The sequence below is a fragment of the Lactuca serriola genome, chromosome 8, assembly GCF_051521515.1.
Source record: "Lactuca serriola cultivar US96UC23 chromosome 8, Lser_US96UC23_V15, whole genome shotgun sequence".
Lineage (NCBI taxonomy): Eukaryota > Viridiplantae > Streptophyta > Magnoliopsida > Asterales > Asteraceae > Lactuca > Lactuca serriola.
This window is the reverse complement of record NC_136415.1, coordinates 187,234,664-187,306,752: the sequence shown is the minus strand read 5'-3', so window position 1 is coordinate 187,306,752 and position 72,089 is coordinate 187,234,664. Positions and strand designations below refer to the sequence as shown.

The 72,089-nt window shown below is 34.9% G+C and overlaps 3 protein-coding genes, 1 long non-coding RNA gene and 1 pseudogene across 6 annotated transcripts; 3 read left to right on the top strand and 2 right to left on the bottom strand.

Annotated features, from left to right (window-relative positions):
- Positions 1–4,556: 4,556 nt before the first annotated feature.
- On the top strand, positions 4,557–9,230 carry LOC145066340 (uncharacterized). Its single transcript, XM_079013570.1, has 10 exons — positions 4,557–5,192; positions 5,299–5,436; positions 5,652–5,840; positions 5,928–6,065; positions 6,145–6,266; positions 6,960–7,092; positions 7,324–7,453; positions 7,701–7,780; positions 7,883–8,017; positions 8,650–9,230. The coding sequence occupies exons 1-10, from the start codon at positions 4,716–4,718 to the stop codon at positions 8,890–8,892; spliced, it is 1,785 nt and encodes a 594-aa protein (XP_078869696.1). The 5' UTR covers positions 4,557–4,715; the 3' UTR covers positions 8,893–9,230.
- Positions 9,231–46,938: 37,708 nt separating this feature from the next.
- LOC145069149 (uncharacterized) lies at positions 46,939–48,869 on the bottom strand. Its single transcript, XM_079016113.1, has 4 exons — positions 48,541–48,869; positions 47,842–48,040; positions 47,549–47,764; positions 46,939–47,243 (listed from the first exon to the last, which is right to left on the bottom strand). The coding sequence occupies exons 2-4, from the start codon at positions 47,950–47,952 to the stop codon at positions 47,199–47,201; spliced, it is 372 nt and encodes a 123-aa protein (XP_078872239.1). The 5' UTR covers positions 47,953–48,040; positions 48,541–48,869; the 3' UTR covers positions 46,939–47,198.
- Positions 48,870–51,640: 2,771 nt separating this feature from the next.
- On the bottom strand, positions 51,641–56,200 carry LOC145070199 (cucumisin-like). Of its 2 annotated transcripts, XM_079017140.1 has the most exons (10): positions 56,046–56,200; positions 55,799–55,887; positions 55,250–55,341; positions 54,924–55,161; positions 53,481–53,994; positions 53,266–53,366; positions 52,889–53,110; positions 52,695–52,806; positions 52,384–52,597; positions 51,641–52,311 (listed from the first exon to the last, which is right to left on the bottom strand). In XM_079017140.1, the coding sequence occupies exons 1-10, from the start codon at positions 56,136–56,138 to the stop codon at positions 51,779–51,781; spliced, it is 2,208 nt and encodes a 735-aa protein (XP_078873266.1). In that variant the 5' UTR covers positions 56,139–56,200; the 3' UTR covers positions 51,641–51,778. The 2 variants fall into 2 exon arrangements, with proteins under 2 accessions (XP_078873266.1, XP_078873267.1); XM_079017141.1 differs by lacking the exons at positions 55,799–55,887; positions 56,046–56,200 and having other exon boundaries at positions 54,924–55,130; positions 55,250–55,347.
- Positions 56,201–56,620: 420 nt separating this feature from the next.
- Positions 56,621–57,866, top strand: LOC145071492 (uncharacterized). Of its 2 annotated transcripts, XR_013690508.1 has the most exons (3): positions 56,813–57,087; positions 57,296–57,450; positions 57,558–57,866. It is a non-coding gene; the product is annotated as an uncharacterized LOC145071492 (long non-coding RNA). The 2 variants fall into 2 exon arrangements; XR_013690507.1 differs by having other exon boundaries at positions 56,621–57,087; positions 57,296–57,866.
- A 4,867-nt stretch (positions 57,867–62,733) lies between these two features.
- On the top strand, positions 62,734–64,000 carry LOC145067681 (secreted RxLR effector protein 161 pseudogene; annotated as a pseudogene).
- The last annotated feature ends 8,089 nt before the right edge of the window (positions 64,001–72,089 follow it).

The window sequence follows — 72,089 nt, the reverse complement described above, 5'->3', positions numbered from 1 at the left end:
CATTCTACACAATTAGTAGTTCTAAGGACAACCCAAAAATGATTTTGCTTTTATTTACAACTTTATACGAATTTAGTTATGATCTTATACATCTTAATCCAACAGAGTGAGCACTTTTCTCTCAGCTTTGGCAACCAAAGAAGATAAGAGAAAATATCCAAAACCACCTAATTTTTGCTACTTACTCTTCTTTATATACTCTCATGCAAGGGTGAGGTCCATACCTTTCATTAAATGCAATAGTAAGGCTCGTAAGAAAGCATGGGTGTAACAAAAGTCAAAACAAACAAACATCTCACTCTATCAAGCAACATATGGTTTTGGTACAAGGATCAAAGAGTTTATGTCTTCTTCACTCAAGCTTGTAACTAGCTAGCTAGCTACATGTGCAAAACTAGATGGTTACTCATAGTGCTCAAATAAACATATATGACTTATATATTCATATCTTATGAACATAACTAGTTAATGTTTCTCTTCTGTTATTATTTCCTTGAAACAATAATTCCATATATGTTGGTAAAATATTATTTTCATAATAATAATAATAATAATAATAATAATAATAATAATAATAATAATTTCTATTTAAATACATTTGTTGATAATATTTATTAATAATCAAATTATGCTAATAAATAATAAATAAGTAGTAAATTGCTATAAGATGTGACCTTATAAAATCATATGTCATTAACAAATACTAGTATTATTATATAATGACTTTTAAACATAATTTTTTTTCAATATATTACAAAAGTACCCTCATTTCAAAATTACATCACATTTCTTTTTGGATATTTCTCTTTCTTTTTTACTTTTTTAAACTTGATCTTGGCTTTATTTAATGAATATTTTATGTATTGATTAATTAAACTATCTTTATATTTTTCCTCTGCCGGTCTTTTTTATTAATTAATGATTGATGTAAAAGATTAATGTAAGATTAGCCTACTTGATATTCTTAAATTTGAGGTCTTTTGTTCTAATCCGAATATTAATAAATTTTACTAATTTGATGATACTAATTTTTAACCACTAACTAACCGTTTATTAAAATAATAATAATAATAATTATTGTAAAAGAACATTGTTAATTTGAAATGTCTTTTGTGGTCATTAGTGGCATACCAAGAAATCCACACAATATGAGTTTGAATTGTAACTTAATTAATATCCCGTACGTGTTAGTCGATGATTTTTCATTTGCTAAATCGTAGGCTAACAGGTATTTAAATTAAATAATAATTAATGATATTCATTTGATAAGTACTGAAACTAGATGATAATAAATGACAAATATTGATGATATTGTTATGCGAATAGTTGTTTATATTTATTTGATTTAATTTTATTATTTGAATTTATATTATAACGTTCAACTCATTGACTCAAGTTAGTCATTTTGTTGTTTTTTAATTATTTAATTTTTGTATATGATCATATATATATATATATATATATATATATATATATATATATATATATATATATATATATATATATATATATATATATATTATTCTTCATTTTTAAGGAGAAGAACAAAATATTCATTTATTATAAATATTAACGAAAACCAACTTCTCATACTTTGTATTATAAGTCACTTGTAACTTTTTTATTTTGTAAAATTATATTTTCCATTTTTTTTTTAAATATTACTTTCATCCTTTCACTTTCAATTTTATAAGTTGTTATTTTTTCTTCTCATTTACAACTTTTATATTTTATAAAATAATATTTTATGTCTATTTACTTTTTAAAATATTACTGTACTTTCATTCCTCCACTTTCAACTTGTCAATTATCACTTTTACCCCTTCGTTTTCCAAATTTTCATATTTATCTACCGTCCCCATAGTATATATATAATATGATTTTCCGAGTTGTATTTTACTACTACGTAAAATTACATAAAAATCCATGGAAAAGCACACACAAATACTATTTTAGATACATTATATTCACTCTTAGAGAGAAACCATATGAATAATATCACTTTATACACACAAATATTATTTTCCATTCAATATGTTTTATCAATACTGAACTTAATAGAAAAAAACACAACCTTAGTTTTAAATTTTGAATTAACAAACATAGTTTGAGATTAGGAAACATAAATATAAGCTAATCTAACAAAATGTCATAATCTAGAGTCTCCAATCTGTAATTCACCAATCTAGGGCTCATATATTCCCGAATCACTTTCGAAGTTCAAATCAAGTAATAGTGGAGGAACTTGATGATAGCGTGATGAACTAGAGATAAAACATAAGTTAGAAACACAAACAAGCACCTAGATCAACAAAGGATTACAAATTTGAGGAAAATTCAAACCCTGGATTGCAACTTAGAAAAAAAAACGCTTGGAAAGTATACCTCTAATTGCTTTTAGGTGATATAACTTAGATTATTTAATTGCACTTCAAAATTTCTTTCAAGCATGAAATAACAATATTTTTCTTCCCCAAGCTTTCTAGACGCTTGATTCAAAAGAAGAGGGAAGAAGAGAGCTTATATTTAATTTCTGGTCATTTAACACAAATAACCCATTAACTTCTATTCCATATCATACGACCATTAATAGAGTCCAACCACGAACTATCTTATGTAGTTTTCCAAACTAACCCTCATCACCAATTTCTTAATATTTTAGTTCCCAAACTAAATCAAAGCGGGGTCAAACTAAGTTTCTCAAACTTGACAATTTTGGTCCCTCAAACATAAGTTTTCTTTATAAACATAAACTAACTTCTAATAATCGTGAAACCATTAAATTCACTAATATTATTTTATTATTTTAATTTGTGTAATTTAATTTGTTTCTATTAAATTTAATTATCTATACTTTACTTAGTCTTCCAAAAAATTATGTTTACCAAAAAAGATAAAAATTCTAACTCTAAAATACGAGTATAACATATTTTTATATAAAAAAAATGTATTATAAATGACTTTATTCCTCATGAAATCTGTGCAATCAAAGAGAATTTTTAATAACATTTTGGTATAACATCTTATAAGAATGCTACTAGGTACCCATTGAAAGAGCAAAATTGTGCATTTTAAACAAAAATGGACTTGTGAGTTGGATCATTATAATAACTATCTGACCGTACTAACTACTGCCTCAACTATAATAGTAAATTCTATAGTGGTTGCCATTACTACCTTTATTTGATGGATACTATGAAAAAGAGCAGGTGTGTAAATTCACATTTGAAAGTTGGTTGCATCAAGGATCTAAATTCAAAGACATGAAATAGTAACCACCTTTCACCTAAAGTATATTGCACATATTAGTAACAAAAAGAAAGCATGTTGTTATTTTCTGTATTTTGACACTTTATTTCTTGTTTTTTTGTTGGTGTTATTTGATATGTTTCAAAGGAATTCCAGATGAAGATGTTGCAAAGTAGCAATATACTTTCATTTGTATGCGTATTATAACATTCGATTTTCATTTTTTTCATACTTCATGTTTTCTTACCAACACATTGTACTATGAAACTCAAACCAATAATGACATTGTATTATCAATTTCTTCCGGTTAAAGCTAAACAACCTAAAATGTACCTATTAGTCTATAAGTAAATTACCCTTCATGAGTTATGCTTAATATGACCCTCAAATGTACCTATTACTCTATTATAAGCAGTTGGTATATATGTTTCACAATTCAAAATGATGGTTTAACGCTTGTGATAATAAAGTAAATTATTTATCTGTATAATATAATTTTTTTTTCCAGTCTTAGGTTACTGTATTAGAAATCTCAAAGGCCATTTTTCACAACAAAAGAAAATTTGATATTGTACTTTTTATTTGCAAAATGATAAAAAATAGTAATGTCTTAGAAAATTTCGTAGCTCCGACTTGCAAAATTCTCCACAAAATACTAAAATATCCGATTTTCAATTAAGAAAAAAGAGAGAGATATCATGCTTTCTTTTGTAATGAAAAAGGTCTTAGAAGATCATACCACAAATAAAACTAAAAAAAAAACCATTTTTTGTAGGCTTTTAATATTGTTAAGAGAATTTTACATGTTAGACGTACAAAATTCTTTTAAGATTTTTTTGTCATTTTCTAAGTTAAAAACTACAGTCCAAACTTTGTTTAGTTGTGAAAAATGGTTTTAAAGATATCCAACAAAAAACTTCATAAATATTGTTTTATTTTTCCAAAACCTGTGATTGTAAAAAAATTAGATGTTTTTTTAAATGATGTAGTTTTGATGATGATATTACCACATCATTATTTCATAGATAACATATCAATTTTACAGATAAAATCTGAAAAATTGATAACTAGTTTGATGATTAAACTAATTTTGATTATTTTTTAATAAATAATTAATAATATTAGACATATTTCTTTTTTATAATTTATATCTACATATTACTTTTTATTATACTATTAATTTTTATAATTTTTTTTGGAAATTAAGTTACAGTTAGGTGAAATTGTAATAAATGATTAGATCTTTTAAAATGTGCATTATTTAACTAGTCCCATCCTCCACCCCATATTTGACAATTTTACTGGGGTACAAACGTAATTTTCACCGAACACACGCATCTCTCCGCCTATTTCTACGTTTCCCTCCCCATGCTCCTCTAGACTCCTACGATCTCTCCTCGCCGGCGACAACCAGAGAGAGGTGGACGACCATCATCAAACGCTGTCGTATAAACAATTCTATACCAATGGACGCAAATTCAGCAGAATTTGAAGCGATTTTGAAGGAAATAGAGCGTGCTAATAGCAGTAGCACAAGCTACACCAAAAACGACGATCAAGAATGGAAAACAGTATCGTATAAGAAATCGAGACGTAAACCCACTAATAAAGCTCCTGAAAATTACACCGATCACGGCTCCGGAAACGGTAACGTTTTCCGGTCGATCGAACAACAATCGGAGGATCGTCGACGAAGAGTAGTTGAATCTCAAAAGGCTGCCGCCGCTGCCATTGATGCAGCAGCTGATGATGCTCCTCTCCGCGCCGGAGATGATGGCGATGAAGACGGCAGTGATGTGGATAACTTGGCCGGACGTGAGAGCGGGAAGGGGGAGGTGAAGAAGAGTAAACCTAAGAAATTGAAAAAACCTAAAGTTACTGTTGCGGAGGCTGCATCGAAGATTAATGATTCTGATCTGGCCGTTTTTCTTGTTGATATAACGGTAATTAAACATCCAATTTTGATCTGCTAGAACTAATGTATTTTCAATCGAATTGATTGGACCTGGAAAAAAGAAATTGAAATCTGATTTGCTGTTTTTACAATAGGAATCGTATGAATCACAACCAGACATACGGCTAATGAGGTTCGCCGACTATTTTGGTCGAGCATTTGCTTCCGTGAACGCGTCTCAGTTCCCATGGATGAAAACTCTCAAGGAGGCTTCCGTCGAGAAGATGATTGATGTAAGAGCATCCTCTTCCTTTTTATCACTTTTCAATTTCACTTTTTAAGCTTATGACAGCCTACCTACTTTTGATGATCTAGAAGATTCTCCAAAGATTCATCATCGTACATTTGGATTTTTGTTTCTCTGTATCCCAATCTTTACTTTCCAGAGGAATATGCTACTGATGAGTACCAAACTCCTTTTAGACTGATTTAGTTGACTTTTATGCAGATCCCTTTAACACATATTTCTGAAGATGTTTATAGGACATCAGCAGACTGGCTTAACCACCAACCTGTCGATGCTCTTGGGTCCTTTGTTGTGTGGTCCTTAGATAACATACTCACAGACCTGGCTCTCCATCAAGGGGGTATCAAGGGTTCAAAGAAGGCGATTCAGCAAGCACCTTCAAAATCTCAGGTAAATGGTGTATGAACAATTGAGCTTTTCCTTGAAACATTGACTGATGTTTCATATTAATCAAGCATTATGCAATTATCATGACAGGTTGCCATATTTGTGGTTCTAGCAATGGTACTAAGGCGTAAGCCTGATGTTTTAATCAGCCTTCTTCCAATAATAAAAGAGGGTTCTAAATATCAAGGGCAAGATAAGCTTCCAGTCCTATTGTGGACTATCACACAGGTAACTATTCAACTAATCAAGACATTTACTATCTTCTTGAAATTAACAATAAACATCAATAAGATTGGTTTTTGTATAGGCTTGTCAAGGTGACCTGGTTGTGGGGCTTTTCATGTGGGTGCATTTGCTCTTGCCATTAGTCAACAGTAAATCAGGTGGTAATCCTCAATCCAGAGACCTTATTTTGCAGTTGGTTGAGAGGTAAGAAACATCAATCGGTCCTAGAACTACTCTGGTTTTGAAAATTTATTCTTTTGAGTAAGTTTGACAAATTTGTAAAATGCATAAATAAGTTTGATGGTTTTAGTAAAGATTTTAAATTTCAGTGACCATATTAGAAGTGAAATCAAATTGCATTGCTGTTTATTAAACTTTCCCGTATTTATAGCTCCTTTCTTCTTATAAAATCAAATTGCAATAAATAGCAACCTATTTTGACTTCATTTTTCATTCTGAAACTAGATTTTAAAAATCATTACTAAAAGTCTAAAACCACTGTACTATCCAACATTCATTATTTGTTTTATTTTGACCTAGCAACTTGTAAAATGGTGATGTAGTTGAATGTTTTTTTTACAGTTTTCAAAAGATGGATAGTTTTTGTAAAGATTTTCAAATTTCTGTGACCAAAGTAGAAAGATTTTCAAATTTGCATTGCTATTTATTCCAGTTTACCATATTTATACTTCCTTTCTGCATATTGCAATAAATAGCAATATACTCTGACCTTATTTCTAATTTGGTCACCAGATTTAATTTTTTTTTACTAGTTTTCGAAAAAGCATTAACTTTTCACTCATGCATACTTTACTTCCATTTAAGTGTGCTTTTATACTCTCAAAATATTTTATAAACATCATTTATACAAAGTACAAACAACAATTATATTTGTAGGATTGTATCTTCTCCAAAAGCTCGTACAATTTTAGTCAATGGTGCTGTGAGAAAGGGGGAGCGTGTGGTCCCACCTTCAGCTCTTGAGCTTCTTATGAGAGCTACCTTCCCTTCTCCTTCATCTCGTGTCAAGGTACTTTCAGTTAATTTATAGCATCCTACTTTCATTTCATTTTGTTACAGCATTTTATTTTCAGTTATTTTTTCTTATCAAGACATTATAGTTACAATTCTTTTTCTTATTTGGACTTTATACTTTGAAAAATTTATCCAGTTATAATGCATCACATTGCTATATATGTTGTTATTTCTAATGAGTAGAATTTAAAGTAATGAAAATGGATTTGGTATAACTTTGTAACAGGCAACTGAGAGATTTGAAGCAGTGTATCCCCTTTTGAAGGAGGTTGCTCTTGCTGTTGCCCCTGGAAGTAAAGCTATGAAGCAACTTACACACCAATTATTACCTATTGCTGCAAAAGCTGCTGCTCAAGGCAAGAAAAATTATTTATTTATTTTTTATTGCTAATTGGTCAAATGGGTAAAAAATTTTAAAAATTATTTCAAAAGAATATGAGTTAAAAAGTTTCTCAAAGCACATTTACGTCTTTATAGTGTCCTAAATCGCCTTCTTTCAAAAGGTGAATCATTATATTATAATGATAGTGTTATACTAATTGTTTATGAATTTCAATGTAAATAAAAAAACAAAAAAGTCTAATATTTAATGTCTGTTTACAGGCAACTCTGCTATGGCAAGTGAAGCTGGCGACATATTCCTATGGTGTTTGACTCAAAATCCCGACTGTTACAAGCAATGGGTAAAAATAACATGTTGAATATCTCTTTTTGATATTTCTCATTACAAATACATGAAAGTACATTGCTATTTCTTTGGGTCTCACTTAAAAAATTGAAAGCAGGATGACATTTATCTCAATAGCCTTGAAGCTAGTATCGTTGTTCTAAGAAAGCTGTCTGATGAGTGGAAGATTTACTCTGTTAAGCATTCGAGTCTTGAACCTTTAAAAGCAACCATGAAGAGCTTTAAAGAAAAGGTAATCCTTCTTGTCTACATAAGTTATTATCTTTACGCCATGTTTCTCTTTAATAATACGTAAAAATATTTTAGAAAAACGACGCAAGTTTTTGCTAATGTCTTGTCTCGTCACAGGATTGGACATGACAAAATTTCTAGGGTTATTTTCAATGATAGAGGACGAGGAGGGCATTTTTGTCTTTTTACACAAACAACAGATCGAGAACGAGCCATGTCCTACCTTGTTCCGCCTTTTTGGATGGGATAAAAAATTGTAATTTGTCTTATTGGCACCTGTCTTAGTCTCATTCCAATGAATGTCAAACACAGTAGTCATATGGGGCCTGAAGGCCCCATGTGTTACACAGCTGTTTGGCATTCATTGAACAGGGACTAAGATGAGTGTTAATAAGACAAAAATTATAATTTTTTGATCCATCCAAAAAGGTGGAATAAGGTAAGACATGACTCGCTCTCGATCTGTTATCTGTGCAAAAAGACAAGAATGCCCTCCACGTCCTCTATCATTGAAAATAGCCCTAGAAATTTTGTCATGTACAATCCCGTGATGAGACAAGTATTAGCAAAAATGTGTCATTTTCTAAAATATGAAAACTCAAATTTTGTCTCCTTGTGGCACTCACTATATAGAATGAGAAGGCATTAGCTAGTGGAAGTAGTGTCAGCGAAGCATTGGTGAAAGAGGCAGACAAGTATTCCAAGATGATACTATCCAAATTCTCACGTGGGAATCATTGCTTGAAGGCTACAGCATTCCTCACCATTACAATGGCTGTGGGTGTAGCCTTTATTATCAAAGACCCTACAGTCTGGAACTTGAAACAACTCGCTGATTTTGACTTTTCTCATACTTTTACTTCCCTCTCTCATTAAAGACAGGGGCAGGGGCATAGAGGTAAATAGGTAAAGGTGAAGTTGACCTAATATAAAAATTAAAATAATTAAATGGGTAAATGGGCCCGTATTAGGACCCTGTATCCGGTTTACCAAGACATATATAGATATACAAGTATAAGGTATACCCAGAACTCGGCTTTTTTTTTTTTTTTTTTGGTTTTTATATATTGAATTTTTAAACCTTTTATGAGTAGTCTTGTCTTGTTTGATTATTAATGAAATAAATTGAAGAAAAAAATATTAAAGGACTGAGCTGAGCTGGATCGGTTTGTCTTATTTGATTATTTATGAAATAAATGAGGAAAATTAGTGCTTGGATTAGACTTTTGACTTGCTTTATTTTATGTCATTTAAATGTTAAGGTAATTCCTTAAACCAGAGGGTGTTAAATATTCTCACTTTCCACATTATCTTACGTTAAGAGATGGGGGCTTAGTGTTTGAGCCATTATCAGTGTTATTGATATTAGTTGATGCTGACACAATAACCACTTTGATATCAATTGTAGGTATATTAAGTGTAATATCTAAGTAATGATGGGGGATTGAATATAATAATTTTAAACTTTAAATAATAATTTCTTGTTATAAACATTTATGGTTAAAGCATAAAGTTGTTGTGGAACAACCCTTGATGCGATGGTTTGAGTTGGTTATCCGAAAACTATAAATCATTCACACAAACACCTATCAAAAAATTATATAGTGATTTTCTAATAAATGAATAGAGAATGTAAAGATCATGGGTGCAAGTGTGATGTCCTTGTTATCTATTTTCTAGTATTAATTAATAAAAAATCAAGGTTACTTGGTTATTTGTAACGAGGTAAAATGAAAAGGCATTTATTTATTATTTGGATATTTTTCTTTAGGAGGGTATATATACAGGGACGGACCAAAGAATTTTCGAAGAGCGGACAATTTTTTTTATAACTTTTTTATGGGGGACAAATTTTTTTGATGAGTCAAAATATATAATTTTGAAAGGTTAAAATATATTTTTTGAAAAAAAAACCTATTTTTTAATGAATTTTCTTTTGTTGTGGGGGCAATTGTCCCCATAGCCCCCACTCTAAGACTGCCCATGTATATATACATATATATACTAGTTTATAGCCCGTGCGAACCACGGTTATAAATTTAATTAAATTTATATAGTAAAAAATTAAAATTATTAATCAGTTATTTTAAATAACTTATTAATTAATATATTTTTTAGTTATATAAATTTTAATCATTGATTTAAATAAATATGTGAAATTATATCATTTTATAATTTGTATTAATTTTATTTTAATTTTTATTCTAATGTTATTAATTTAATCTAAAGTAGAAAATTTAAAGTTTGAAATTTAAAATGGAGAATTAATAGGTTGACAAGTGGCATGCATTAATTATGAGACATAATAAGGTGACACATGGCAAAAAAAAGAATAAAATATGTATTAATGAGGAGACCTAATAGGATGACACATGTCTAAAGAAGAATAAAACTATTTTTTTATTAGAATTAGATATATATATATATATATATATATATATATATATATATATATATATATATATATATATATATACTAGTTTATAACCCGTGGGCACCACAGATTAGAAAGGTAAAAATAATTTTAATTAAATTATAATGTAATTATTGAACAATGATAAAAAAAAAATTAATAATTTAATAAATTAGGCAATAGATATTACAAATAAATTTTTTGTTGACGTGTTTGATATGTGTAAAATGGAGGAGTGAATTAGTGAAAATTTAATTAATGAGGAAAAACCTTAGAATGACAAGTGACAAATAATTAATATGAAACTCTAATTGATTGACACGTGGCAAATGTGCTACTCTTTTATTAGGGAGGGAGATATATATATATATATATATATATATATATATATATATATATATATATATATATATATATAGTAGGTGTACACCTGCACAAAGCGGCGGCGATAATTATTACTGCTTCAATGAATGGTTTTTCTATTCAGAAAATGTTATTTGAATGTTCCAATGGCTATAAATTTTCTGGATGATATGTTAGAAAATTTTCATGCCCAACCTTTGGGCGAACATCGTGCCCATGTTAAAAAAAATAATTGATATTTCTTTCTTTAAATATTTTTGTTGATTATTTTTTATCATAATTAGTTTTTATTCATAAAAAGATGAGTGGTTTGTGCATAATAGATTTGTATATTAAGTTATCAAACATATACCTCTTAAATTTAAAGAAAAATTCAATTTGCTTTATATATATATATATATATATATATATAAAGAGACTCAAACTTAGCAAAATGCTAGGCAGGACAAAACATACAAGAAAGTAAAAAACTAGGGATTATTACTTTGGTTTAATTATTAAGAGTTAAGAATAAATAGGTTTGAGGATTATTTAATGACATGGTAAGCTTTTTGAGAAAAGCTTAGGATTGCCATAAATAGAAGGGGGCTTAGGTTATTTACCTGTCATGACAAGAACCTCCTAAACCTTAAGAGCTCCATTTGGAGCAAACGTTAGCCATTAATTGTCTCCCTCTCTGCATCAAGTTTAACCAAGATAAAGACTAAGGGAAAAGTTTGATCACTTTTAAGTCTATCATCTCATGCCTCCTACTATTTGTGGATCAACCATTAAGATTATCTACATTGATAATATCTCTTCAAACATTAAGGTAGTATCTTAAACACTAACCCCTCCAACAATGAGGTAGTATCCTAAACACCAATCCCTAACACTCATATGTAGCTTCACTTTTTGAACTCTTCCTACCTCCAAACTCTCAAAACTCAACTAGAGTGCCATTACTTCCTGAACTTTCACCTATCTCTAAAGTTATGTTAGGTTTTGTAATGTTATATTCTATAACCCACTTAAACACAACATAATCTTTCCTATGAGGTTTTTTCTTCCCTTCAAGATATGATCCAGGATTGTGTTTATGAAGAGTGTTCTCATTGAATGTCACACCTCGACTTTTGATAAGCTATCTACATCGATCATTCCATCAAAGATATCTCATGACATCTGGTTCCTATCCAATAAGAACACATTTCTTTGCCTTTGCCTTAAGGTTTTCTTTGTCAGTATCCTTGATCTTGATGTAAAAAATATAAACATGTAGCAATTTAGTTTTTTTTTTTTTTTTTTTTTTTTTTTTTTTTTTTTTAAGTTAAAGAATGAAAGTTATTAATGAAAGAACTAGGGAGTAAACATAACAATTTAGAAACTAAGGATGGGTCAAAGTGACATTTTACAAAATTCAAAGTTGAGGGAATCAAGTGACATTTTATAAAGTTTAGAGATGATAACTGTATGTGGATGAGGGTAAAGTCCGTGCAATCAACTTTGGTTTGTAGTATATACCAAAGTCATGTCATATTGTCATCGACTTTGATTTTTGGTACATCCCTTTGCATTTCATTAAATGTTTAAGACAACTTACTAGATAATATAAGAAAATCAAATATTCTCCTACCTTTTGTTCTACCTACTAGAGAGAGAGAGAGAGAGAGAGAGAGATTACACGTATCATTGTTTTGATAAGTTAGAGGATACTTAATGTTTTTTTTATGTCTATAATGTTTTTTTTATAGAAGGAATACATACATTGCCTCCTTAGTCTTTGTTAGGATTAATCTTTATAGAAGGAATACATACATTGCCTCCTTAGTCTTTGTTAGGATTAATCCAATATGAATAGAATACTTTATCTAATGTAAGGAAAGGTGGGGGCATTAGAAATCTTGTACTTTGTTATTTGAACCATTTCAACCGGTGTCTTTGAGAAATGATTTTTTAAGAAAATTACAATAAGATTTTAAACCTACATCATCTAATACATTAAATGATTTAGGATTAAATTCTCATTATAATTTTCTTGAAATTCACTTAAAAGATGTTAGATATTGCAAAAATATCATTTAAACAATGATTTAGAAAATACATAAATTGGATGTTACAACCGATATAGACAAAATAATAGTAAAGTGGTGAATATAGCAATCATTATAGAAATTATGTGTAACTTCTATCCTTCAAAAATTAACCACTATCAATACAAGCATAATCTTCTAATGCTTCGTATCTAAACATAAAATACATGACATTTAAATAAACAAACGTAAAAGAATAAAGTCTTGTGAGTTCTATATAGTCTAGACCCAAAACAATATCATATCAATCAATAAAGCTTTGATTCACATACTCATATAAACCTTTACAAGAATTAGGTATAGCCATAAGCGTCAAAGAAAAATATATTATCAAATCATTTGATAAACTCTTATTTTTTAACATGCTTAATTTCAAATGCATATATACACATAAAACATGATCAAAACAATATCAAACCTTATAGACCTTCTGTAACATCCACAAAATTTCATAAAATTTAAACTTTTCAAAACAACCCCTTTTTCTAAAGAAGTGTTCACAAAAATCAATGTTTCCAAAACATTATTTAAAAAATCAGAATCTCTTTCAACATAGTTTTCAAAACATTCACATTATCAGAGTTTCCCATAAATCATAAGTCCAAGAAGTCGGTGGCCTTTCGTTGGGGGCCTGAGCAGTAGACAGCCTTCGAGACTCTCAGACAGTGGTTGTGCCAGGCACCGATTCTCACCCTGCCAGAGAGTGTAGATGATTTCGTGGTTTATTGTGACACTTTGATCATGGGCATGGGTGCGGTACTGATACAGTGGGGTCACGTGATAGCAGGTTCCACGAACCAAGTTAGAGTTCCGGTTAGGACTCGAGTTCAGTTGTGTGTTAGGTCGAGTGCGTGTTCGACCGGTATGGAAAGTGTTGTAAGACTACGGGGGTAGCTGTAGCATTCACTAGCGATCAGGTAGTAAGGAAAGTGTTGTAAGACTACGGGGGTAGCCGTAACATTCACTAGCAGTCAGTTAGTATGGAAAGTGTTGTAAGACAACGGGGGTAGCCGTAGCATTCACTAGCAGTCAGTTAGTATGGAAAGTGTTGTAAGAATACGAGGGTAGCCGTAGCATTTGTTGGGTTTGGAGCATTTTAACACTTCCTAAGTGAACATGCAACCCTAAATACCTTGGATCTATGTTTTCTCTATTATACATGCAAATAAGAACATCCAAGGTATTATCCTAATCTAACATACAAAAACTATGAATGTAACAAGATAGAATACATACCTCTTGATGTAGCTTGATGTCTTCAAGCTTTAAGAGCTTAGCCCCAATAGTGTGGAAGCCTCAAGTGGAATCACAAATCACCAAGACACCTTGGAATACTTTAGAGAATATGATTACTTGGTTCTCTCTAGTGAAATTGGCTAGCCCTTTTTTAGTGTATCCACACTAGTGCCAATTTCACCAACCAAGGACATCTTTATATAGTATGGAGAATAGGGTTAAACCCATGACCTTTCATTTCATATGATCCATGGGTTAAACACTCCATGGACTATCCATGAAAGCTTAGCCCAACCTAAATGAACTTGGCCCATTCCATATATACAAGAGTCCATATTTAATTAGTTCATTTTGATCACTTAATTAATTCTAAATTAATTCTTGATCAATACTAATTAAATAATATGATTCCATATTAATATATTAGAACTTATAATATATTGATATTAATCATAAACATACTATTCTCAAAAGATTATCCATATAAATTGTGTCGGTGAAGTGCAACCCAAATGGACCATGCCGGGTCGGGTCAAGTACATACCAAATATAGTTATGGACTTAGACATTAATCCAACAATCTCCCACTTGGATAAGTCTAAAACTATTATTGCGTATGACTTCAAACCTAACTGGCAATCGTAGCTCTTAAAGCCGCTGTCAAACTCTGACCTTGTAGATGAACTCTGACCTTTGTCAATGACTTGTCCATTAGATAAGGGATCATATATTCCTCCATTCTAGATATCATATGGACTGAGACATGGATTATAATCATTCTCTCTGTCCATTTGTTGTTTCCCGATTTGCGATTTATGACGACTGACTAATTGAACAAATCAAATCAGTCCTGGCCCGGCCGAGCACTTCCATTTGTCATCATAAAATCATCGAGGGGCCCATAGATATCGCTTTTATCCCGAAGGTAAAAGGAACGGATAAACTTCGACTCATATGGCTTGTTCTACTACTTGTTGAATCATACACAAAGGCACGTTTTATAACACCGAGTTACCGTATGCGTTTTCGTGCAATCAATGTACTATCAACTCATAGTAACAACTCATATCTCTAGGTTTGAAGAATATAAGATATTATTGTCTCATGATCACTCGTGATAAAATCCATGAAGTGATTCCAATGAGCGCGGGTTGAATCCAATACTCAGAACTTATGAGCACTCATGAGTGTTGTAGCCCTTTGTCCAACACCTTAGACCTCTACAAGCCAACCCATGACAGTCTTAATTCATATCTACTTCCAACATATGACCGAATGTGGATGGTTTGAATAACTTAGTCATTCCGGAAGAATAACCCAGTTTATTCGGGAAGTCAAAACATGCAAAATGAAACACAATAATAATTGAATCCAATATGGTATCAACCCTTTGAACATAAATAAAACACCTTTTATTTATCACCATATGATTACACATTATTCATTGTATACTGTTTCAACTATCAACTTTATTCTTGAATTTAAAACAATAGTTGTCCCATGCTCCAAGCATGTACACTATGTTTTCTTAAACACTTGTCATGCCACACACCAAGTATGCATACTATGTTTGTCTATGATCTTTACTTTGTGAACTAGATCAATTGAACATAGCTTCAATGATTCTCTTTTCACACTCCCAAATCCTTACTGCAAATGCAAGAATTCCAAATTCATGCCATTTACTGAAATCTGTTAGATTCTAAACTTATATGCATTGATACTCTTGTAACGATTATGCACAAACTCACAAAGACTTGGCAACAATCATTATACAGTATTCCAAAGGAGATCAACTCCTTGGAAATATCCTTCTTGCATTAAGTTTCCTTAATCTTACACAGATTGAAAATTCTAACTTTGAAACATTTCCAGATTCCATTTTGACTATCACTTCTGAAAAAGAGTTGCCTCCTTATAGATTATGTCAATATGGTCCTTCGAGAATTATTACTGTACTTCCAACCGTCCTTGAGCAAGCAATCTTTTGTAAACCTTAGATTGTTTTCGACAATTGTTTAATCCTTTTAGTCATATCCAGTTCTAAACCTTTTCCCTTCTTAATGCCCCAGGCATTTGGAAAATTTTAGAACGGATGATTATAGCACATGTAATCGATCCTATATCCGAAGCATATGGGACACGATTCATGATGTCTCACATAAAGACTAAACCAGTCTTTTGCTATAACATTTCCATTTCTATTTGCCAAGTTCTCATAATTCAGATTATGAAAAGGGATGCCGTAATCATAATCGAATTTTAGAACGCAAATAATGGACCCATATACAGAATTTCCTTATATTGAGCCATTCCAACATGAAATTCATATATATCCTTGACTAAATGATTAAAACCTCACGATCTAAGCTTATAGATTTGAGATGAAGTATAATTTCCTCTCCCTTAATTATAGCAAAACAACTTTTCCCAATTGAAACCTTTTGTTTTCTATAATTAACATTGCTAACTTGCAATATTTATCATAATTATCATGCTCCCACTAACATGATGATTATTAGCATAACACTTATGCTCCCACTAGCTTTGACATGTTCTCAGAAATCACCTGGACTTCTAGAAATCAATACTTCATTGACTTTCTTACCAAAGTTCAGATTTCTGATGCTAGATTGTTTTGATAAAACTTTATCAAAATCATACACCTTCCCTTAGATAGCACACTTGTGTGTCTAAACAATTATGAAGAGGTATGCCGTAATCATAATGGTTAGACCTTTTTGCCACTTCTCACAAGTCTAGGTTAGTGTGCCGGTAAACCGCACACGCTCCACTAACGACTTTGAGAATGCAAATGTCATAGTTGCTATCTAGCTAAAATCTACTTAGTGAAAGTGTTTCCTCACCATCATTTTCATGAATCGGAGAGAAACCTTATGACACTTAGATTTAATGGTGTATGTGTTCTTATCCATGTGAATTGTCAAAACCATAGTCACAAGGCAAGGATAATGACAAATCCAAACTCATATGGACTGAACTCAATCTTAATTTCTTGCCACCTGGCATCTCAAGGGCCTGCCATTGCTTCCAAGTTGTTGTGCAACAAATTGAGAACTCTAAGAACTCATATGCAAAGCCAACTTTAACTGGAATGGGCACAGAATATGTCAACACAATAGGTTATGAACCTCAAGTTGTGTGCTAGTGAAGAACTTTAGGTTTTATTCTTGATTAGTTCTTGAGACTTTCAAGACCTTTAAGACTCCCACTGTCCTCTTGACCTATAAGACTCCCTTGTTAAATATCCAAGAGATAGTGTGGATTCTAATCAAGACAAACACTTCACACAATTGGCCTAAGTTGATCTTTGTTTTATCCAAAACATCACAACTTACCAATTTCAAATGTACAAGAGTAGAAAACTTTTACTCTTACATTTGACAAGTGTTTTAAACCTTCTTTAAGACATGTCACTCAAGTTACAATCTTGGAGTATGACTCTAAGACTTTTATTGGAACGAAGTATGACTCATCTTCTTGATTTAACCATTTCAACAATTCAAGTTCCTCTTCTTAGTCATAAGAATGCACTAAGATTTTCCTTAGAGAACTAATTTTGATATGGTTTCTTAATCATTAAGATGATCACAAAAACTGATACTAAAGTACTCTCCCATCTTTTTGGATTTGAGAAACTTTTATCCTTCTGCCTAATTTGATTCTTCTTATTCGCTCTGCCATACATTGGAACCTTTTCCAATGTCTCAGAGTTACACTTAAGCTTGTAAGTATAATCATATTTACTGAGCTTTAGTAAACTATGACGAATAGTCTTATCAAACTTTTGTGGTGGACTTAATCAGTGCACAAGAATGTGTACTCGATCCCTTAGTCCTTTACTTGACTCACACATCCATGTGAACAAGTAATTAGTCTTAATTTTTCCAATACTTGAAAGTTCTCATTCATCATGCTATACAACTTGCATGATTCCAAGTTCCGGTCCAATTGAAACTTGGGTGATGAGAATCTTTCCTTATTTGGTAAATCTAGACATTACCACAAATGAAAGAATCAATTTCATATTTCCACTCTTGCTCTTAATGGAATCATATAAGCAACAATTTTTCCTCAAAAGCCATTGTAAGGATAAAATAAAAAAAAAATTCTTTTATTTTAAAACTTTGCGGAAAAACTTATCCTTACAATCCATATGAAAACTTGTTGTTATCTATTCCTTAAGCAATATCTCATAACTCCTAAGAAGTAGCTCAAGAATCCGATTTTTCAAACTATGCGATAGAAATCCATCTATGCGATCAGATTCAGCATATTCTTTCTTTAAGTTTCTTCACTTTTCCTTTGATTCTTAAAACATCACCATGTGACCCAGTCACATCATGTATCAAGAATCTCAGAATAGAAACTTAACAGAGTTAGATAGTGGAATTTACCTGAAGTAGAGTCAAACTTATTGACTTTAACATCCTTAAGTAAATTTGGCAGCTTCGCAACCAATGCCCCTTCCTTTGGCAATATAAACATATGGACCCTTTGATAATGGTACACGGGACTATCACAGACTTAGCTTTCTCTTTACCATTTGGTCAACCGAGTTGACTATGGCCGATCCCTTTCCATTGGGAAGAGAATGCTTTTCTGGATTTCTTGTGTCACTATTGTCAATGTCCATCAAGTTTTAAGGAAGTTGACCTTAGATAAGATCATTAAGGGTCTTGTCATAGTCTGTTTCATAGGTGTCCCAAAGGAACTCACTATGTGACTTAGAAAGTGATTGAACCACCAACTTTCTCAAGACTTTGACACCCAACTCTCCCGGCTTGTCAATATGTGACTACATCTCCAAGATGTGTTCACACCTAGACCTTTCCTTGCCAATAGGGCTTGAGTGACCTTAAATTTTTCAAGAACTTGTGGGTTAGGGAGAATAGTTGGAGGAGGAGAAAGAAGTATGATATCCATGGGACATCATCTTCATTAGGAAACCTTGTTTCAAGAGATTTGGGAAGATCATAGGTGCCTAAACCAGACAACTTTTGGGAGATATTCAAGATAGTTGATTTAAAGTCCTTAATATGACACCCAATATGAAATATTAAGGCTAGGACCCAACAAACTATTTTATAACTTAGAAGAGGTATGCCGTAATCCAAGCTATAAAATATTTGAAGGTAGGTGAATGACGATTCACCAATTTCCACCAAGATAAACGAAATGTATTATTAGGTTTTAATTGGTTGTGAAACTCCTAGATCTTTGAGATTCATTGAACTTTTCAAAGGCATGTTTCAATCTCGAGTGTGCCCTTCAGGTTTTGTGACTGGGATGCCGAGGATCACAAAACAAGGTGTGAAGTAACCATGCAAATCACTTGGTACCCTTAATAAATTACCCCTCAATTGATGTGCCGGTTAACCACACACGCTCCATCGATACTATGATAAATATTAAGTCACCCTTTACCTACCTTGTTAAGTCCAAGTTAGTGTGCCGGTTGACCACACACGCTCAACTAACGACTTAGACAAAGTGTAAAGTGTAATTTCATGGGTTAGCACCTTATTCACATTTTTCCTAAGTAACTAAGATTGGGTATTATTAAGAGTTCAGTTACTTAGTATTATCATTAATACTTTTAATGAAGGGAGAATTCTAGTCCTGTCAAACCCGTTCGGCTAACGACCCTCCACCAGTCAAGCAAGCGGTGGGTGAGAGTGGACACCCATTAAGTTGCCATTTTATAGGCAACAACCTTACACCCACCTTATAGACCGGCTTCGTGAATGAGGCGTACTAGCGGTAAGACTGACTTTACTCTTATACATATATATATTATTAACTTATAATATTATAAAGTATAAGGGTTGAATTTTAACTTTTAAAAATTCTAAGGGCTAACTTGGAATTAAAGTATTCATAAGTGAAAACTTTACAAATTCCAAAACTTGAGGGCAAGTTTTGAAACTATTCAAAACTAATTAATTCCATAACTTATGTGTTTAAAGTAGTTTTAATCCAAAAACTCTTCAAGTTCCATAACTTGAGGACAAGTTATGGAAGACTTTAAACTAATAAAAGAATTAACTTTTTCTTTATTTTATAACTTATGGATTTAATTATGGTTACATATTTTTCTTTAATGAAGTGACTCTTGAACTTCCATAACTTGAGGACAAGTTATGGAGTCATAAAAAATTATTCAATGACACAAGACTCTTCATTTTGTAACCATTGCCAACTTTTATGAGTTTTATGAAACTTAAATGTGACTTTTCATATAACTTGAGGACAAGTTACACAAACATATTTTAGAATCAACTCTTAGATTAATTTGGATTGAAAACAATAATTTCACATAACTTTCCTATTAATCTAAGCAACTCATAAGAACAAGTTAATTCAAATCAAACTTTTTCATGTAATTAGTCTAAAACTTAAACTAATACAAAACATGAATCTATTGACAATTATCTTTGAAAATGGATTAGCATGAACATTACCACATCAAAAAACAAGTTTATAAGTTCAAAACAACTTAGGGTAATGTTCCTAGTCCATTTCTAGCCAAAAAACGTCGAATATATGCTGTCTGGGGCTCCTACTCGTCGAGTACATGAACCTACTCGGCGAGCAGGATGATTTTACACATGGACTCCGCGAGTTCATCAGTGGACTCGGCGAGTCCAGTGCCCAGAAAGCCAGAAAATCGAGTTTTTCAGCATTTTTCAGCAATTTACATCAAGTATAATAGAAAACAAGCCTAGGCTCTGATACCACTGTTGGGTTTGGAGCATTCTAACACTTCCTAAGTGAACATGCAACCCTAAATACCTTGGATCTATGTTTTCTCTATTATACATGCAAATAAGAACATCCAAGGTATTATCCTAATCTAACATACAAAAACTATGAATGTAACAAGATAGAATACATACCTCTTGATGTAGCTTGATGTCTTCAAGCTTTAAGAGCTTAGCCCCAATAGTGTGGAAGCCTCAAGTGGAATCACAAATCACCAAGACACCTTGGAATACTTTAGAGAATATGATTACTTGGTTCTCTCTAGTGAAATTGGCTAGCCCTTTTTTAGTGTATCCACACTAGTGCCAATTTCACCAACCAAGGACATCTTTATATAGTATGGAGAATAGGGTTAAACCCATGACCTTTCATTTCATATGATCCATGGGTTAAACACTCCATGGACTATCCATGAAAGCTTAGCCCAACCTAAATGAACTTGGCCCATTCCATATATACAAGAGTCCATATTTAATTAGTTCATTTTGATCACTTAATTAATTCTAAATTAATTCTTGATCAATACTAATTAAATAATATGATTCCATATTAATATATTAGAACTTATAATATATTAATATTAATCATAAACATACTATTCTCAAAAGATTATCCATATAAATTATGTCGGTGAAGTGCAACCCAAATGGACCATGCCGGGTCGGGTCAAGTACATACCAAATATAGTTATGGACTTAGACATTAATCCAACAGCATTCACTAGCAGTTAGTAGCATAGAAGTGTTGTAAGTCTGCGGGCGTAGCCGTAGCATTCACAAGGTTAACAGATAGTGCTAGAGTGATGTAAGACTATGGGTGTAGCCGCAACATTCACTAGGTTGGTAGATAGCATGAGCACGTTGTTAGGATGTGAAAGGAACAGGAGTACACGCCAGTTTGGGTGTAGCAGTAAGGATAAGGAAATCCACGGATTGGATTTCAAAATTAACCAGATGATAGGACTGTAGGAGCGCCAATACAGTTATGGGATCACGAAAGCAATGGACCGTATGAGATTGCTTGTGATGTAAGGCTACCATCGGTTAGGTGGCAATCACTTTTAGCCTTGGATTTGATGATGACAAGATTTGACGCATGGACCCGATCGGTTAGATTAGGGGGTTGTTAGATCCATAGTGGCATGACAACTAGTGGCAACTAGTTCCAGAGAAGGATTTCGTTTAGAAGTCGTGTGAGACGACTAGGTGGGAGTCATTTTGACTCCGCAGCCGGGCAGAAACCCGATATTTCAGATGGTTGACGGATGAATTGAGACCAGGAAGGTCTCGATAAATCTTGGGAAGCAGATATGTAATGGCATACTGCTTCAGACAGTTCAATGTTCAAGAAGTTCCAACATGTGAGCAATATTAGTATTTGTGTTTTAGGTTGCAAATATGGACGTAATAACTGGTTGATTGGTTAGTGACAAGTCACTCCCAGCGGGATTGTCTGAGCTTTAGCCAAGTATAAGTGATATGCAGGGATAATTGGGCTTGTGACCCTGAAATATAGTGGAAACCTCGAGTTATTGGAAGTTGAGTAGCCAGTTGAAGGATAAAGTGGATCAGGTCCAACGATAATGATTTAGTACGAGTGGTCTGCCAGGGATTCAAACCATCTCGAGACAGCAGATTGCAGATCGAGTAGATGTTATCTTGTTGCGAGGAATTCGTTCATCTGCGGATTTTAGGGCTTTGCGAAGATTGGTCACGGCTACCCTGGGAAGGCTAAAGTGTGCCCAGGATGTTGACCATGTCCCTAGAGTGGTTGGACGTGTAAGGAATGGTAAGGAATGATTTCGAGGACGAAATCTAATTTAAGTGGGGGAGAGTTGTAACACCCTGTTTATTTGATAAATAAATAGATAAAATTTATTAAAGAGTAGTAGCCTTAAAATCCATAATAATCAATGAGATGTTGGTTTTGGGAGCTAAATGTTATAATTTTATGAAGTCATGGGCTTCACGGTAATTATTTGGAATTAATTTAAAAGGAAATGAGGTGGAAGGGCTGAATATGTCGTAATTATGATATTGGGGGCTGTTTGGTAAATTTTATACCTAAGTTGTAATGGATTTTAATGTTGAGGGTTTAAATGGTAAATATTAGATTTGTTTTGAAAAGAATAATGGGAGGAGGGGCTGGAAGTGTAAAAACCATATGAAATTGTGTGGGATCCGGGTGAACCCGTCACCCACACCAGCCTCCATATTTATGCTTCATAACCCTCATGCACCGTCCAACCCTAATCCTAATTGATGTTCAGTCGCCACCACAAGAAACTACCCCAGCCGCCATCGTCGGTGTCAAGTCCGACCGCCACTCCACCACTTGCATCCTCACTGCCGGACGCCACCGAATAGCGCCTGCCGCTAACGAAGTTGTGTGCATCTAGAGGTGCCACTGAAGACCGGAGATCAAAGATAGGGACGTCGTCGCCTGGGGTATGAACGACCAGAAGACTCTCGGAATGCCAATGACTCCTCATTCTTGTTCCTTCTTATGGGTTCGACGACTTATATGCCGTTGTGGCCGTCGGAGATCGCCCTTGGTCGCCGTTTCAATCTACCCCAGCCGCCTAGTTGTTATTCGGGGAGTTGTGGTCGTGTGTTAGGTTCGGAGAAGTGTTGCTGTCGAACACGAGACGTATGGTGCGAGAGTTATTGGCCAAAAATCAAGGAAAAAGGACCACCATGGCCACCAACCATGGTGGTCGCTGCCATTGCCATCCCAAGACCGTTGATGTTACTGCTTTGAGCCACCAGGTGGGTGGCTGGAGTGTTGTATGCAATCTGAAGTACATGTGTGTGTGTGTTTTGTCTAGGCGGAAAGTTGAGAATAGCCACCACCACCACCGTGAGGTGGTGCCTGCCGCCATGAACCACCATTTTGTGTGTGCTTAATGTAGTTAGTGTGTGTTTATTTTTGGTTAAGGCATTATAAAGTGTAATTAGCTAAAGTATAATGAAAAGAAATTGAAAACCACCACCTTAGGGTGGTGGCTGCCGCCTCCTGCCGCCACCGGCCGCCTTGTCGGGTGGCGGTGTGTTTTGCCTCGTTGTGGTCGATTCCTTTGGGGTGCTGGAATCCCTAGTGGGCCTTGTAAGCCCTAATGGGCCCAATGAAGCTTAATGGACCCTAATTGACCCAATAAAACTCTAATGAGCTTAATGATATTCTAGTGGGCCTAATAGGCCCAATAAAGCCCTAATTGACCTAAAAGCCCAACAAATTGATAAATTGGCTAGTATTTGAGTTGGAAAAAAACATAATGCCAATAAAACCCTAATCCGAGGAATTAATCGGGACACACAAGAATTATTTAATAACTGGAGATATTAAATAATAATCATTGGCAAAATTTAATCTACGCAATATTGGACTTAATGGATTAAGTCCTTAGTGGATTAAGTCCTTAATGGGTTATGTGAGAAACACTTAACCCTAATCGTTATTTTATGTGAAACCCTAATTTTACTTGGGTTTATTGTTGGGCCTTTTTGTTGGGCCTTGATGATTGGGTTATTAATGGGCCATCCAAGATCAAGCAAATAGACTAGAATATGTTGATAGGCTTAGGGTAAGACCCATATGAGGGTTTGGGCCCAATTTGGAAAATTGGGCCATAGTTTGGGCCTTTATGATTATGTGATATTGGGCTATTAGAATGTTGAATGTTGGACTGGACTAAATGGTTGGGCCTTATGGTAAGACCTTGTAAGGGTTTGGGCCCAATTTGGAAAATTGGGCCATATGATGAGCTTTGACTCATAGTTGACTTTTGGGCCTATGGATTAGGCCTTGGGCTTGAATAAAGCCAAGCATGGGGTAATGTAGTAATGACCCCAAGTACGTAATTATGGTTATGTAGTGGAACCCAATTATTAATTGGGTGTTATTTTGGTGTTAACAGCTCAGGAATCTGTCATCCTACAGTTGGGGTTGAGTCTGCGGGACTTCAGCAGCGTGGGATTATGTCTACGGGACTTCAGCAGTGTGAGGTGAGTTACCTTCCAGTAGCAGTGAGTCTAAGGCCCCAATGCCGACCCACCATTAGGAGTCGTATGTTAGATGACTGTCTTTGTGATATTCATCTAGGTTTACTGCTACCTGATACGTTATGTGCTAGTATGATATGATGTTATATGCTAGTTGCAGTAGGGGAGACAGTCCCCAATATTTCCGGTCGATAGGGACAAAGGGGGTAGTCATACCCAGTCATGCTAGATAGAATACGATTATGGGTAACATGTTATGTGGTAGTAGTAGAGGGGTGAAATAGTCCCCAGTATCCGGTCGAGAGGACCGAAGGGGGGCCAACACCCAGATATGCTAGGCAGTATCCGGTCGAGAGGACCGAAGGGGAGGCCAACACCCAGATATGTTAGGCAGTATTCGGTCGAGAGGACCGAAGGGGAGGCCGACACCCAGATATGTTAGGCAGTATCCGGTCGAGAGGACTAAGGGGTTGGTCGGGCACCCAGATATGCATGACAGTATATGCATGTTATGTGATTATGTGGTATGTGGTACGATGGGGGAACTCACTAAGCTTTGTGCTTACGATTTACATTTTTGGTTTCAGGTACTCGTTTTCAAAGGAAAGGAGCCGGCTTGATCGCAGCGCATCACACTATGTTTTCCGCACATTAGATCTTTGGGATTACACTATAATATTATTTTATGATAATATGTTTTGATTACTAACACTTTGGTTTGACATGGGATATTATTATTAATGTTTTTATACTGATGGTTTCATATAATAACTTATTTAAAAATGAAATTTTTGGCCTTGAATTTTGGGATGTTACAGCTATTGAGCCCTCAATATGAGTCTGGCATGCCCTACCCGACCCTCAGCTCATATCTGCATTGCTCGAATACCCTCAAACCCTCAGTAGAAGTATGATATACCAAGAGGGTCTTCAACTCGTATCTAGAATGCTATTGAGCCCTCAGTATGAGTTCGGCATGCCCTACCCGACCCCCAGTTCATATCTGGAATGCCCCAGGGTTTGTTGGCTACAACATGAAACAGTACAACCTCAACCCAAAACAATATGATGACAAATAACAACATGCGGAGATAATCATGCAGACATAATCACAGGTAGTCCTAAAGATCTACCCGACTAGCATATCAAGAACTAGCATACTCATACATATCTAATCCATACTCGGCATATTAGCAAATAGCAGGATATTAAACCAATGGGCCTGGCTTGGTGCCTTCGACCCGAAAGTACCGTGAGGAAAAATCACCTCGAATGCAGAAGTTCCCCGAAAGAAAATCCTTAGCTGGTGCCATGCTGGTTTCCGAGCTATCAAAATCAATTAGCAATTAGGTCCCACACTATAATCCATAATTCGTACTTGGGGTGAAGTGTCCATTTTTACCCCTAACCCAACATGAAGCAAAACTGAGGCTCAAAACCAAAAGATCCACAAAGGCCAACTAATGGCCTAATTTTCCGAATTGGGCCCAACCCTATATGGGTTTTATCCTAAGTCCATATTTTCCTTAAATCCAATTCAAGTTATCACAAACAACCCTCGGGACAAACTTGGTCAAAGACATACATCAAAAGTCAAAGTCAACGGTCCAAGTTGACCTAACTCGTCGAGTTTCTCCATCAATCTGCACAGATCGGAAAAAAACCAAGTCAACTCGCTGAGTTGACCCACCAACTCGTCGAGTTCCTTTATCAATCTGAAAATGTTGGGGAAAACTGAGCCAACTCGCCAAGTTCGCTAGAAACCACCTCTTAACACATTAAGCACTTAATCCCTGAGGACATGACTCCAAAACTTAGATCTGACTTCCTTGAGCTGGAAAACCACGTAAAGTTGCCAACTTTATATTCATGCATGTCTAAATGAAGCTCTTAAGCTTGGAATGGACTTAATAATTTACTTAATGCATGTATGACACCAAAATCCTCATAAAGTTTGCACCTTTAAGCTTAAGTGTACCAAAACCAACCCAAATCTGAAAGAACAACCCCTAAAACACTTTACTCCATCATCATCTCCAAAAAGAGGCCAAAACACAACAAAACCCAAAATAAGGAAATCTAATCAACTATTAAACAAGGTTAGGACTTTATACTCGAAATGTGCTGGAAATGGAGCAAAGAACCCATATCTGAAAGCTCCTACTCGAACCACAACTTTGCACCAAGCTTTTCTTCCTTCAATGATCTTTAAACACACCAAAACATACCCACAATGAACTCACAACACTCAAGGAGGCTCTAGGGTTTCGAGATCAGGGTTAGGGGCTATGGAGGTTGGAAACGAGGCCAACACCTAGGACTTAAGGTGTTTAAATAGGGCACAACACCATAAAATTAGGGTTTCCTTCTGAGTAGCTTTCTCGCCGAGCTGAGGCTCCTCAACTCGTCAAGTTGCCTCATTAAACTTTGTGGTCAAGCCAGCTTCTACTTGCCGAGTTGAGGCTCCTCAACTCGTCGAGTAGACCCATTAAATCCCCACGATTTTTCATCTTCAACTCGCCGAGTTGGTTCCTCCAACTCGCTGAGTTCAACTTGAAATTGGCACAATTCCGTAATTAACCTTCTAGATTCCGGGTGTTACAACTCTCCCCCAATTAAATTAGATTTCGTCCTCAAAATCGCTCCTTATTAATATTCATATCAAACTGACCAACCTGATGATCACAAACAGAAATTCTGCGCCTAAGATAGTCTTCCCATGGCAACCAGAACCCGAATCGAAACTTCCATCACGAAGACAACAATCAAAACTTTAGCCCATGCAAACCACTTCTACCCTTCTGAGAACTGAAATCTATAATGGTCTGACTCCCCAACAGTCTCCCCACACCGAAGCAACTCCATGCCAAGCTTTCAACGAATAACATACCAACACTATCACTTCTAACTTTGATCATACAACGGTCTATCCTAATCTACCGAAACCATCCCTATAAGAGTTCTTCAAGCCCGAAGAACAACGAATCCTCAATATTTAGAATAAAAACAATCTTACCTCCCCTGAGATCTGAAACCTAAAGTCTCAATGGTCTGACTCCCTGTCAGACCTCCCTCACTGAACTTGATGGGTTTTGTACAAACAATCCTATGTGTTCATGCAACCCTAGAATTGGATCTATGTTTTCACTATTAGATACACAACATTATGAACACATATAGAAACCCTAATATGCCCTAGTGTTTTCGAAATACACATAGAAGGTTAGATCACATACCTCTTGTTGTTATATTGCAATAACAACTCAAATCTTCAAGCCCTAAGTCTTGAAAGCAAGTACCACAAGTGTAGTACCTCTAATGGCTCACAAACACCAAGAGCAAATGGAGAGACAAGAGAAAGAGAGAGAGAGAGAGAGAGAGAGAGAGAGAGAGAGAAGAGGTATGAAATTCGTCCCTAGGAACCCTAGACAAGGCATGGATGAATTCTTATGGCCTTAGGGGTCTTTATATAGGTGTAGAGATTAGGGTTTCAGTCCTTATCCTTATCTAGTTGCTTGCCCACCAAGTAACCATAAGATAAGCCTTGAAAAACCCTTATCCTTATCCTTTGGACGATTTCAAGGATATCTTATCCCTTGAATTCGTCGACCCTATATCTAGGATAACCATTACCATATTTTGTAACTATCACATAATTACAATTCAGCCCCTCTAGTTTAATTAATTACATTTGATCACAAAATTAATTCTTAATTAATTATTGACCAATATTAATTAAACAAATATGATTTCTCATTTAATATATTATTCTTATAACATATTAATAAATCATAATAACCTCTTTCTCTATTATTTCTCCAGTCAAGTTGCTTTGGTGAAGGCAACCCAAAAGGACCATGCACAATCGGGTCAAGTACTTACCAAATATGGTTACGGGCTTAGACACTAATCCAACAGTCTCCTACTTGGATAAGTCTAGTAACCACAAATGCAAGTACAACTCGATTAGCAATCGTAGCTCTCAAAGACGCTACCGAACTCTGATCTTATTAGTAACATGTCCTTTAGATAAGGGATCATATATTCCTCCATTCTAGATATCGTATAGACGTGAGACATGGATTCAAATCATTCTCTCAGTCTATGTGTTGTTTCCCGATTTCCGATTTACGACGACTGACTAATTGAACAAGTCAAATTAGCCCTAGCCCGGCCGAGCATTTACGTTTGTGATCACTAAATCATCGAGGGGCCTACAAATATCTCTTTTATCCCACTTTGGGTAAAAGGAACGGATAAACTTCGACTCAATGTTTGCTCGCACTCACTCACCAAATCACACACACCAATAAGTTTTATAACACCAAGTTACTGGTGTGTTTACATATTATCAATGTGCAACCGATTCGCAAGATACTACTCATACATCTCGGTTTCAAGAATACAAGATATTATCGTCTCACCAATCGCTCGTGATAAAATCCATGAAGCGATCCAAGTGAGAGTGGGTTTAATCCAAAGCTCAAAATCATATTCATAAGCACTCATGAACGTTGCAGCAAACCTTTGCTATGTCTAATACACTTTAGATAATCTACAAACCAATTCATGACAGTCTTCATTCATACCTACTTCCAACATATGAACGACTGTGGACCATTCGAATAACTTGATTATTATGAAATAATTAATTATTCAGGAAGTCAAAACATGCAAAGTGAAACACAAGAATAATACTAATCCTATATGGTCCCAAACCTTTGAGTATAAAAAAAACACCTTTTATTTATCACCATATCGATTACTCATTATCCATTGTTTAATGTTTCAAATAGTCAACTTTATAACTCGAATCATAACCACAATTGTCCCATGCTCAAAGCATGCATACTTTGGTTTCCCGTGGTCCATACTTTGTGAAATAGATCAATTGAAACTTTTCAAATGCAACTCATTTCACAATCCCCAATCCTTATAATTAGTGTAAGAATACCAAATTCTTGCCACCTTTTAGAATATGTCAAATTCTAATATTTTATGCAATGGTCCTCTTGTGCAGTCACGACACAAAATCACAAAGACTCGGCCAACGAAATCACAAGGTACTCTATCAAAATTGTTACAGAACAATTTTATAGATGTGATGTCTCTTACTCAAAGTACATTCCTTTGAACATCCTTTTGCATAAAATTTTCTAATCTAGACATAAATTCTTAATTTTCAACTCCCAATTATGGAAACATTTCCATATTTACCATATGACAACTCATTCTTAATAGAATCTTATCTATTCATAATAATGTCGATATGGTCCATTCAATACCATACTTCCAACTGCTCACAAGTGACTAATCCTTAGCGAACTTTAGATCTGTTGGATTAGTGTCTAAGTCCATAACTATTTTGGTATGTACTTGACCCGATGGTGCATGGTCCTTTTGGGTTTCCTTCACCAAAGCAACTTGATTGGAGAAATAAATAGAGAGAGAGAGAGGTTATTATGATTTATTAATATGTTATAAGAATAATATATTAAAGGAGAAATCATATTTGTTTAATTAATATTGGTCAATAATTAATTAAGAATTAATTTTGTGATCAAATGTAATTAATTAAACTAGAGGGGCTGAATTGTAATTATGTGATAGTTACAAAATAGGGTAAGGATTATCCTAAGGATAGGTTGGACGAATTTGAGGTGATAAGGCCTTAGAATTCGACCATGATAAGGATTAAAGGCTTATCTTATGGGTTGCTTGGTGGGCAAGCAACTAGATAAGGATAAGGACTGAAACCCTATCTCTACACCTATATATAAACACCCCTTTGGCTCATAATTCATCCAGACCTTCCCAAGGCTTCTTAGGGACGAATTCTTATACCTCCCATCTCTCCTTATATCTTCTTCATTTTCTCTTGGTGTTTGTGAACCATTAGAGGAGTGACATTTGTGACTCTAAGCTTCCAAAGTCAATACAAGGAGATTTGGGATTGTTATTGCTACATAACAATCAAGGTAACATTATAAACCTATTCTTGTGTTAATATGATTACTTGTATGCTAGAATTAGGGTTTATAGTCTTGGATAACTTGCATGTACAATAGAGAAACCTAGATCCAAGCATTAGGGTTTGTATGAGCACATAGGATGTTCTTAGGACCAAAACCCATCAGTGGTATCAGAGCCTAGACTGGTTTCTATTGTATTGATGCTTGATATGTTTGAAAAATTCGATTTTTTGGTTTCTGGAGGCTGGACTTGACGAGTCCATAGCTGAACTCGCCGAGTCCATGCAGACTCAACGAGTCCAAGCCTGACTCGACGAGTCAACTCGTCAGATGGAGCATATCTCGGGATTTCTTGCTGTTTTTGCTTTAGGATAGTTACCTTATCACATTAGATCAATATAAATCCGATTTTATGATATATTTGACTATATTCTTGATCTAATTGAAGATATTTATCAATTAATAAAATATTTGTTTCCTTATGTGATAATTGATTAATTATTTTGATTAAATTGATAAATTGTTTTGCAAGAAATCATTAAATAAATCAAATATGGATAATTATGTGATTAAATGTTAATTTTAGATTATTTGTTATTTGATCCTTGTGTTATGAAATGTTTCATATTTTCCACTTTAGGTTTTATAATTTAAATTTGAACCCAATAGTTTTGTTGTTTTGAAATTTAAATAGTTAAAACCCTAATGTTTTGAAAAAGGTTTCAAAACTTGCCCTCAAGTTTTGGAATTTAAATTTTGATTAATAGTTTAATTTTGATGCATATTTAAATTCTAAACCCTAATGTTTTGAAATGTTTCAAAACTTGCCCTCAGGTTTTGGAATTTAAAAGTTGATTAAAAGTTTAATTTAGGAATGTTAAAATTCTAAAACCCTAGTATTGTTTTGAAAAGTTCAAATCACACCCTTATGGTTTTATTAATTAATTAAGGTGTATAATTAAAAGAGGTTTAATAAATCCATAAAAGTTTAGGTTTACAATTTGATTGAATTAAAAGTATAATTGTTAAATTTGACCACCTAATATTTTAAAAGTGTAAAATACACCCTATACTATATATATAGCATTAAAAGTCTAACATTATATATATATGTATGAGTAAAAGTCAGTCTTACCGTTAGTAGGCCTCATTCACGAAGCTGGTCTATAAGGGGTGTTTAGGAAATTGCCTATAAAATGGCGATTGAATGGGTATCCACTCTTACCCACCGCACTCTTGACTAGTGGAGGGTCGTTAGCCGAACGGGTAGGATAGGACAAAACCTTCCATTATAAGTATAATGAAGTATAAAAGTAACTAAATGTTTTCATAAAATTCCCAATCTTAGTTACTTAGGCAAAAGTGAATTGATGCAATTCCATGAAATTACACTTTGTGCCCTTGCGAAGACGTTAGTGGAGCGTGTGTGGTTTACCGGGACACTAAATTGTTCTAAGCAAAGGTAGCAAAGGGTGACTCAATGTTTGTCATAGTTCGATGGAGCGTGTGTGGTTTACCGACACATCGAATAGGTGACCGTAACATGTGAGGGCACCATGTCAGTTTGCATGGTTATTCACACCCGCTTTGTGATCCTCGGCATCCTAGTCACAAACAAGAGGGGCATATCGAGATTTAAACATGCCATTGAAATGTTCAATGAATCTCAAAGGATCTAGGAGTTTTCATAGATTTAAAAACTTAAATTTCTTTTTCGTTTTTCGTGGTGGAAATTAGTGAATCGTCATTCACTTACCTTCAAATATTCTGCAATTAGGGCTACAGCATCCCTTTCCTGAGTTGTAGAATATTGTGTTGGGTCCTAGCCTTAGTATCTCATTTGGGTAATTTACTAAGGAATCAATCAATCAACTAACTTGAATTCATTTTCTCCCGTTTTGTAGATGTCAAAGTTCGACAACTATGATCTTCCCAAATCCCGTGGAACAAGCCTTCCACATGAAGATGATATTCCACGATTCGATCGAGGAACAAGAAATCATGCTTCACTTCCTCTACCTCCTCCAATTATTCTCCCTAACCCACAAGTTCAAAGGCTTGAAAAGTTCAAGATCACTCAAGCCCTTTTAGCAAGTAAACATAAAGAAGGAAAGTCGATGTGTGCACACATCCTAGGGATGAAGTCACACATTGATAGGTTAAGAGTATTGGGATCCATCGTCTGTGAGGAAATGGCTATTGATTGGGTTCTTCAGTCACTTCCTAACTCATATAGTGAGTTCGTAAGAGAGTACTATATGATGAACCGCGACGTGACCCTTATAGATCTCACCTATATGCTTATTGCTGCTGAATCAGCAATGGTTTGGCGCAATGCAAAAGCAAAATTGATTGGTGAATCTGCCTTTAAGACCTCTATGGATATAGACAATGGCAACGAAAGACATGCTATGATCGAAAAATTTGATCATAAGAGAAAGGAAATGTCTGAAGTAGTTCCATGTCCCGTTCCAAAAAGAGTCAATTTGCTTTTATTGCCAAGAGAAAGGGCATTGGAGACAAAGCAGCCCCATTTACCTAAGAGATCTAAGAGATGGGAGAGTCGAAACGTATGGCTCTAATATAGGTAAAATCCATTAACTAACTATTTTAAGCTTCTATTCTAGATTCTTAATACATAATGTGATAAGATTACAATTGATGTTTTGAAGGATCGAAGAAAAGAAAGAAAGCTTAAGGGAAGAAGTGAGCAGAATCTAACCGTGAAGGAATGGATTTCGATCGCATTTCTCGAAGATTAGATTCTTGAGCTACTACTTAGAATTAGAATTAGATTGCTAAGAAAGATGTATTAGCATAGTTTTTCAATGAATTGCATTGTAAGGACACAATTTTTCCGCAATAAAATAAATTTTGATTTTATATTATTTATTTATCCTTGCAATGGCATATATGAAAAATTGGTGTTTGAATGTTTCTATTATTAGCAATAATGGATTTGGTTCTTATTTATTTTATTTATGGAACGTCGAGAATTTACCAAATAGGGAGAGTTTCTCATCGCCCAAGTTTCAATTGGACAGAAACTTGGAATCATGCAACTTGGTTGCATGATGAATGAGAAATTTCATATTTGGAAATTAGACTAATTCATTGACAAAGTGTCAAGTGAAGGACTAGGAGATCGAGCACATAAAGTTGTGTGTTGATCAAGTCAACCATAAGAGTAACAATGATATTCGTCATGATTTACTAAAGGTTTAGTAAATGTGATTATACTTATAAGATGAAGTGTAATTGTGAATTGATTAAAAAGGTTTAACTCAATAGCAAAACGAATAAGAAGAATCAAGTAGAGAGAAAGATAAAAGTTTCTCCATTCTAAGAAAAAGGGAGAGTAGCTTTTATGCTTTATGATAGGTCTTAATGATAAGAACCATATCTCAATTGATCCTCTAAGTGAGTCTTAGTACAATTGTATGTTTGAGAAGAGGAATCAAGGATTGAAGAAATGGTTAAATCAAGAAGTCTATCATACTTCGTTCCAATAACAAGTCTTAAAGTTAAGATTGTGACAATGAGTGAAAAGTATTAAAGGTTTATAACATTCATCAAATATGGAAAGTTGTGATGTCTTGAATAAGACAAAGACCAACTAGGACCATTTTATGAAATGTTATGATAAAAACTACACTAACTCTTGAATATTTGTTTGTCAAGAAATGTTTATTGACAAAAGAATCTTATATGTCAAGGAGTCAGTGGGAGTCTTAATGGTCTTGAAAAGTTCCAAGAACAAATCAAATAAACCTTATCGATCATCACTAGCACACGAGTTAAGGTTAACAACCTATCGTGTTGACGTTATTTTGTTTCAGTGCTATTCCAGTTAAGTTAATTATGCATGTGAGTTCTATGAGTTCTCATGTTGAACGCATAAAAGGCAAGACACCTTAATCAATGAAAGGTACACTGATAGGAAAGGGTGAACTTCTTAACTACTTGGAAGACATGGTGGGAAGCTGTGCTACCATAAGGCAAGAAATCGATATTAAGAAAGCTCGATCCATATGAGTTTGAATTTGTGATAAACTTTGGTTTTGACAAATTCACATGGATAGGAACAAATACAACGTTTAAATCTAAGTGTCATAAGATTTCCTCCTTCATGGAAATGATTCTGAGGAAATGCTTTCACTAAGAAAGATTTTAAGAAGATAGTGATTGTAAAATTGCATTCTCGAATTCGATTATGGTTACGGTATCCCTTTCCATAATTTGAATTGTGAGGTTTGGCAATTGTTTACACACACATATGAACTATCTAAGGCAAAGGTGTATAAGTTCAAGAAGCCTTGATAAAAGATTATCAAAGCACTAAGTATTAGAAACATGAACTTAAGAAATTCAATAAGCATTGTTTTTCTGAAAGTTAAGCTGTTTCTGAATACATGTCAAAGCTAGTGGGAGCATAAGTGTTATGTTTTTATAATAATAATCATGATAGTGGGAGCATAAAAGTTATGATTGTATGATTATTAAGGCACATATTGCAAATTGGCAATATTAATTATAGAAAACAAGAGTTATACCTTGCATAGTCGTAAGGTTTGTAAAGTTGTTTTGCTATAATTAAGGGAGAGAATATTATGCTTCATTTCAAATCTAAAGGATTAGGTTGAGAAATGTTAATAAATTTAGCCAAAGGTAAATAGTGTGTTCTTAAAATTTCGATTATGATTACGGCATTCCTCTTCACAATTCGAATTTTGAGAACATAGCAAATAAAACATTGTGCGTCGTATCCCATACGCTTCGGGTATAGGATCGATTGCAAATGCTTTAATGTTTGACCATTCTAAAATTTTCCAAATGTCTAGCGCATTTAGAGGGAAAAGGGACTAGAATCGTTTTTGACTAAAATAATTAAACAATTATCAAAGGACAATCCAAAGTTCAACGAAGATTGGTCGCTTGTGAGTAGTTGGAAGTATAGTATTGGAAAATATGGAAATGTTTCCATATTGGATGGACCATATCGACATTATTATGAATAGACAAGATTCTATTAAGAATAATTTGTCATATGGAAAATATGGAAATGTATCCATATTGGGAATTGAATATTGAAAATCTATGTCTAGATTAGAAACTTTTATGCAAAAGGATGTTCAAAGGAATGTACTTTGAGTGAGAGACATCATATCTAAGGAATTGTGTTGTAACAATCTCCGATAGAAGACTTTGTAATATCCTTGGCAATAGTCTTTGTGACTTTGGTGCAGTGATATTATCAAAGGATCATTGCATAAAATGATAGAATCTAGCATATTCTATAAGTAGCAAGAATTTGATATTCTTTCACTTATGAAAAAGGATTTGGAGTTGTGAAATGAGAATGATTGGAAGTGTGTTCAATTTGATCTATTTCACAAAGTAAGAACCATAGGTAAGCATTGTGTGCATGCTGAGAGCATGGGACAAGTGTAATAATTCTATGTAAGAAGTTGATTACCCGAAACGACAAATAATGAGTAATCGATATGGTGATAAATAAAAGGTGTTTTATTTATACTCAAACGTTTGAGGCCATATGGGATTAGTATTATTCTTGTATTTCACATTTGCATGTTTTGACTTCCAGAATAATTGAATTTATTAAGAATAATCGAATTATTCGAACGGGCCACAGTCATTCATATATTGGAAGTAGATATAAATGAAGAATGTCTTGAATTGGTGTGTGGATTGTCTAAAGAGCATTAGACATAAGAAAATGTTTGCTGCAACGTTAATGAGTGCTTATGAATATGATTTGAGCATTGGATTAAACCCACACTCACTTGGATCACTCCATGAATTGTATCGCGAGTGATTGGTGAAACGATAGCATCTTATATTCTTGAAACCGAGATGTGTGAGTTGTATCTTGCAAATCGGTTGCACATTGATAATATGTAAACACACTAGTAACTTGGTGTTATAATACATATTGTTGTGTGTGATTTGGTGAGTAAGTGCAAGCAAGCATTATATCAAAGTTTATCCGTTCCTTTTATCCAAAGTAGGATAAAAGCGATATCTTTGGGCCCCTCGATGATTTAGTGATGACAAACGTAAACGCTCGGCCGGGCTAGGACTAATTTGATCAATTAGTCAGTCGTCATGAATCGGAAATCGAGAAATAGTACAAAATAGAATGATTAGAAATCATGTCTTACGATATCTAGAATGGAGGAATATATGATCCCTTATCTAAGGACACGCGTATCTTATAGGATCAGAGTTGACAGCGGCTTTAGAAAGCTACGATTGCATATCAGGATCTGAATTCATATGCAGAATAGTTATTAGACTTATCCAAGTGGGAGACTGTTGGATTAGTGTCTAAGTCCATAACTATTTTGGTATGTACTTGACCCGATGGTGCACGGTCCTTTTGGGTTGCCTTCACCAAAGCAACTTGATTGGAGAAATAAATAGAGAGAGGTTATTATGATTTATTAATATGTTATAAGAATAATATATTAAAGGAGAAATCATATTTGTTTAATTAATATTGGTCAATAATTAATTAAGAATTAATTTTGTGATCAAATGTAATTAATTAAACTAGAGGGGCTGAATTGTAATTATGTGATAGTTACAAAATAGGGTAAGGATTATCCTAAGGATAGGTTGGACGAATTCGAGGTGATAAGGCCTTAGAATTCGACCATGATAAGGATTAAAGGCTTATCTTATGGGTTGCTTGGTGGGCAAGCAACTAGATAAGGATAAGGACTGAAACCCCATCTCTACACCTATATATAAACACCCCTTTGGCTCATAATTCGTCCAGACCTTCCCAAGGCTTCTTAGGGACGAATTCTTATACCTCCCCTCTCTCCTTATATCTTCTCCATTTGCTCTTGGTGTTTGTGAACCATTAGAGGAGTGACATTTGTGACTCTAAGCTTCCAAAGTCAATACAAGGAGATTTGGGATTGTTATTGCTACATAACAATCAAGGTAACATTATAAACCTATTCTTGTGTTAATATGATTACTTGTATGCTAGAATTAGGGTTTATAGTCTTGGATAACTTGCATGTACAATAGAGAAACCTAGATCCAAGCATTAGGGTTTGTATGAGCACATAGGATGTTCTTAGGACCAAAACCCATCAAGATCGTCCTTTGATAGTTGTTTAATTATCTTATTCAATGCCAATTCTTGTCCTTTTCCCTTCTTAATGCGCTAGACATTTGGAAAATTTTAGAATCGTCAAATATTATAGCCCTTACAATCGATCCTTTACCCGAAGCGTATGAGACACGATGCATAATGTCTTACATAAAGATACGATACTCTATCATTCTTCTGCCATAATATTTTATGTGTCACGTTCTTACAATTCGAACTATGAAGAGGGATACCGTAATCATAATCGAAATTTAAGAACACACTATGTATCCTTTGACTAAATTTATTAAAATTTCTCAATCTAAGCTTTAGATTTTGAACGAAGTATAATATTCTCTCCCTTAATTATAGTAAAACAACTTTTCAACCCTTACGACTTTGCAAAGCATAACACTTGTTTTCTATAACTAATATTCCTAACTTGCAATACTTACCATAATAATCATGCTCCCACTTACATTATAATTATTTCTTTACCAGCATAACACTTATGCTCCCACTAGCTTCGACATGTATTTAGAAATCAGCTGAACTTCTAGAAAACAATTTCTTAAGTTCATATTTCTAATACTAGATGCTTTGATAAGACTCTATCTAAGATGTTCAGACCCATTTGCCATTTCCCACAATTCGAACTATGAAGAGGTATGCCGTAATCAGAGTTGAATTTGAGAAACCCAAATTACATAATTCCATCTTCAAAATCTCTCTTAGTGAAAGCATATCCTCACAACCATTCTCATGAATGAAAGAAAACTTATGACACTTAGATTTTGTGGTGTATACGTTCCCATCCATGTGAATTTGTCACAACCATAATCACAAGATAATGTTAGTGATAAATTCAAACTTCTTATGTATAGAACTTGTTCTTCTTAATTTCTTGCCATCAAGGGTCCCACCATTACTTCTAAGTTATTGAACAGCTCACCCCTTCATTTCAATGTACTTTCCATTGAACAAGGTGTCTTGCCCCTATACAATCCATTGAGAACTCGTAGAACTCACATGCATAATTAACTCAATTGGAATGGCACAGAAAACAAAATTAGTGTCAACACGATAGGTTGTAAACCTCAAGTCGTGTGCTAGTGATGATTGATAAGGTATATTCTTGATTTGTTCTTGAAACCTTTCAAGACAATTAAGACTCATACTGAATCCTTGACATATAAGGTTCTCTTGTCAAGAAACATTTCTTGACAAACAAATATTCAAGAGTTAGTGTAGTTTTATCAATACAAAACATTTCACATGATTGGTCCTAGTTGGTCTTTGTCTTATCTAAGACATCACAACTTACCAATTTTAAATGTGCAAGAATAAGAAAACCTTTTCCCAAATTCCACATTTGATGAATGTTATAAACCTTCTTAAGACTTGTCACTCAATTCACAATCTTGGAGTATTACTCTAAGACTTGATATTGGAACGAAGTATGATTGACTTCTTGATTTAACCATTTCCACAATTCTCGATTCCTCTTTTTAGACATACAAATTATACTAAGACTCACTTAGAGGATCAATTGAGATAAGGTTCTTAATCATTAAGACTTATCATAAAACATAATAAAATGTACTCTCCCTTCTTCTTAGAATAGAGAAACTTTTATTTTTCTGCCTCCGTGATTCTTCTTATTCGTTCTGCTATTGTTTGAAACTCTTTTAATCAACCCAGAATTATACTCAATCTTATAAGTATAATCATAATCACTAAACTTTGGTAAATCATGACGAATGTCTTTATCAATTTTGTGGTAGACTTGTACTCAATCTCTTAGTCCTTAATTTGACACTTTGTCAAAAATTAGTCTAAATTTCCCAAATGTGAAAGTTCTCATTCATCATACGATACTTGTTGCACGATTCCAAGTTCCTATCCACTTGAAACTTGGGCGATGAGAAACTTTCCCTATTTGGCAAATTCTTGACACTTCCACAAATAACCTAATCAAGAATCAAGTCCATTTTGCTAATAATAGAAGTATACAAACATCAATTTTCATATACGCCATTGTAAGGATAAACAAATAAGATAAAACCAAAATTTATTTTATTCATAAAAGCAGCGGAAAACATGTCCTTAAAATGCAAAATTCAACTGAAAAACTATGTAATCAAATACTCCTAACAAATCTATCATAACTTCCTAAGCTCAAAATCTGATCTTTGAATCCATGCGATCGTAATCCATTTCTTCGTGATCAGACTCATCTTGCTCTTCCATCAAACTTCCTCTCTTTTCTCTAATCCTGCAAAACATGCAAATGTAATCTTATCACATTATGTATAAAGAATAGGAATTTAATGGAGTTAGATAGTGGATTTTATACCTGAAGTAGAGCCATACTTCTTGACTCTCTCATCTCTTAGACTCTTCAGGTCCTTTGGGCAGCTTCGTATCTATTTCCCCTTCTCTTGGCAGCAGAAACAGGTGGGTTCTTCTAGAGTGTCCACGAAAGCATGGTTGGTTGAATTATCAGACAAATATGCTCCATTGCTTCGCCAAATCATTTCTGATTCAGCAGCAATAAGCATGTAAGTTAAGTCAATGAGGGTCGCGTCAAGATCCATCATATAATACTCTCTTATGAACGTATCATATGATTTCGGGAGTGACTGAAGAACCCAGTCCACAGCCAACTTATTGGGGAAAGACGCACCCAACATAATCAACCTATCAATGTGTGATTTCATCCCTAGGACGTGAGCACACACGGGTTTAACATCTTCATGTTCCATGGCCAATATGGTTTCGGTGATCTTGAACTTTTCAAATTTTCGATCTTGTGGGTCAGGGAGAACAACGGAAGGAGGAGGAGGAAGTGAAATCAAGATAGTCCACATTGATCCTTTACTTTGGAACAAGCTTTCACTTTCAACAGGAATACCTTTTCCTTAGGATTCGGGAAGACCACGGTTAGAATCAGACATCTACAAAACGGGAGAAATTTCAAGTTAGTTGATTGAATCCTGAATGAAACACCCAAATGAGACATTAAGGCTAGGATCCAACAACATTATTTACACATTAGAAGAGGGATGCCGTAATCCAACATGCAAATAATTCGGAGGTAAGTGAATGATGATTCACTAATTCTTCACCATGAAAAACATAAAGGCTTAAGTTTAAATGTATTAAGAATTCCTAGATTTCCTTTGAGATTCATTGAACTTTTCAATGGCATGTTTAAATCTCGATATGCCCCTCTCGTTTGTGACTGGGATGCCGAGGATCACAAAGTGGGTGTGAATAACCATGCAAATCTACATGGTGCCCTCATTGTTACAGTCACCTATTCGATGTGCCGGTAAACAACACATGCTCCATCGAACTATGACAAACATTGAGTCACTCTTTGCCACCTTTTGTTAGAACCCAATTAGTGTGCTGGTTAACCACACGCGCTCCACTAACGTCTTAGCAAGGGTACAAAGTGTAATTTCATGGGATTGCATCAATTTCACCTTTGTCTAAAGTAACTAGGATTGGGAATTTGTAAAAGCGTTTAGTTACTTTACATAGATTCATTATACTTATTAATGAAGAAAGGATTGCCCTATCCTACCCGTTCGGCTAACCACCCTCCACCAATCAAGGAAACGGTGGGTAAGAGTGGATACACATTAAACGACCATTTTATAGGTCATAACCTTATACCCCCTTATAGATCGGCTTCGTGAATGAGGCCTACTAACGGTAAGACTAGCATTTTAGTTATACATATATAATATTAGACTTTTAATGTTATACATAGTATAAGGGTGTATTTTACACTTTTAAAATACTAGGTGGTTTAAATTTCATAAATTACACTTTTAATAAAAATATAAACCTCATCATTATGGATTTATTAACTCTCTTTTAATTATACACTTAATTAATTTAATAAAACCATAAGGGTGTAATTTGAACTTTTCAAAAATTAGGGTTTTAGAATCTAACATTTTTCAAAATAAAACTTTTGATCAACCAATTTAAATTCCAAAACTTGAGGGCAGGTTTTGAAACTTTTCAAAACAATTAGGTTTTAATCTCACTTTAAAATTTTCGAAATTTAAGACTATTTAAATTAAAATTTTAAATATTAAAACTCTTGATTTAATAATTATCTTGAATTAAACTATTAATTTAAATTATTAAATCAAAAGGGATTATCTAAATCATAAAGGATAATTACCAATTAAATAATTAATTTATCATAATCCTTTTAATCCCTCTATATTTCGAAAATCATGGGATAGGATAATTCAAAATCTTTAATTACCATATATTACCATTAAAGGATAATTACAAGATATAGGATAATCCAAATCCCTAAAATTTAGGATTTTATCTTGGGGAGGAGGCTAATTTCGAAAATCATGGGGTTTTTCAAACCCTAGATTTCGAAATCTTGAGGCTTAAGGAAAGGATTTGAAAACCCTTTCAAATTTTCGTAAATTAGGGTATAGAAACCCTAATCTCGAAATTTTTAGCCTCCTAGGGTTTATTGGCTATAAACCCTAGTATGTCAAGTTCATACAATTGTATAATACTAATTGAAAACAAGTTAACCAAAGGCTCTGATACCACTGATGGGTTTTGTACAAACAATCCTATGTGTGCATGCAACCCTAGAATTGGATCTATGTTTTCACTATTAGATACACAACATTATGAACACATATAGAAACCCTAATATGCCCTAGTATTTTCGAAATACACATAGAAGGTTAGATCACATACCTCTTGTTGTTATATTGCAATAACAACTCAAATCTTCAAACCCTAAGTCTTGAAAGCAAGTACCACAAGTGTAGTACCTCTAATGACTCACAAACACCAAGAGCAAATGGAGAGACAAGAGAGAGAGAGAGAGAGAGAAGAGGTATGAAATTTGTCCCTAGGAACCCTAGACAAGGCATTGACGAATTCTTATGGCCTTAGGGGTCTTTATATAGGTGTAGAGATTAGGGTTTCAGTCCTTATCCTTATCTAGTTGCTTGCCCACCAAGTAACCATAAGATAAGCCTTGAAAAACCCTTATCCTTGTCCTTTGGACGATTTCAAGGATATCTTATCCCTTGAATTCGTCCACCCTATATCTAGGATAACCATTACCATATTTTGTAACTATCACATAATTACAATTCAGCCCCTTTAGTTTAATTAATTACATTTGATCATAAAATTAATTCTTAATTAATTATTGACCAATATTAATTAAACAAATATGATTTCTCATTTAATATATTATTCTTATAACATATTAACAAATCATAATAACCTCTTTCTCTATTATTTCTCCAGTTAAGTTGCTTTGGTGAAGGCAACCCAAAAGGACCATGCACAATCGGGTCAAGTACTTACCAAATATGGTTACGGGCTTAGACACTAATCCAACAGAACTGTCACCAAGCCGACCTCATAAAGTCTTGTACCAAAAAAAATGCTTCCAACCCCTGATCACATTGCTGCTTCAAAGGGAAACAAAGTCACTGACCATATATAGCGACAAAACACTTATACTCGATGGAAGGCTCAGATAATCCTTCGAGTAAAAGATTCATCCTTACATCTATTAGACTTAAACGAGAGTTGCGCAACAGGGTCAGACCAATGACTCTGAGATTATTTAATCCTACTGCGAGCGACTTATCATTTCCCAAACTCCAAGATACTCCACACACACGTGGAATCCCACATCATTAATATAGCTTGAAACACTGATACTGCCCAAAACATTGATACTGCCCGAAACACTAATTTTAGGAGCCTGAAACCTCCACACTAGCTCAATCTTCACAATAGTAGAACCATCCATTTGAATCTACCCCCAGTCCCTAACTAGGGCATTACCAGAACCATGAAGAATGATCCTCAAAGATAATGCTCATGCCCACAAAGCTTATCCATCATGCCAGACATAGTTTGTTGACGTCCCATAGCCGTCAAAAGAGTTATGTGAACCGACGTCATTCTGAGTTGGAGTTTCAGGTTAGGGGTATGGTACTCCTGAAGGTGTTTCCTTTGAATGACGTTATCCGATTCAGGAAGCGGGGCAAGTTGGGCCCCAGGTTTGTCGGTCCTTTCAGAGTTGTGGTTAGGGTAGGCAAGGTGGCGTACCGGTTGGACTTACCAGAGGAGCTTATTCATATTTATAGCACCTTCCATGTTTCTCATTTGTGAAAGTGTGTGACCGACGAGTCAACAATAGTACCTTTGGATGATATTCAGGTCGATGACCGCCTAAAGTATATCAAGCGACCTGTAGCAATTATCAACATGAAGACAAAGACCTTACGTAACAAGGTTGTGGAGTTAGTGAATGTATAGTGGCAACAATAGAAGCATTTTGAGCGGACTTGGGAACCCTGATTTGTTTACTATAGATGATTTCAGGGGCGAAACCTGATTCAAGTGGGGGAGAATTGTAACAACCACTTTCCAGATATTCATCTCTGAGATCTAGTTATCTTTTTTATTATTTGGCCTGGCTACGACATGGTATTAGGGTGCCACAGCGTGATACTCGATAATTGATGAACGCGCATTCACGATTGGCCACAACATGACGCTATGTTTTCCATGGCGTCATAACTGTTTTGGGCCTAAAACCCTAATTTCGGGATCAGTGCCCTATTTAAGGGCAGTAACTCCTAGGGTTTCCTCATTTGGCAGCTCAACCCTATGAGATCAAACCCCTATCCTACCCTAGCCTCCGTTTTCGTTTTTTGAGTGCTTAAGCTCCATTTTTATGAAGGTTGAAGGAAGAAAGAGCCCTTGGTGTTGCTTGTGAGTGTAGTTTGATCTTAGATCCATCATCTCCATCTTATTTATGACAAAGGAGCAACATGATGAGCACCTATGTGAGATTCTTGGAGTTCTGCGGGCGGAGAGGCTATATGCCAAGTTCTCCAAGTGTGAGTTCTGGTTGTGCGAGGCTTAGTTTCTTAGACACCTCGTCAACCATGATGGTATTTTGGTCGATCCAATCAATGGTTGGTTTTAGGTTTGGTGGTGCTTTTGATGTTGTTTGCTTAGATCTAATTGTTGCTGGACTTTCTTGCCCTTATATTGTATTGGTTGATCTTCTGATGCAACTGGGAGTTTGTTGCCATTGATGTTCCATTCTTAGTGCGTTGCTATGTTTCGTTCGCCTGATTGTTTTTCTAATTGTTGTTTCATGCTTATTGTTGCTTTACATTTGTTTGTTGTGTTAGTTCTAGTTTTTCAATCTCTCTAGTTTTGTACTGTTGGTTAGGTTAGTTGGTGTTTTGTTTTGTTTTTATTTTGTTTGTTTAATTAATAGTATATGGTTGTACTGTTCTTTGTTCATCCCTTGGATAGCTCTTTGTTTTTTGCTTATATAATGCTCTGTCATTAAAAAAAACATGATTTGTTTTAACTATTCACTTTCTTTTTTTCCTAATATTTATGCAATTCTGACTATTCCATTAACGTTTTTAATATTTTTCGGGTAGCTTTCCAAGGCTTAAAAAAGTTGCATGAAATTGTGTACTGATTTTGTTATTTATTGGTTTTAATCGTGGGTAAAACTCTTGTAAAAATTTGATCATCAATTGTTCTAAAGTAGTAATACTACTAGGAGAAAGTGAGATAAACCAACTTTAATCTTTTCTTCTAATGTGAGTAGAAATAAGTGAATTTGAGGGAGTCTCTATTAGTTCCTCGTGGTACATTTGTTCTAACAATTACAAGGAACTCGTAGAGATTATTGTAACTTATAAGGACCTTCATTTTTTTTACCCTTGAAAGAAAAACTAGGACTATACCTTCCAACTATGATATAATTTTCATATGTTGTTCATTTCCTTATGGGAAAACGATAGTTGATGTATCGTCATATTTTCCTGTCTAGAAATAAGAAGCCGCTGATTGTCTATTAGGTTGATGAAATAATGTGGAGTATATAGATGATTTGACAAAAGCTTTTTGATCTCTAAGGAATTTGGAGATGTGCAATATATTGATGAAAATGTATTGCCGTGCCTCAAATTCTACTATTTAGTCCTCCAAATCCTAATTTTCTCTAATTTTTGCATAATTTCCAATTTTATTTTATTCTATTTAAATGACAAAATATTCTCTTTCTTTATTTTTTGAAATTCCATCCCTTATTTAGGAGGTTATTTGATGCCAATTTTCGAAATTTGCCGTACCCACCAAATTTAGCCTCGTCCTTTATAAATGGTTCTTTGTAAGACTTTAAATGTATCTAGAATTTCAGTGATAAAATAAATTTTAGTTTTTCTCTATTCTTGCTTTCATTTTGTGTGAGGAAAAATAGAGATTATGGATATTATTATAATCACCTTCATTGTAGTATCAGCAGTTGCATCCATCATTATTCCTATACTTTGATTCACACTGTGGATTCATCACTACTAGAAAACTAGGGTAATAGCTACGGCACAATCCGTAGCTATTCGGTAGGTATAAGGCGATACCTACGGATTTGCTACGGAAAATGTCCTGTAGCATAAATGCCCGTGGGAAATTTTTACCTACGGAATTGCTACGGACTAGCTACTGAATACCTACGGATATTTCCGTAGGTATAATACCTACAGAATAGCTACGGCCGGTAATTGCTACGGAATACCTACGGATTGCCAACGGGTGTATGTTCCTACGGAATAGCTATGGAATAGCATGGCTACGGATTTCCTACGGATTACCTACGCAAGTGTTTTCCTACAGAATAGCTACGGATTTCCTACGGATTAACGACAAAACTCAAGTTTGACTAAAATTGACTTTCTTCCTACGGAATACCTACGGACCTATTTAGCGACGGATTTCCGTAGCTAGTCCGTAGCTAATTTCATTTTATCAAAAAAAAAAATAAATTTTAAAAATTTAAAAATTTCCATTTTTTGTCAAGTACCATATCAATTCAATTTGTCCAAAATACACCAAAAAATGTCCCTAATACCAACTTTGACACATTCAATTCCATTGTCTTAAATACCATACAAATGTCTCAAGTACCATACAAATTAGGCATAACAAAACAAACAAACAATACAAGTGTTTACAAATTCAATTGTTCCAAAATACTTATTAATTGTTCCAAAATACTTATCAATTGTCCTCGGGTGGATTATCGGGGGGACCATGGGGTTGATTTCCAGACATATTTATCATCCTCATAACCATCTCCATTTGTTCTTTCATTTGTTGTTATTGTTGTTCCATGACAGAAACTTGTGCACGCAACCTATCAACCTAAAAAATGGTGACACAATTCAATACTTAAACAATAATAGCAATTTATTTTAGTTTATTGTAACAATGCATTTTAGTTTATAATTATAGCAATACACTTAACTTTTAAACCATAATAGCAACATATATTTATTTTTATCAATTTAATCAATATTATCAACAAACTACATAACCTTTAACCATAATAGGAACATACTTTTGTTTATTATCAATTTAATCAATATTCTCACCAAACTACCTAGCTTTTAACCATATTAGCAACATATTTTTGTTTATTATCAATTTAATTAGTATTATCAATATACCTCTTGTTGTGTGCTATCCGACTGGGTGGACTGGGTGGATTGGGAAGATGGAGTCCCTAAAACCAAAAAATGTATATCCGATGCTCCTATCCCATAGATAGCACCCTTCTTCTTTCCTTTTCTTCTAAGTTGGCTTTCCTCCCATACATCTACATCATCCTTACGATTTGAAGGATCTTCACCAAATTTGTTGACCAACCCATGCAGATACCCCTCCTACAAATTACAAAAAACATGATTGTCATATACAAAAATGAGACAATCAATATACATAAATGATAAAGATAAGTTACTAGTGCTTCTTTGGCCGTCTGCGAGCAATATTCAATATTCCACCCCTTCCCTAATAATACGTTGGATGTTTGTTGCGTTCGTGTAAGCAAAATCCAAAAACAAATTGACATAATGTGGCCATTGCGGATTAAACAAACGACGACTATCAAGTCTCTTCGTGTACATCCATTCTCTATTAGACAACATTTTGATCTAAAACTACATTTCCATTTAAAAATGTTAATTAGAATCATAACATTTCAATATAATAGTGTAACATCCCATTTAATCTAATATGTATGACTAACGATACATAACATTTCAACAAATGATCAATATCATAATATGCATTTTAAATTAACTAAAATTCCATATATAAAAGTTTAACTAACATTTTTAACAAATTTAACAAATTAACTTAACATTTTTCATATAACATATATATCATATTTAACAAATCTAAAACCTCAAATCCAACCTATATTTCATATTTAACAAATCTATAACCACACATTCAACAAAGTGCAGGGGAAAGTAATTTTAACAAATCTTAAACACCAAAATCAACCTAAAACATCACATTCAACAAAAAAATCAACCTAAAACCTCATATTCAACAAAAAAAAATCAACCTTACTAGCTCACATTCAACAAAATTACACCTAAAACAAAGTAATTTTTAAAAAGAAACAAAAAAGAAAAAAAAAACTACTATTTACCTTTGGCTCGGTGACGGGAAAACGCAGCAGGAAGAAGCACCGGCGGTGACGGGAAAAGTGCAGGAGGAAGGGGTGTCGACCACCAGAGAGAGAGAGAGAGGGAGCTGCGATGCTGTAGCGTGGTTTTTTTTTTTTTTTTGTTCTTGTAAGGAGATGCGAGAATGGGGAAGATAGACAGAAAAGGGGGGAAAAGGAAGACTAGAAAAAGGGGGAGAAAAGGGGAATATCAATTATAGACGTCGGCCAGCAGCAAAAAAAAAATGGTTTTTTTTTTTTTTTTTGGTTCTTGTAAGGAGATTTGTAAGGAGACGCGAGAATGGGGAAGAAACAGAAAGGGGGGGGGGGGGGGGAAAGGAAGACAGGAAAAGGGGAGAAAAATGGGAGAAAAGTTATAGACGGCAGCAGCAAAAAAAAAAAAAAAAAGAAAAAGGGGGAAAAGGAAGACAGAAAAAGGACAAAAAAGTTATAGACGGCCAGCAGCAACAAAAAAAAAAAAAAATTTAGTCTCCTACGTAACTAAGCAACACAATTACCATCTGGCCGGACATGCCACATCCTTGCTGAGTTTGTCTCCTATTAATTTTATGCACTTTCTTTTTTCGATTATTGTTATTATTATTATTATTATTATTATTATTAATAATCAAGTCTTAAAACTTTTTTTTTATATATCGTATGTATGTGTGTGCTTATTATTATTATTATTATTATTATTATTATTATTTCAATATTCAAGTCTTAAAACTTTTTTTTCACTATTATTATTATTTTTTTCATTATTTTTTTTCAATAATAATAATAATATTAAAAAAAAAAATTAAAAATGTGGTTAACACACAAACAAACAATTAAAATAATATACGTTTAATGTATAAATTAAATAATGAAAAAATATGATAATTATGGGAAATATGTATATTTGTATAAGTATGTATGTGTGTGCTTATGTATATGTATGTGTGTATATGTATATGTAAGCATTACAACGTTAAACAATGAGCAATGGATTATAGTGTTAAACCAAAAAACAAGTAATGGATCCCGTATGTGCACATGGTTTTATGAATGATATTAATAGCTATAAGTTTGTGAAAATATAGATAGTCATATATAATAGAGGTGTGAAAAAAACGGAGCGAAAAAAACGACGTTTGGTGCCCGAAAAATCGAAAATAAGAAAAATCCGTAGCTAATCCGTATACGGATTAGCTACGGATTTTTCTTATTTTCGATTTTTCGGGCACCAAACGTCATTTTTTTCGCTCCGTTTTTTTCATACCTCTATTATATACGATTATCTATATTTTCACCAACTTATAGCTATTAATATCATTGATAAAGTCGCGTGCACATACATGATCCATTGTTCGTTTAATGGTTTAACACTATAATACGTATGAATACGTTCACATACATCTCACAAACACGTATATATACATACACATATACACGTACACATATACCATAACTCATTCATGTGTATAAATATACATATAAAAACATAATTCATCACAAGTTGATGAAAAGTATATGCATTACAATGTTAAACTGTGAAACAAGTACTTGATCCCAAAGGGCACACAACTTTGTGAACGATATTAATAGCTACATGTTGGTGAAAATAAAGATAATTATGTATAGTAGAGGTGTGAAAAAAACGAAGCGAAAAAAACGACGTTTAGTGCCCGAAAAAATGAAAATAAGAAAAATCCGTAGCTAATCCGTAGCTACTTAGCTAATCTGTAGGTAATTAGTATCCGTAGGTATTCCGTAGCCATTTCGTAGCTAGCTACGAATTTGCATATGTAGCTATTCCGTAGCTAATTAGCTACGGAATACCTACGGATTCGCATCTGTAGCTATTCCGTAGCTATTACGTAGCTAATTAGCTACGGAATAGCTACGGACCCGCTTCCGTAGCTATTCCGAAGCTATTCCGTAGCTATTCCGTTACCAAACTAGGGCATCCCATTATGTAGCTGATCCGTAGCAATTCCGTAGCTAATTAGCTACGGAAATTTTCCGTAGCTATTTTCCGTAGGAAAACACCATGTTTTCTAGTAGTGCATTGAGTAAATGTTACCATCATTATTCCTATACAAGAATCCACAATTTATCGACAAATGTCACTTTTGTCAATTTTTAGTTATACCTTTCAATCGGCAATCCGTCAATAAAAATAAAGTTTAAAAAATACGAATTATATTAAAAAAAGTAGATTTTTTCTACCAAAATGCTGAAATAAATCCAATACAATAATCATATCCTGTTTTTTCCAAGTTCAACCATAAAGATAATAAAGATAAATGTAAACATCATCCAGTATAACTTGAGTTTTAACATATGTTTAAACCACACAAATTTTCCGTTGGAATAAGGTTTAAAAAACTTTCCGTTGGTAATATTTTGGTTGGACTAAAAATACTTTCCGTGGTAATAGTTTTGTTGCTATTTTCCAACAGATTCTAGTGGATATTTAATCTTTTGAAAAACATTTTTTCTATTAATTTTTGTTCGTATAACTTTAGTAATTTTCAATGGATTTTGGTCGAATTATTTCTGTCGTTAGTGTGGTCGATATAAATTAGGGGTTTTTTACATAGGTTCCGACCGTTCTCAATGAATTTTATTCGATCGGGGTGTTCATGGGTAATTGGCCACTTTTCTAGCATTGGACCACTAGTGCCTTTAGGAGATAGAAAGCATTGAATTCCATATAGTTCAATATATTATCACGTCATCATTTTATACTACATACAAGTCTATAATTTTTTTGTATCTTTAATGTATTGAAATCTATAAAGTTAATGAAATATATTTAAATATTTATGTAAGAATTAGATATTTTTTTCCCGTTGAAGGATTTAATGGTCATTAAACTCAAAATTCATCAAATGTCATACTCGTGACATCTAACAATGATAAAATTTCAAATATATTATCACCTCATTCAACTATTCCATTCAACTTCCCATTGTAGATGCTTTTAAAGATAATATTCGTGGATCTGCCACTAGGTATAGGACAATCTAACATCCTATCTTTATCTTTGCTCATAAGTTAAGAGTAATACACTTAATTTCTTGTGAGGAAAATGGGCTTCCAGGAACATATTAAATTTAATAAACTGTTTTGAGGTGTGCGAAATATAATAACTTCAAAATGTAGAAGCATATACAACAAGACAAAGAAACGACAGAGAAGAATAATCTTTGCATTGAGTTACATTTAATGACTATTATGGAACATGCACAACAATGGGGCTCCTCACTTGATGCACACCATCGATTTCATACCAAGTCAATTCACCAGAAACAATTGGGCTGTCTAACTTCTGTATGGTGGTCTGAACACTCATCTTAAAAGACAGCTTTTGCCCAATTTTTTTAAACTGTAGGATATTCGGCTCAATCTGTATGCCCAAATCGCCAACACGTGGGGGAGTTATTGAGGCTCTATACCTTGATTTTGCAGAACCGACATTGGTAACTGTCCGACTGAAAGTTATATTAACAGCTTTGTTACGCAGCGTTGGGATGACAAACGCAGGATAGTTTAGATCATTGGGTTGTTTGTGCTTAGAACAGCTACTACTATTAACCCCAGTGATAATTCTGATATCTTTGATGTTATAGCCTTCATGGCACAAAAAATTTACATAATCGACCTCAACAGCATCGTATACCAGCCCAGGTTTCATAGCTGCCAATGGATTAAGATAACCCGCTCCATATGCAAATTCAGCATCCGTTTCACCATTCATAACGGAAGCTGCAAGATTTATTATAATTGTTAGATATGTGCAGTCGTATATCTTCTCTGCAAATTCAGTATATGTTATACCTGTTGTCATGAGAGCCGACTTAATGGCTGCTGGAGACCATTTTGGGTTAAATGTTTTGATATAAGCAGCAATACCACTGACATGTGGACATGCCATTGATGTTCCTGATAACATATTGAATGGTACAGCTCTGTGGTCTCCTTCTGCTTGACTAATTCGTGCCACAGGTGACCATGCTGCTAGAATTCTCACCCCTGGAGCTGTTAAGTCTGGCTACATGAATAAAAAAAGTTGAGTCATTAGTGTTGTTGCGTAACACATGATTTTAATCTTGTATGCTTTCAAACTGTTACTCGAGTAAATTAATTACCTTAAGAATGTTTTTATTTGTCGGATTTGGACCTCTTGATGAGAAAGATGCAACATATGGGGTTGACACATTGTTGATATCTTCACTCTTCATTATTACTGCTGTTGCATTTCTGAAACAATTTCAAGTTCATTAATTTCTGTAAATGAATTCAGCGGACTAGAATATACAAGTAAACAAGTGGGTTTTTTTACTCTGTTGATTCTAAGTAGTCAGCCATAATTGACGCTTGATCGGAGTTAACGATACTAACAGGCAAAGGATAAGAACCAATGGCTTCAAAATACGGTCCAGGATATATCATGATTGACCCGACTGCACCCGCCAACATTTCATTTTCTCCAGTCGTTAACGTATCACATATAATTATTTTTCCTTTCACTAAATTCTTGTCCAACGAATTTTTGATGCAAAACCTGATATATATGAATACAAATTCCACAATACACTATCAAAGAAACATAAAGATCCAGGGACAAACGATATTGAAGTACACAAATGGAAGATAAACTCATCATTTTTATATTGAAACATAAATTCCCTGGAGATTGTTAGGAAAACCCATCTTTACCTCGATGTTGAGCCACTGAAACCAGCGGTGATATTTGGAACGTCTCCAGCATAAATTAGAGGATACATTCCTTTAAGTTTAAAGGGATTTACTGAAACTCCCTGAGATAAGAATCAATTAGTTTAAAAATAATTTAGCTTTCCGTAAATCACGTTTCAACACATGATCACAAAATCAACAAGTTTTACGTAGGTTTAAAGTCGGGTATTACTCACATTAACAACTACACCGTTTCCTAGTCGTACAGGGGTGATTAAATCCGGGTTTTTTGATCCAGCAGCGACAGAAAGAATCCATGGAGCGATACTGCCAATGGTTTGTGGCATTGGGCCTTCGTTCATAGCAGATTGTACAGTCAATATTTGTTTCCTCATGGCATGAAAGGAACCAATAGCGAAGGCATCTTTAAAAAGCTCTTCAGCATGTACTAAGCCTACGGAGACTGTGATTAAGTCAACACCATCAGCGATGGCTGCTTCAAAAGCAGAAAGAATGTCGACATCTGAACAACCGTTTGACCAACAAACTTTATATACTGCGATTCTGGCCCTGGGTACGCCTCCTCTAGATGTTCCTGGGTCGAGGCCAAGCAGATTTGCATTTGTTACAATGTTTCCGGCGGCTGTAGATGCTGTGTGGGTTCCATGACCATCGGAATCTCTTGGTGATTTGAGGTCAGTAGGGCCGTATATTCCATCTGCCTTGAAGTATCGAGCTCCAATGATTTTGCTGGTTATGTTACAAGAAAGAAGTCATAAACTTGTGCTAGGAATAATCAAGAGTAATCACACATACATAAATACACAATATTTTACTCAAAATAATCTACTTCTAAGTATTCATAGTCATAAGCTTCAAACCAAACTGAAACCCTAGCTATTAGAGGTTATATATACGAAAAGTATAAATATAAACCCTATATTTAGTTGAAAATCAGTGTGAGGTTATTTTTGGTCTTTAATTTACAAGTCACATTTAACAACTTGCAACTCTTGTTTATTTAAAAAAAAATGAGATTTTCTATAAGAAAACATTAATTGAAGTGTTGATTATAATCAATCATATTCTAATAAAAGAATAGTTTTCATATCTTTTTGACATGTATCATCATATTAGGCCTTCTAATTAATACACATTTTTTTTTTGCCATATATCACCCTATTAAACCTTTTAGTTAATACATGCCACTTGTCAACCTATTAATTCTTTATTTCAAATTTTAAAATTTTTATTTTAATTACAATAAATTAATAACAATGCAATAAAAATTAGAATAAAATTAATAGAAATTATAAGGTGATATAATTTCACATATTTATTTAAATTAACGATTATAATTGATTAATAATTTTGTGTTCTAACTATTAAAGTTTAATTAATTTTGTAGCCGTGGTTTCACGGGTTATAAACTAGTATTATCATAATTAAATATCATAAATATTAATTACATATAATATTATTTATAATTAATATATTTTATATTTAATTATGATAATATTACATTTAATATTTCTTTTAATCAACACTTCAACAAATGATTCTTATATACATATTAGAAAATCCTATGTTTTAGGCTAGTTTTTATAGTTGGAAAGATCCAAAATACAAAACAAAAGTAAATAAACGAGTGATACATTTATTAGGAAATGATTTATTACTTGTTGCATGAGAAATTGGCGTCACAGATGCCCTTCCATTTAGCAGGAGGAGGACCATATCCTAGACCAGTAAAACTGGGTGATTCTGGCCAAATTCCCGTGTCAAAAACCCCAATGATGATGTCACTTTCCATTGTTGATCTATTGACTTTAAGTGGAAACCCTATGAAGTCCCATGAACTAGTTGTTGCCAGCTTGTTCTTTTTGCTGAGAAACACAGAAACAACCCCCTCCATAGCTATATATAAACATATCAAACATCTAAACCCAAACTACCATATATATGATCTTTTGCATGTTTTATAATGCAGAGATATATTGCATACCTGACAGTTTTTTAACCTCCTCTTGGGTAAGTCTCGCAGAAAATCCATGAAAGCTGTTCGTGTATCTTTGAAGCATATGGTTCTCCGCATCCCTGCCATAGTAACATCAAATCTAAGCAACCACATAATTAGCATCTACCATGCCACGTTAATTCGTATCAAGTCTGTGTAAACACACTTCAAAGAATCCATTTGACATTTTTGGAAAAAGTCCATATTTGAAGTAAAATCATTAAACTGCTTTCCATTTAACCTTATCTTTTATGGAACCAACAAGTTTATAGAAAACCAAAAACCACTAGGAAGAAGCAGGACAAAGGCAAAACTCTGAGTTCAAGGAAATAGACGTAGAACAGAGGAAAAGTTAGCTCTTAAACATGACAACCAAACTACGTACGAAAATGAAATTGGGAAGTTGGAGGGAAAAAGGAGGACTTTGTCGATTTAATTGGACTTAAAGATTCTGCACTACTAACTTAAGAAACATAAAGTGTAGCATATTTTGTGTGCATGTATATTGAATATAGAGACTAAGATGAAGAAGGAGACCTGCCAATTACTTCTTGTAGCATACTCAAGTGAAGGGAGGAGGCAGAGGCATCATCAAGAGTGTTGTGGCCCATATAGACCACGTATACCTGCTTAAAACAAGTTACATCAACTTAGATTAATCAAACTACAGGAAACATTAAACATAAGACGACCAATACCCAGTCAACGCCTTTTAGTAATTGAAATTGCGTTGACTAATGGCGACATCTATTATGCCTCAGAAAGATTGAATACTAGCAAGTACCTGCCGCTCCTCATCGGATTTAGATTGAATTGATTTAGGCAGAAGGAACAGAAGTAAGCATAGGTGTAAAACTAAAGTCAGTTCTTTAGCCATTGAAGGTATAAGTTGGTTTGTAGATTTCGATTCGTATAAGTGTATTTATATACAAAGCTGTCTTGTTTTTCATTGATAAATTCAGTAAAGGTCACTGAGTTCGAATAAATAACATTCATATAGTGTCCAATATGCCTTTTCCCGGCCCTACTAAATGAACATCCTGTGGCATCTAAGACTAACGGACAACCATCGATCCAATTCATCCATCCACTTGAATCATTTTTAATTTCAACTTCTGATTAAATTATTATGATTATGGTTATTATTATTATTATTAAAATGAAAAGAAATAGAATAATATTCAATCAAAAGTTATATATATATATATATATATATATATATATATATATATATATATATATATATATATATATATATATATATATATATATATATATATATATATATATATATATCAGTTTTGCAAAAATCGGCCTAGGCGGCTGATTAATTGGCGTCTAGGCGCTTGGCCGTCCTCGACTGATGACGATTACAGCTAATCAGCATCTCTATTCGGACGTGGTTAAAATCGGTCAAAGACGGAGATTATCGGAGCTAGACGGGTCTAGGTGCTCTAATCAGTCAATGCTGGTGAATGAAACTTTAAAAATTTCAGGGGCTAAATTGTCAAAATGTAAAAATTGATGGTAGGGTTCCTTTCGATTACCCCATTCCATCGCATTCGTTTTTTTTTTTTTTCATCTTGAAAATATCTCTGTCGGACTCAAGGAAGGAAAGAACGAACGCCGCCATGATCTTCTCCATTCACGGTGTCGTCATTTTCTTCTTCGTCCACCATGCCGCCATCTCCCTCATCTGAAGTTCGCCTAAAGCACATCGGTAACGTTTGAAGTTCGTCGTCTTCTGCTGAAGCTTTTGTGTGAGGCTCTGACGCCTTCTGTTCCTCATCTATGATCTTCTATTCATCCTCCGACTTCTCCTTCAAGTTAGTCTCCGGTCTCCACTTTTCATTCTTCTATTTGCTATTCGAATTGCAATTTCTAGAAATTATTTGGGGAAGAAAACGGGTTTAACTAATTTCTAGAATTTGTTTGAGCATTTGTTGAGCCTAATATGTTTCTAGTTCAAGTTTCCAACTCTAATCTATGTTGTGTTATATACCAATTATTAAGTGATATTTCTTGAAATTTTAGGCTTTGTGGATGCGTCGAGGGTGTTGTGGACCAGGAAGAGTGGAGACAACGGTGTTCTTATGTAAACCTAAATCAATCGGGACATGTTCCATCGTGTCTCAGTATGGTTCTAGGATAGTTTTCTTCCATCTGAAGCTGCCAATCAAGGTTGCAGGGTAACTATTACTTTTTTTTTTCTGTATGTATGTCTGAATTAAAATCATCGATTACAACTTTTATTCAAAAATTCCATATTCAATTTTTTGGTATTTGTTTCTATTAGCTTCATGATTTAGTAGAAGAATTTGGAGTTCAGACTTCAGATCTTGTAAAGCAAAATCGCCATTGCTGGAGCTTGTTAATCGAGTTTCATTTACTTGATGATCATAGGGGAAATCAAGTTTCCAAATGGCATACTTGGGTGATGGGTTTTGTGATGTGTGGTGTGTTTCATAGGAGCTGGAAGCCTCTTTTGAGTTTTGTTTTCATGAGACCTGTATATTATTAGTTTAGTCAGTGGGATATCTTAATAATGGTCAATTTTATTCATATGTTTTGGGTTTCTTATGAAATAACTTACCTAGCATTCCAAGTGTTTGAGCAAATGCTTAAGAGAAGAAAGTTATAAATTGAAAAGAAAAATAAAGTTTGTATTACATATTTATTATTTGTTAACTTATTTATTTATATTCTTAGGATAAACATTATATTTATTAAATTTTAATACTATTTTTTAATAATTAATGGTACCCGATTAATCTCCCGATTAATCCTCGCCTAACTGATTAATCCCTTGAACCCAGTCCACCACCGAGCTACCGCCAAGCGATTTCTGCAACCTTGATATATATATATATATATATATATATATATATATATATATATATATATATATATATATATATATATAAGAATTAAGTAAAGCTAGTTTAAAAAATAAAAAAAACTGGTTAGTGTTTAGAAATTTATATCAATAGTTTAGTAGAAAATTCCCAACATGCAGATTAGATATCCAAACCTTCCATCTAAAAAGACAAATCCTGTATGACAATTAAGTATATCAATTAATTAAAAGACACTGAAAATAATTATGTACAATGGAAAAAGTAACTTTTAAAGAAATAACTTTACAATTTTAATAAAATCAATCATTAATATCTACAACATCTACATTTAAAAAAAAAAAATCGGGTGATGGCCTTTTATTGAAATTCTGAAGACATTATTATTAATACCCCTTGCAAGGTGGTAGAGGGTGGAAAGAATGGTGCTACAGACCGAAAAGTACAGGGAAAATATAAAGAATACAATTATATAGGACTCAATCCCTTCGAGGGGCACTTTAACAAGTTTGACCGGTCAACTTTGGCTCCTCTACACCACACCTGTGTGTGATCAAATACCCCAGCTGACTTTGGCTTGGTGAATCTAGCTAAGAACGTGTCAATTCCTCAAACCTCCAAAGACACTACATGAATCTACAGATAATCGCGTCCAACATTTTATCATCAAAATCCGCAAGCAACAAAAAACAAAGCAAAGCAATATGAATGATTTTTTGGATTTTTAATACCATTGCACGACTTTTTCAAGCGATAAGAGGGTTCGGCAAACATTATCAGATTGTACTCAAATTGTATGGGCATATTTCCAACTCGTCAATATTCGATCTCACAAATAATGAGTTGATTCCGATGAGTTTTGATGCGGTTTTTGGGCTGTCCAGTAAACCATATAACAGGCCATTTATGATTTTCCAGCAACCTGTAAACAGAAACGATAAGATTAGAATAGATTGATTCAAATGTTATGTTGATAAGGCCCAAGATGTTAGGATCTATTGTTTATATTATCATGTAATCTTATTTGTATATAAATATATGTGAAATCCATCAGGGACTTTTACCCCAAATACTTCTGTTTAACTTGGTATCAGAGCGTAGAGATCCCTACCCTCTTTTCTGTGGCTCTTTTGGTTTCCTTCCAGAAGAGTATCCCTAATTCTCTTCTTCAATTTTCTCAAACATGTCTGCTCCTGTCAAATCATCTACCATTGCTACAGCAATTTCGTGCAAACTTACTCGCACTAATTTTCTGTTGTGGAAAGCTCAGGTAGTACCAACTCTGAAAGGTGTTCATCTCTTTGGGCATCTTGACGGTACTATTCCTGCCCCGGCGGCTACGGTAACCACAGGAACCGGCGATGCTATAAGAGTATCACCAAATCCCGAGTATAATACTTGGGTTATTCAAGATCAAGCCATTATTGGAGGCCTTCTATCTTCAGTTACAGAGGAGGTTCTGCGTCAATTGATTAGATGCACAACTACTGCCAGTGAGCTATGGAAATCCCTTCAAATAATGTTTTCTGCCCAGCACAAGGGGAATGCTATTCAGATTCGCACTCAACTCTCCAATACCCGAAAAGGAGATATGACAGCAGCAGAGTACTATCAGAAGATGACTGGATTTGCTGATACTATGGCCAACATAGGTCAACCAATGACTGATGAAGAAGTTATCGGGTATATCCTAGCCGGATTGGGGCCAGGACATGGTGATCTTTTCACTGCAATTACAATTGTAAGTAACGAACATACAATTACCCTTCCTGAATTTTACTACTACCTAATTGCACATGAAGCTCAAGCATCTTCTATGGGTTCTACCCCTGTCGAGTTTGCCTCATCCGCTAATACTGCCACTCGACAACAAACAAATACACCTCGTCACAATTTCAACAACAATAATAGTGGGTTTAACAACTCAAACAGCAATCAAAGAAACAATTACCGAGGAGGAGGTAATAACCGGGGACGAGGTCGCGGACGAGGAAGGAACAATGGCAACCTGCGATGTCAGGTTTGTGGCATACCTGGTCACATAGCTTTAACCTACCGAAATAGGTTTAATCACGCCTACCAAGCTGAAGAGTATCGCGGAGGCAACAGTGCAACCACAGGAGGGTACAACCCTGAAACAGCATGGTATCTTGATACTGGGGCAACAGATCATCTTACCAATGACCTTGATCGATTGACAGTTCAAGAAAGATACCATGGAAAGGACCAGGTTCAGTGGCAAATGGTACAGGTTTGTCAATTTCACATATTGGTCATTCTATTATTGCCGACTTAACTCGACCTCTTACTCTCAAAAACGTGTTATGTGTTCCAAAAATTAATCATCATCTCCTTTCTGCCTCTCGGCTTTTATTTGATAATGATGTCTTTATTGAACTTTATCATGATGTATTTTTTTGTTAAGGACTTGGTCACGAAGAAAACGCTCCTCCTAGGTAAACGACAAGGAGGGCTATATCCGGTGCCTATTGATCGCTCCACCAGTACTTCTCATTATGCATCTTCTAGTGTCAAAGTCTCTCCATCCCAGTGGCATCGGCGTCTTGGTCATCCTACCTCAACAATTACCAATTCTATTCTGAAGTCAAATAATTTAGAGTCTTCGTTTAATTGTGAGTCATCTGTTTGTGATGCGTGTCAGTGTGCGAAAAGTCACCAGCTTCCGTACACCAGTTAAACTCGAGTCACCACAACACCACTTGAGCTTGTTCATACTGATGTTTGGGAACCTGCTCAAATGTCTAGTGGCGGTTTTAAATACTATGTTAGTTTTTTGGATGATTTTAGTCGTTATACTTGGGTTTATCTTATTAAAAATAAATCGGATGTTGAGCAAATTTTCTACAACTTTCAAAACCATGTTGAGCGATTGTTAAATGCTAAAATTCATGCTGTCCAATCTGACTGGGGTGGTGAGTATCGTCGACTTCACACTTATTTCAAAAGCCACGGTATCACTCACCGGGTTTCATGCCTCACACTTCATCTCAAAATGGTATAGCGGAACGTAAACACCGTCACATTGTAGAAACTGGTTTGGCTCTACTTGCCCATTCGTCACTTCATCTCCGTTTTTGGGATGAGGCTTTCCTTACTGCTTGTTATCTTATTAACCGCATGCCCACTCGTCTTTTGAACAATGTGTCCCCTATCACACGCCTATTAAACATATTTCCTTATTATACCTTCTTACGTACCTTTGGTTGTGCATGTTGGCTTTGCCTAAGAAAATATAACAATTGCCAACTTGAATTTCGGTCCAAAATGTGTGTATTTATTGGTTATAGTTCCATGCATAAGGGGTACAAGTGTCTTGACAAAAGTACTGGTCGCATTTATATATCTCAAGATGTTGTGTTTGATGAATCGTGTTTTCCATTTGCTAGTTCATCTTTGCCACCATCCTCAATTGATATTTCACAATTTATCTCTTTTCCTCAGAGTGAACCGGAAATATGCAATGATCATATGTCTAATTATGACCTGTCATTATTATTTAACACTTCTAATGCAGCTGCAGCATCTCCATCTTCAAGTTTTGTTCCAGATTCCGGCTTACCAAACATATGTGTACAAGATTCAACTGTTTCTACTCCTCCATCGTTGAACCTGCTTCTCAAGCACAACCGGATTTGCAGCCTCCTTTTAATGCAAATATCAACGAACCAGCAGCCCCATCCATGCATGATACTCAGCCTGTTGCTATTTCTAATGATTCTTCTGGTGTGCTTACTCGTGCTCGGGCTGGGAAGACTTTTCCCCGAAAATTCACCAATGGTACATTTCGCTATGACCTAAAAAAACGAGCTTTCTTTGCTGAGCCAGCTTCTTACCAATTGGCCTTAGCTGATAAAGCATGGTGCACAGCTATGGAGGCTGAATTTGATGCTCTTCAAAAGAACAACACGTGGACACTTGTTCCACGAACTCATGGTGTTAATATTGTTGGTTGCAAATGGGTGTTTAAACTCAAACAACATCCCGATGGCTCAATTGACAAACACAAGGCTCGATTAGTTGCCCGAGGCTTCACTCAACAACATGGCATTGACTACCACGACACATTCAGCCCTGTTGTCAAACCAGTAACTGTGCGTCTCATTTTATCACTTGTTGTTTCTCGTGGTTGGCCTCTTAGACAGATCGATGTGAATAATGCTTTTCTTCATGGGCATCTAACTGAGGATGTTTATATGTCTCAACCTTCGGGATTTGAAGATCCTACTCGATCCTCGTTTGTCTGCAAATTAAATAAAGCACTCTATGGTCTAAAGCAGTCTCCTCGTGCCTGGTTCTCCCGACTCAGTGATAAACTATATGAGCTTGGTTTCTCCTCCTCGAAAGACGATACCTCCCTTTTCATGTTTCATGAAGGTGATACTCATATTTATATGCTTGTTTATGTCGATGATATCGTCATTACCGGCTCCTCACAGGCTGCCGTAAATCGCTTAATTTGTGTTCTCTCTACTTCGTTTCCTATTAAAGACCTTGGGCAACTTCGCTATTTTCTGGGACTTGAGGTCCTTTACAATCCAGGGGGAATTTTCTCTTGTGCAACATAAATATGCGACTGATCTACTTCAACGGACAAACATGACGAATTGTAAAAGTGTCTCAACTCCCATGTCAGTCACAGAAAAGATTTATCTCGAGTCGGGAACACTTCTTAATGATGATGATGTTTTTAAGTACAAGAGTTTAGTGGGAGGTTTGCAATATCTTACTTTGACAAGGCCTGATATCTCTTTTGCAGTAAATAAAGTTTGTCAATATTTATCAAAACCTACCAATGTGCATATGGAGGCAGTGAAAAGAATCTTACGATATGTGAAAGGATCAGTCACAACGGGTATTCAATTTCGAAAGTCCAAGTCTACACTTCTAAGTATTTTTACAGATGCAGATTGGGCAGGATGCTTGGATAGTCGGAGGTCAACGGGTGGTTTTGCAGTGTTTTTAGGTCCGAATCTTATTTCATGGAGCTCAAGAAAACAACCCACTGTATCAAGGTCCAACACAGAAGCTGAATATAAGGCGTTAGCTAATGGGACCGCAGAAACCGTATGGATACAGTCACTACTCAAAGAGTTAGGGGTACATCAATCACGGCCACCGGTGTTATGATGCGATAACTTGGGAGCCACATACTTAACAGCGAACCCGATTTTTCATGCTCAAACAAAACACATAGAGGTTGACTTTCATTTTGTCAGAGAAAAAGTGGCGATAGGTGCACTTGATGTTCGATTTATATCTTCCAATGATCAGGTAGCTGATGGGTTTACAAAACCAGCAACTCGGTATATGCTGGATCGTTTAAAGCACAATCTCAACCTTGTTACGGTTAAGATTGAGGGGGAATGTAAACAGAAACGATAAGATTAGAATAGATTGATTCAAATGTTATGTTGATAAGGCCCAAGATGTTAGGATCTCTTGTTTATATTATCATGTAATCTTATTTGTTTATAAATATATGTGAAATCCATCAGCGACTTTTACCCCAAATACTTCTGTTTAACTCAACCCAATCCAATTAAGTCAAGCGCATTTTATGTTTTGGTGGGCATTTCGGCTGGCAAGTTTAAGAAAGAAAAAGTGTATCACAATTTTAATTACGTCGACAAGAAGAAAAATAGGGTGACGGCCCTTCTGTCTTCACTTTATTTTTCTTTGTTTTATTTTTGGAAGTAATTAATATTATCATAGATATCATCAATTTATCTCCATACTATTATCATTGTAATTCATTTCTTTTAGACTAGATTAGGTTAAATTGTTGGTATTTATATTTTGATTTTTGATTGTAGATAGAGTTTTTGAAACAACAAAAAAAAATGATTTGAAGAAGCTTTTGTGATATTCGTTTTATAACCGGTATTGACTATAATAAAATTACCCCATTTAATGCATTTTTCCAACCACCCCCACATCTCAAATGTGATTGAACCAGAGATGTTGTAAAGCCTCAAACACTTGGTGAAGCTATTTTGTGAAATACGATAAGCAACGAAACAAAGACAGTCCCTTTCTGAAGCATACAAACACATGAACTATCCAAAGGACTTTGAGCACCCAGCCATGTTAATTTCCAGCCACTAACATCCTGCCATCCCCAATTTTTCTGACGATCACTGAATCGAGGTTAATCCCATACATGGAAAAGTCATTGTGAGAAATAGGGATACCTTTCCATGGAGAGTATTAAGGCTCTCAAAGTGGTCACCACTAACCCACCGAAAAAGTGATGCAATTTCTGTGCTACGTCAGCTTCACCACCAAGTCACTAGACATTAGAAATGGTTATCATTCCATAATATTCCTTTTTTTTTTTTTTTTTAAATTATCTGTTTTAACATTAAATTAATTAAAAAAGTAATTTATAACATAAATATATATTTTAAAAATCTAGAATAATAAAACCATATTTCATTAATATATATATATATATATATATATATATATATATATATATATGTGTGTGTGTGTGTGTGTATGTGTGTGGGGCTGAGGGTTTAATTTAATTTAAATATAAATATAAGGGTATAATGAGATACAAAGGAATATTTTCACATATGTCTAACATCAATTAAAGAGAAAATTGGTGAAAGTGACTTAAGTCTTGATGCATCTTTGCACTCACGTCACATCCAAGCCACTGGCCGTTAGGGTGGTGTTCATGTGTCTTTTGCATGCCACATAAGCCTTCCACACGTTTCTATCCCACTCCGGATAGCACTACACATTGAAGAAGACGCCAAGAAACCTAGCTCCATTTTACTCCTAAATTTTTGTTATAAGTTTGACCGAATTAGCTTCTTGTTCACAAAAAAAATCCCATCTCCACTTTGTAAGAAGATCCTAATTGGCTCCAAAGTAACTACCAATTTCCAGACCACTACGACATTTTTTTTTTTTTTTTTTTTTTTTTTTTTCCTAGTAGTGATATTCTATTATGTTTGAGTTTAATTCAATAATTGTCAACAGGACATTCAACATCATTCAACCGGACATTCCATTTATTGTGGAAAAAAAGCATTCCAAAATGGTACAACTTGCACTATTTCATGACATAATTGAGGTAATGTCACGAAAAACAATACAAATTTGAAATTTAGAAAGACATACAATTACGACAAGTCTAGTACAATAACATTTGCACTATTTCAAGACTATCATGGAACATGCACAACGATGGGGCTCCTCACTTGATGCACTCCATCATCCCATATCAAAGCGCTAGAAACAATTGGGTTGTCTAAATTCTGTATGGTTGCCTGCACAAACACAGTAAAGGAGACCTTTTGCCCTATGTGATTTAAGTGTAGGACATCTGGCTCAACCTGTATGATCAAACCACTAACAAGCGGTTGAGTTATGGAAGCTCTATATGTCGATGTTGCAGAGCCGACATTGGTGACAGTTCTATTGAAACTTAAATCAACGACTTTGTTGCGCAGTGTCAAAATGACAAAGGTAGGGTAGTTTAGATCCTTTGCTTGTTCCATGAGTTGAGAGCAACTACTAGTTTTAACCCCAGTCATGATTCTTATATCTTTGCTGCTGTAGCCTTCTTGGCACAAAACACTAACGTAATCTACTTCAACTGCATCGTATATCAGCCCGGGTTTTAAAGCTTTCGTTGGATTAAGGTTGGATTAAGGTTGCCCGCTCCATATGCAAATTCAGCATCTGTGTTGATCAGGGAACTCATAGCAGAAGCTGCAATTGATTTTAATGTAAGATACGTCAACTGGGCATAAAAATGTTTTGCAGAAGCGTAGGTAGAGTGTGATATATCTAATGCTAGATATATATGTTACCTGTTGTCATGAGAGCCGACTTAATGGCTGCAGGAGACCATGTCGGATTATATGATTTGACATATGCAGCTATTCCACTGACATGCGGACATGCCATTGATGTTCCTGATATCATATTGAAGTTTACTGCTCTGTGGTCTCCTTCTACATGTGTAATTGGAGCCGCAGGCGACCATGCTGCTAGAATTCTTACGCCTGGAGCTGCTAGGTCTGGCTGAACCAATCAAAAATTCCAATTATTATGAGTGTTATCTGGTTAAATTCATTATCTGTAGGACTACAGCACATGATTCCAAATCGTGTATGTTTTCACACTGTAACATGAATTATTGAGAAATGTTCAATAGAAACCCAGTCAACTTGGGTATCAGGAAATTCCAAAGTTTGTCTTGGTGGATCATGATACAGAGTACACACATGATCATAATCATATGAGACTATGAGAGATATTGTATTTTTTGTGAAAGAGGATTGTGACTATTCAAAGGCTCGAAGGATTCTTTGGTAATTATTCCAAATGTCAATATAACTTTTTTAGAGCATTTAGGATAGATGTCATAAATCCTTCGGCGACTGTTCAAATGGTCCCAACACTCATGGTCTCATGTGACTGTTGCTTCCACACGTTGCTGTCAGCTCAGCTGTCTTAGGTAACTTTTCAAATGGTCACCTTTGACTTTAGCTCTTTGAGGTTCGCACACACAACTTTTGGTGACTATTTTAGTTGTCAAATCATTTACAAAAACCGTTATAGATTTCTTTTTTTAGTTGGATTCTTAGTGATTTTTTCCATACTAAAATGAACACATTTCTTTTTATCAGATAAGGAAAACATGGTATTGTTTTTGAAAAACAATAGCATGTTTACCTGGATTAACAGTGCTGTACTAGATAGGTTGCCTCATTTTCTCTTGGGACATAATTTTCCCTATATCCGTCAGGTGGGGCGAAGGCGTGTTGATAGGTGGGGGCGGTTGAGGATTGGAGCGAGGTGTGTGGGCTAGAGGCACACACAAGGTGCATGGCACAGTAGGTGGGGGCTGAGATGGTGACACCACAGGTGGTGGGGTGATAGGGTGTGGGGTTTTGATAGGATAGTCATCAAAGAACGAGTGTATGGATAATTGAGTGAGAGGTGTGGGAGCATTGTGGGTGCCAAAAGGGAAGGTATCCTCATCGAAACGTGCATGTCGTGTTATGAATATCCAAGAAGTGACCGGATGAAGACATTTATATCCTTTGTATTGAGCATGATAACCCAAAAAAATGCACGGGATGCTGCGTGGTGAAAGCTTGTGATCAGAATAATCTCGTAAGTAGGGATAAACACGACAACCAAGTGGCCGGAAATTCATGTAGGACGGAGTCCGTTTGAATAAAAGCTCAAAGGGGGAGCGGTGAGCCAATACTCTCGTAGGCAGACGATTGATAATATAAACCACGGTGCTAAATATATGCACCCAATAAGATGGTGGAATATGAGCATTGAACATCATTGCAAGCCCCATTTCCACAATATGACGGTGCTTACGCTCCGCATGACCGTTTTGTTGCGGAGTATAGGGACATGATATTTGATGAAATGTGCCGTTTTTAGTAAGAAATTTTTTTAACTTTGTGGTTTAAAAATTCGGTCCCACCATCGCTTTGAAAAATCTTGATTTTGGTATCAAATTGTGTCTGAACGAATTTAATAAACATATCAAAAACCGTGGAGAAATCAGATTTGACTTTGAGTGGGTAAAACCACGCAAACCGAGAAAAATCATCCATAAACATGACATAATAACGATATCCATCATCGGAAGAAACCAGTGACGGACCCCAAAGGTCACAATGAATCAAGTCTAAAATATGTTACGTCCGTTTGGGATTTTCCACAAACGGAAGTTGATGAAACTTAGCAAGTTGGCACGGAGAACATGAAACTGGTTTTGGCAAAATGGATGAAACTGATAAATGTCCCAATGTATTTAACATTGTAATTATATCAAAAGAAATATGTCCCAATCGCAAGTGCCAACATTCATACGAGTCTCGTGGCCTAGACTACACAAAAAATGCAGACGACGGTGGAGAGGACATGAGAATATAGAGACTATCTTCACATCGCCCTTGAGCTAGCACATATTTCTTCATGCAGTCCTGAATAAAAAATGAAGATTTCGAAAATACCACATCCACATCATTATCATGAGTTAGCTTACTAATAGATAATAAATTTTTCTTAAGATGGGCAACCACCAACACATCGCGTAAGTGAAACCCATTAGCGATCGAAGATGTCCCAATAGAAGAAACAGGTAAGTAATTACCATTACCAAACATAACAGATGCTTCTCTACTAATGGGCTCGGTTTTGTGCACAGATCCGGGAGATGAAACCATGTGATCGGTAGCACCCGAATCAACATACCAATCGGGATGTGAAGGATGAATAGAGTACTGAGTATTGAAAGCCCTGGCAAGACCCGTGTCAATGGGTGGTGGAGAGACAACAAAAGAAGCAAGACGAGGGCATGACGATGCAAAATGACCGTTAGTGCGACATAGCTGACAATGTGGGGGTCGATGACCACGTCCATGCCCCCCACGAGAGCCACGATAACTACGACCACGATATCCAGAAGGAGCCGAATATGTTGGAGGTGCAGAAGGGAAAGTAGCAGACTGATGTTGCTGAGCGGAGAAAGCAACCGGAGGCTGAGTATCATTGTTGTGTATAGTCCGCAAAAACAGTTCATGGCCCTCGGCCTGTGCTAAAAGATCACGAAAAACAGAAGGCATCCGGGAGGCATGAATAGCTGTGGAGAAGGTCTCAAATGAAGCACCGAGACCACATAAAAACCAATGAGTTTTATCAGTTTCATCAACCGGGTGACCGATGGCAGCGAGTTGATCGCAGATTGCTTTAAATTTTCTTCCAAAATTTGTTACCGTGGATGTACCTTTAGTTAAATGGCGTAACTGATCACGTAGAGTTTGCACCCGTTCCATGGATGAGTTACCGTATGCTCGTTCGAGTGCAAGCCAAATCTCTCTTGCGGTGAAAAGACCCACAATCTCCAAGAAAGCCTCCTCGGTTAGCGAGGCCTGAATGACGATTATGACACGTTGATCTGCCGACATCCAAGTGGAATAATCTGGATTTGGAGCCATCTTTTCTGCAACCATAAGCATAGGGGTAGGAGGGGTAGATGACCCATCAACACGATCAAACAGGTTCTGATAGGAGAGAAGATGTGAGATTTGATATTTCCATAATAGGTAATTAGAGGATGATAGTTTAATTGTGAGAAGATGAAGGATGGAATTCATGGTGATGGTGGGATCGGAAGAAGATGAGGAAGACATGGGGAGAAGAAAGGATTAAACTGAAAAGGAGAGGAAGAGATTAGCAGCGGCAGAAGAGGAATGTGAAAAGAGAGGGAATTATGTTTCGCTCTGATACCATGTAGTAAAATGACTCACTGCCCAAAACGGGAGGAGACAATTGATTATATAGAAAACAAATTTACATAAGAGACCCTATAAAAGAGTTACATGAACACAAACATACAAAATTACATTTGACTGATAATAGGAATGACAGGGTGAAATTCTTTTAAGGATAATCATTACTCTGAGAAACAAGTAATAACTTCTTTCAGTCACTACTGATCACTAGTTTATAATCCCCAAAACAACATGAATTACCTTTAAAATGCTTTTAGTTATTGGATTTGGACCTCTTGATGTGAAAGATGCAACAAATGGGGCAGAAGCATTCTTGACGTCTTTGCTCTTCATTATTACTGCTGTTGCATTTCTGTAATGAATTATGAAGTTCGCTGGTTATATGCAAATAATCTCTGGTGATTGGAATAGATACATGTCAGTAAGTGGTTTTTATATATTAATTAACCTTGTTGATTTTATGTAGCGGGCAATTCTTATTGCTTGATCAGAGTTGACAACACTAACAGGCAAAGTATAAGAAGCCACAGCGTCAAAATACGGTCCAGGATATTTCATAATAGACCCAACAGCACCAGCCATCATTTCAGTTTCTCCGCTTGATACAGCATCACACAATATTATTTTTCCCTTCACTAAATTCTTGTCTAACGAGTTTGGGGAGCAAAACCTGTTAATCATCAAGGAAACATGATTAAGGTACAAAAGCAAATGTAAATTCATTCAAGGAAATCGTATTTTACCTTGATACTGAGCCATTGAAACCAGCCATGACATTCGGAACATCTCCAGCATAGATCAAAGGATACATCCCATGAAGCGTAAATGGGTTTACTGAAACTCCCTGTGATAAGAATGAAGAAGTTAATTTTGATTTTAGTTTCCATCCTTCACGATGATCATGAAACATGCAAATAGGTTTTTTCTTAACAAATGCTAACTAGTTGTGTTAAAGATAGATATATAGTACTTACATTAACAACTATACCATTTCCTAGTTTTATCGAGGATATTAAATCCGGGTTTTTAGTGCTGGCAGCTACCGAAAGAATCCATGGAACAACACTGCTGATAGTTTGTGGCATTGGGCCTTGGTTAGCTGCGGATTGTACAGTCAATATTCCATTCTGCATGGCATGAAATGAACCAATAGAGAAAGGATTTTGGAAAAGATCTTCGGCAGCTGGTGAGCCAACAGAAACGCTGATTATGTCAACACCATCAGCAATGGCAGCTTCAAAAGCGGAAAGAACGTCTTCAGTTGCGCACCTGTTTGTCCAACACTACAAGAAATATACTCTTTAGTGGCGACACTATTACCGGCGACAAGAGGCTTTACCGGCGACTTTAGATAAAGTCGCCGGTAAAGCCCCTTGTCGCCGGTAATAGTGTTGCCGCTAAAGGGTTGCCACCCGAATCCGCATTTTCCCCCTCTGTTGCATCTCAACCGTTCGATGAGATATCCAATCCAACGGATGGGGTGTCTTATCCTGTCTAACCTAATACCGGCGACACAGAAGTCGCCGCTAAAGGTTAAAAAAAAGTCTCCGCTAATAGTTCACTAAAAATGACGCGGTACCCTTCCCTTCAGTTTGTCGCCGTTATTACTAATTGTCGCCGGTAAAGGGTCTGGTGTCGCCGCCAAAGGTGTCGCCGCTATTGCCTCTCGCAGATAAAAAAAAAAAAACGCACGCAGAAACCCTCCCTTCTTCATTTTCCTTTCTGTTTGCTTCCAATTTCCTTCACCATTTCGCCGATTTCCTCTTCAATTTGCTTCTTCCAAGCAAATTTCTCACATTGTTCCAAGCAAGTATCTCTAGGTGTGGTTAAAGCCTTTGGGACCAATTTCTATTTCCATTTCTTGAAGAAAGGTAAGTTTATTTGGTGATTTCATTTTTATTTTGTATGTTAATTTCAATTTGTAGCTTTATCTAGTGATTGAATGATAATAAATTGTTCATATTCTTGTTTTTGGTGGTGTTGTTTTGGATTAGAAGCAAGTTATTCAATTTTTTGTTTGTGGTTATTGAATTGCAATTAGTTGTATAGCTTACAGTTGTAGTTTAGCCTTTAGGGACATTTGATGATTATTAAAAGCTGATTTTGATGACTAAATTGCAATACATTGATCAATTCCAGTGATTTTGGTGGTGTTGTTCAGTTTTTTCAGTGAGGGTAATTTCGGGTGAAGACTAGTTTTTCCGGCTACATATCCGTTGATTTCCGCCACTACAGGTTCTATTATTTCATTTTGTTTTGTGAATTTTGTATTTATATGTGAAATTATGTGAAAATTATCATATGTAAAAATTAGATTGTATATTTCGTATTTGTTTGAATATATGTGAATTTGGTATATATATTCCAATGTATGTGTGTTTGATGTATATGTGGTATATTAGTATTTGGTAGAAATTATATGTATTTGTTATAAGTAGAATGTTATTGTGTGTATGTGAATGTATGTATGTTTGTTGTAAATGTGATATATGATTGTGAAATTATGTGTATATGTGAAATTATGTGTATTTGGTTTAAGTAGGATGTTATTTTGTGTGTATGTGTATGTATTTGTATTTGGTGTATATGTGGTATATGTATGAAAAAGTATGTGAATTTCATCTTCTTATGTATTATGTAAAATTATGTGGTTTTCTTATAAGTAGGATG

Coding starts and splice junctions, on each gene's coding strand:
- LOC145069149 (XM_079016113.1), bottom strand. CDS start 47,952: ATGTCAATTTGTTTTTGGATTTTGCTTACACGAACGCAACAAACATCC. Junction 47,765..47,841: donor AGACGGCCAAAGAAGCACTA/GTAACTTATCTT, acceptor TGTAATTTGTAG/GAGGGGTATCTGCATGGGTT. Junction 47,244..47,548: donor CGGATAGCACACAACAAGAG/GTATATTGATAA, acceptor ACCATTTTTTAG/GTTGATAGGTTGCGTGCACA.
- LOC145070199 (XM_079017140.1), bottom strand. CDS start 56,138: ATGGCTAAAGAACTGACTTTAGTTTTACACCTATGCTTACTTCTGTTC. Junction 53,111..53,265: donor TTCAGTGGCTCAACATCGAG/GTAAAGATGGGT, acceptor CATATATATCAG/GTTTTGCATCAAAAATTCGT. Junction 52,807..52,888: donor GACTACTTAGAATCAACAGA/GTAAAAAAACCC, acceptor AAATTGTTTCAG/AAATGCAACAGCAGTAATAA.
- LOC145066340 (XM_079013570.1), top strand. CDS start 4,716: ATGGACGCAAATTCAGCAGAATTTGAAGCGATTTTGAAGGAAATAGAG. Junction 5,841..5,927: donor AAGCACCTTCAAAATCTCAG/GTAAATGGTGTA, acceptor TTATCATGACAG/GTTGCCATATTTGTGGTTCT. Junction 7,454..7,700: donor TGCAAAAGCTGCTGCTCAAG/GCAAGAAAAATT, acceptor GTCTGTTTACAG/GCAACTCTGCTATGGCAAGT.